The sequence below is a fragment of the Mobula birostris genome, chromosome 23 (genome assembly GCF_030028105.1).
Source record: "Mobula birostris isolate sMobBir1 chromosome 23, sMobBir1.hap1, whole genome shotgun sequence".
Classification (NCBI taxonomy): domain Eukaryota; kingdom Metazoa; phylum Chordata; class Chondrichthyes; order Myliobatiformes; family Myliobatidae; genus Mobula; species Mobula birostris.
Genome location: NC_092392.1, coordinates 4,645,750 through 4,717,838, shown reverse-complemented (window position 1 = coordinate 4,717,838; position 72,089 = coordinate 4,645,750). Strand labels below are relative to the sequence as shown.

The window sequence follows — 72,089 nt, the reverse complement described above, 5'->3', positions numbered from 1 at the left end:
TCAGCATGGATAACTTCATTCACCACTATTTGAAACTGAGTCTATGACCTACAGACTCACTTACAAGAGCTCTTTACAACTCATGTTCTCAGTATTGATTTTATTTGCATATTTATCTCATGTTCTCATTATTTGTTGCTATTTATTTATATTTGCATTTGTACAGTTTGTTGTCTTCTGCAATCTGGTTGATCTTTCACTGATCTTGTTACAGTTACTAGTCTATAGGTTTGCTGACTGTGCCCAGAAGAAAACAAATCTCACGGTTGTATGTGGTGACATATATGTACTTTGTTAATAAAATTTATTTCTAACTTTGAACTTCAGTTGCTTGTCAGTCTTTGTTTATGCATAGTTTTTCATAAAATTCTATTGTATTTCCTTTTCCCGTAAATGCCTGCAAGAAAATGAACCTGAAGGTAGTATATGTTAACATACTGCATACGTACTTTGATAATAAAATTACTTAGAGCTTTGAATACAGTAAGTGTGAGGTACTGCATTTTGTAAAGTCCAACAAGATAGGAGTTTCACTATGAATGGTCATGCACTAGAGAGTATAATGGAACAGTAGGATTTAGGAGTACAAGTGCATCATTTGTTAGAAGTGGCGTCACAGGTAGACAATGTGAAGAGAATGAAAAAGGTGTTTAGCACACTGACTTTCATCGGTCAAGGCATTAAGTTTAGGAGTTAGGATTATGAGATTGGACAGAGGAGGTGTGCCGCTTTGAGTGGCGGAGAAGTACCTGAAGACCTTCTGGGTCCACATTCATATGCAAAATATTGATGATTTTATACGGGATTAAGAGTTACATATTGGAAAGTTGTTGTTGTTCGTCCATCGTTGACGTCGAAGAGGACCTCGACACCATAATGATGGTGTCAAGACTAGCGCGTGATTTGGATTTAAGTGAGGGAGAGTTGCGCAGCGTCAGCCTCACTCTCTCTTCCCAATTCCCATCTGGATCCAGTGGCAAGACAGAGTCTAGACGGCTAGAGATGGGACTAGGCACAGTGGATGACCAGGACGTCTTCTGTGTCTTGTCCTGCTCTACACGTTCCACGACGCTTGCAGAGACCGCCTTCTTGACCGTTGGACCTTCTGCTGGTCTCATCCGCTCAATCCGCCGGAGTCTGTCTTCACATGCTGGGATAGACAACTCCCTATCTCATCGAGGGTTTGAGACCCGTCAGCTACCCTCACCTGGTTTAGCCGGCTTGTCGAAGCCGTTGCCCGAGGTGTGGCCGCTGTCGCATGCAAACAGCTACGGGGAGCCACAGGTGAGAGCTGAGTGCCAGGTGGGGACCAAAGGTGGACTAACCGCCCTGAAAAGGACGCAACATGTTCCCCCACCAGAGGTGCTACCCCTCCCTGGCACCCCATATACCCCATATCGGAAAGTACAGATTCAGCTATGGGAGGGTAGTGGCTGTTTGATTTTACATCAGAGAAATAGAACAAAAATGTCAGCAAGGTCTAGGAATAGTAGATTCAAAGTATTCAACATGCATTTATTATCAAAGAATGTATAAATTATACAACTTTGAGATTTGTTTGCTTACAGGCAGTTGCGAAGGATGGAACCTGAAACACCTAATTAAAAAAATAAAGACCAACCCCCAATATATATAGAGAAAGAGAGAGAAAAAAACAAATCATGCAAACAATAGAAGCCAGCAACGGCAACAGCGATTACTCACAATATCCTGCTGTGAAGATAATGGACAGCCATCTCAGTTTCAATTCGTTTCTCCTGGACTCTGCTCTGGAATGCCGCCCGTGCACTCTCTTTCAACCTTTCTTTCGTCTGCTCTTGCAAGTCTGTAGGTGATTCAAATGTCGACCCATATGTGAACTCACTCCTTAGAAGCACATTGTTCAGGATTTCAACAGTTGTGGATTGCCTAATCACACTATTGAATCGATTATCCTGGGTTAAGGGATTGCCCTGAGGAAGAATTTAAAAACATTAACATTTGCTATTTCTGAAACATGATTTCAGAAGAAAATATGACTTCCACAGCATTTTCACTGATAAAGGTCACAGAAAAGGAGGCAAGCCAGCTAGGTAATGTTGCATGGGTATTATTTATTTGTTTTTGTTAAATAACTCACTCCTGAGGTAGGAACTATCAAGCCACCTCCCTCACATTCATTTATTTCACCAGTTTGAAGCAGCATACTTCAACACCTCATCTGAGTCAATTTTTAGGTTTCACATGACTTTCTTTCAAACCCTCAGTATCCAATCAGTGAGACAACTTTTTTTTGGTTTCTTTCTTGTGTGCTTAACTACCTTTTTCTTAACTTCATCAAATGTTATTCACCTCAAATGTTTCATAATCTAAGCTCTCACAGAGTAAAAGGAATCTTCTGAAATTCCTTATCGAATTTACTAGTAACAATCCTAAACATGACCTCTAGTTTTTGGGATTTGCACCCAGTACAAGATTATCTCTGTTTTTTAAACTCTTCCATTGTTTTTTAGATCTCTGCTCATCACTCTTCAACAATTTTCATCCCAGCTAGCTTCTTGCTCTGGGACACGTTGAGTTATTGCAAGTATGTTCTTGCTGTAATTATATTGAATTCATATTTCTCAGTACTTATGTAGACTTGCAAAGTATAAATAACACGCTTGGTCTGACATCTGTTGCATGATTTGTCGACATCAATGGTGATGGACAGCCTCAATGTAATACAACCCCTGTGTCAGCACGTAACATAGTACACAGATAATAGTTTCCAAACAAATCACTGTATGTAGCCTAGACATAGGAATTTGCAAGACAATTATAAGTAATTTGGATTGCGATCATTGGAGGTGGTCACTCTAGCTGTCTGTCCATCTCTCACAGTCTTGTCTGGGCATGGATGACCCTGAAGTATGAACATCAGATCTTCTGGAGTTGGTGTCACCTATCAGTAGGATGCGTACTGACATGGAGACAGATAATAAGGTCAATAGCCTGAAATATTAACTGTGTTTATTTGCTCCACAGATGCTGCCTGATCTGCAGAGTATTTTCAGCACTTTTATGACTTGATTTCAAATTTTCATAACGTATAAATATTTTGCTTATGACTATTATTTTTGTTACCTTTGTTTTATGGTGGAGTCATTAATTATGCAAAATCACATTTGAATTTCTAGCATCTGCAGATTTTCTCGTGTTTGTGCATTTATTCAATATATTTTTGCTCATTAATATGGAGATAGTTTCCCTAAAGGTGCATTCACAGTCGGCAAACCTTAATGAATTTAAGATTGTGCAAGCAGTCGGCAAATCTTAATGAATTTAAGATTGTACAATGCAATTAACACTTTCAAAGTCTTTTTTTCTCTTCTTAAACAAATTTATATTTATTTCCTTACTCTTCTAGGCAATTTCTATCCATCCCAAATTTCCTACTTGGGAGAATAAATCTTTTCCTCTGCCTGTCATACTGCTGAGGGCAATGAATGGGGATGAAGAGAGAGAAATGATAACCTTTAACATCAAAAGACAGGATCTATCTACTGCTGTTGAGATTAGGGATTGTCACAAAAGTTTCACCCTGCTTACTACTTCCACAGCACAATGGGTGCCAAGGTAGAGAAGTAGTTAGCACAACGCTATTACACGTTGGGGCGTTGGAGTTTAGAGTTCAATTCCGATGTCAGCTGTAAGGAGTTTGTATGGCCTCCCTGTGGAACATGTGGGTCTCCTCTGGGTGTTCCAGTTTCCTCCCACAGTCCAAAGACGTGCTGGTTAGCAGGTTAATTGGTCATTGTAAATTGTCCCATGATCCAGCTAGGGTTAAATCGGGGGTTGCTGGGCAGCGTGGCTCGAAGGACTGAAATAGTCAATTCCATGCTGTACCTTTAAATAAAGAATATGAAGAAGCATCAACACACTCTCCCATTTCTTTTGTTAGCTATTTATACAAGCAACAGCTGTTATGGAAAGATGCCCAACCATAATATGTTCATTTGCAAGATGATAGCTAATTCTCATTTGAAATAATTTGATTTATGATAGTATAAACTAAATATTGTGATTATAAGTAGACTTTTCAACCACTGTAGCCTGTTTTCACTTTAGTTAGTTGACATCTTTCTTTGTCCTTTATTTTCAACTATTTCTACAAACTCCCAACATTTGAACCTAATGAAAGAAGGTAATGAAATGAAATTCTCTTAAAAGAATCCTCACTTTGAGCCTCAGCTGCTTCAGTCTCCTCAGGTTTTCAAGAACATGCAGTGTTTCAGAGAGGGAGAGAATCATGTTGTCCGATGCGTCGAGAACGCAGAGGTTCAGTGAGCTGGAGAGAGGCAGGAGGCTGCAAATACCATTGCCCTGAATGTACAGCTCACAGAGGTGGGGGGCATGCTGAACACCTTCCAGAGACTTCAACTGGAAAAAAATCCACAAGATTAACAGAGGATGGTTTCAGGACCAGTGCAATGCTACAGAATTGCATATTGGAATAAATCTCCAACACAAAATCAAAAAGTTCTATTTCAACTTCATCAGTCCACAGGACTTGTTTCCAAAATGCATCAGGCTTGATTAGATGTTCCTTTGAACCTATTGAATAGAACATTTTGGCCACACTGAGCAAAGGTATGTTTGGAGAAAAAAGGGTGCAGAATATCATGAAAAGATCCCCTCTCCAAATGTTAAGCACGGGGGGTGGATCGACCATGCTTTGGACTTCTGTTGCAGCCAGTGGCATGGGGAACATTTACTGGTAGAGGGAAGAATGAATTCAATTAAATACCAGCAAATTCTGGAAGCAAACATCACACCGTCTGTAAAAAAGCCAAAGATGAAAAGAGGATGGCTTCTGCAATAGGATAATGAACCTATACACACCTCAAAATCCACAATAAACTACCTCAAAAGGCACAAGCTGAAGGTTTTGCCATGGCCCTCACAGTCCCCTGACCTAACCATCATCGAGAATCTGTGGATAGACCTCAAAAGCGCAGTGCATTCAAGACAGCCCAAGAATCTCACAGAACTAGAAGCTTTTTGCAAGGAAGAATGGGCGAAAATCCCTCAAACAAGAATTGAAAGACTCTTAGCTGGCTACAAAAAGTGTTTACAAGCTGTGATACTTGCCAAAGGGGGTGTTACTAAGTACTGTCATGCAGGGTGCCCAAACTTTTGCTTTGGGCCCTTTTCCTTTTTTGTTATTTTGAAACAGTAAAAGATGGAAATCAAGAAGTTTTCTTGCTTAAAATATTAAAGAAATGTGTCATCTTTAACTTTATGCCTTTTGGAAATCAGTTCATCTTTTACTAGCTTAGCTATTCATAGTAACAGAAATAAAGAGGTAGTGAGGTAACGTTCATGGGTTCAATGTCCATTCAGAAATATGATGGCAGAGGGGAAGAAACTGTTCCTGAATCATTGAGTGTGTGCCTTCAAGCTTTTGTACCACCTTCCTGATGGTAGCAATGAGAAGAGGGCACGTCCTGGGTGATTGGGGTCCTTAATGATGGACGCCACCTTTTTGAGGCATTGCTCCCTGAAGACGTCCTGGATACTACGGAGGCTAGAGCCCATGGCGGAGCTGACTAACTTTACAACTTTGTAGCTTACTCCAGACATCCCACCCTGCAAAAACTCATTTCAGGGAGGTAGCACCCCCCCCCCCCAGTCGACCTCCACGGGTGTATGTAATACTATGTTTAGTGATTTTGTCTAATCTGTAAACCAAGTTGGGTATATACAGAAAATGTGACATTAAAATATGTACTTACATTATATTATATTATCATGTTTATTCTATTACAACTTTAAGCAAGTCTACAGGGAGTTTGGCCTCATCACGTAGGACATCAATAGAGTAGCTCCTTAGCAGCTAGCTAGCTAGTTTAAATAATGTTAGCTACGTTAATGAACGAATGACACCTGTTAAACTCACCTCAACATGTCTTTTACATTTTAACCCACCATGGGCAATAGAAAAGTCACTGTTGCAAACAGTGCAGTGAGCAACACTGTCATTATTTTTGAGGTCAACTGTAAAGCCCGCCCACAGAGAAAACTGATAGGTCTACTTAGCACGAAGAGAGACCAATCAGGATGCTCGCTCTCGCTCTCCCTCTCCCTCTCAAAAAAATCGATTTCCGGGATATTGTATATAATTTCCCGGCATCAGGGAGCCGCTATCAATATGTGGGAGACTCCCGGAACTTCTGGGAGAGGTGAGATGTCTGCTGCTCCAAACCTGTGTGGTGATATATTCCTTTAGTAGTGATTTATTAGTAGACTTATTAACAGGTGGATTCATCATGGGTTTATTAGTGATTATCTTCCAGTTAAAAGCCGATAGTGACATCCCTGGGTACAAGCCAGAAAAAGGCAGTTTAAGCACAATTGTACACAGGATGGGTGAACAAAAACCTTGCAATAACAGTGGTAAAGATATAACAGATTTCTACACATGCATGAGCTAAAATTGAATGAAATTCCTCCAGTTATGTGATGTGCACTGAAAGAATCATCTCTGGTATTCTCAGAAAAGAGAAAATTAGTAGCAAAACTTCCTTGCAATACTAACCAATAAATATAACTCGCAAGAGACATAAACAGTTTCATTTTCACATGGTGTTGATGGTACACCAGGAGACTGGCATCAGGAAAGAAATGTTTATGGAATGTAATATAGATCCATGGTGGGACAAAGACTGATGATCTCATGCAACTTTCTGTAATTAGCCGGTCTTTCTGCCTGCACCTACAGCGCAAGCCCAACAGTTAGTGCTACCTTAAGACCACCGGGTCACGGACTGGTACCGGGCCACAAAGATGTGCTACGGGGCCGCGAGGAAACGATATGATTTGGCGATATGAAATGATATGAGTCAGTTGCACCTTTCCTCATTCCCTGTCATGCACTGTTGAATTTGAACACCACCCCCCCAACCCCCATCGGCCAGTTTGCAAGAATATCATCAATATTAAACCAGTCCGCAGTGTGAGAAAGGTTGGGGACCCCTCCCTTAGAGAGTCTCACAGTCAAGCCCAATCCTTTTCCTAGCTAGTTTGTCTTATGTTTTGTAACTCCAAAACATAAAACTAATAGAAAGGAAAACAAGGGAGCAATCAAGATTCATTTTTGCTGTAAGCGAGGCACACACATATGACGCAGTGGCATGATGACGTATGCCATTCACATACTTCGTACATATAACCATAATGAATATGTTGTTAAGCAAAGAGTGCTTAACAACATATAGCGTTACTCAAATATTACTGAAATATTAAATACACAACAGATTGTACTCAGTTTGCATCAAAACCCAGCAGATAACAGAAAGAAGTTCAACAAAATTGGCTAACACGAGAAGACACAGTTTTAAGGTGCTTGGAAGTAAGTACAGAGGAGATGTCAAGGGTAAGTTTTCATTTTACACAGAGAGTGGTGAGTGCATGGAATGGGCTGCCAACAACGGTGGTGGAGGCAGATACAATAGGGTCTTTTAGAGAGTCCTGGATAGGTACATGGAGCTTAGAGAAAGAGAGGGCTATGGGTAACGCCAGGTAATTTCTAAAATAAGTACATGTTTGGCACAGCATTGTGGGCCGAAGGGCCTGTATTGTGCTGTGGGTTTTCTAAGTTTCTAAAATTTCTTAGTTAATCTCCTTTAAATTCCCCACCCCCCAACCTTAAAGCTATGCTCTCTAGTATTTGAAATTTCCACCCTGGGAAAAAGACCATGACCACCTAATGTACCTACACCTCTCATAATTTTTATATACTTGTATCAGGTCACCCCCTCAAACTCTGATGTTCCAGTGAAAACAATTCAATCCAGGTTTGGTCGATCGAGACATCCCCTGAGCACGTGAATAAGCAATAATTCCCAGTTTTAAATATACATCGCAAAGCCAGATTGATGGACAAGTGGTACCTTGTTGCAGTTGAGGTGCAAATTAGTCAAATTGTTGAGAATAGGTAGGTTTATGATACTCCTGATCCAGTGGTGCGAAAGGTCCAGAACTGTCAACATCGTGCAGCATTCTAACCCTTGGAGCGTTTCAATAACGTTGTGTGACAGGTTCAAAACCATCAGCAAAGGCAAGGCACTGAGCCATGAGATGCTGCAGCAATAACAAGAACAGCAACACACATAAAGAGAGTGAAAATTAGGCACTGCAGTAGTGTAGCAATTAGCGCAGCGCTATTACAGCTTGGAGCACCAAAGTTCAGAGCTCAACCCCAGCATCCTCTGTAAGGGCTCAGTACATCCCCTCTGTGGCATGCATGGGTTTTCCCAGGTGCTCTGGTTTCCTCCCACAGTCCAAAGGCGTACCGGTTGGGTTAATTGGTCATTGTGAATTGTATCGTTTTTAGTTATGGATTAAATCGGGAGTTGCAGGGGACTTGTCATGAAGGGCCGGTAGGGACAACTCTGTGCTGTACCTCTAAATAAGAGATCCAGTGTGGACTGCTGCTCAGGTTATTCAAAATGTTCAACCACTTAAGATTAGCTGTGGAGGCCAAGTCATTCAGTATATTTAAAGCAGAGTTTGATAGGTTTTTGATTAGTAAGGACATCAAAGGTTACTTAGAAGGCAGGAAATTGGGGTTGAGATGGATAATAAATCAGCCATGATAGAATGTTGGAGCAGGTTCGATGGGCTGAATGACCCAATTTTGCTCCTATGTCTGTGGTCTCGTGGTTAGAATTTCTCCTGGGGCAGTATTGTTAAATGAGTGGTGTTGTATTGGGTAGCCATAATACATCGAAATATTCCATTGCATTAACCTCATAAACGAAATTCAAAAGATTTGGACTGCATCAAGAAATACCACACAAGTCAGATATCAAGGAAAAGTTTCAGGTAGAGGGCCAAAGGTGAAACTTCACTTTGGTGGTGAAATGGAGCAGGTCGTGCTGCTGCTGCACAGCTCGAGTGACACTGGTTCAATCCTGTCCTCAGGCGCTGTCAGTGTGGATGTTACATGTTCTCCTCAGATGCTGCAGTCCTTTCCCACTTCCAAACACATGCTAGTGAACTGGAAATGGTAAATCCTCCTTCTGTGGCAGCAGAACACAGGGGAGTTGATGAGAATGTGCAAGTGAATACATTGTAGGAAAAAAGTTGGATTAGTGTAATCACTAGGAATGCTCTGAGAAATATGGGCTTTTCTCTTTCCAGCCTTGATAGAGGTGTACATGATGATATGAGGCATAGATCGAGCGGATAGCCAAACACTTTTACTCAAGGCACACATGGCTAAGGCAAGGTCCATAACTTTAAAGCTATTGGAAGGAACTATGTTGGGAAGAGGGGATTTCAGAGGTATGTTTTTAACAGAGACGTGGTGGGCGCATGGATCACCCTGTCAGGGGTGGTGGTAGAGACAGATACAGTAGGGACTTTTAAGAAACTCTTAAATAGGCATATGATGAGAGAAAGATGAAGGGCTATGTGGGAGGGAAGGGTTAGATTGATCGTGGTTAAAAGGTCAGCACAACATTGTAGGCTGAAGGGCCTGTATTGTGCCGTAATTTTCTGTTTCTGTGCAATATTGAGAGAGAGTGCAGAGCACACAGGGACGCCAGCAGGATGCAGACTGTTCACTTGAACTTTATTGATATCACTGCTTGTACAGTTTGCGAGCTCTCCTCTGTGGGGGTGACACAGGATTAACTCATTCACTACCACAATATTGCCCCTTCTTGATAAAAAGAAAACAAGGTCTATAGAAATGCATTGAAATCATAGTCTCTGGAATTGCACAATTCAGTTCACTTTACCCATAGTATGTAACTTCTGCATCTTACATAAACATAAAAAAGAATCGCCAAAATTATAACTGTTCTCCTCTTTGTCTTTAATAGTCCCTCACACTTTGTGTAAAAAAAAATTGCTAACATGGATAGCTAACTGAGTGACAGAGGATTAACCCATTAACTACCACAACAGTTCAATATTCTATAAATATCAGAGATGGAGTGAACCAAAAGGGTCCCTTCAATGACATTAGAAAACATGAAATAGACAGGGCTTCACAATGATTAAAAATACAGTGAAGGGAAAGAAAGATTAAGAGGCATGTATATTGTCCCCATAAGCTAGCTGAGCAGAATAGATTTAGATAAAAGTGTGTTTAATAATGATTTAATTGAAAGCAGGTATAACTTTGGTTTGAAACAATTAGCTAGTCTGTTAATATATTCCCTCATGTTCACTACTTCTCATACCAATGAATGGAATCATACCGAAAGTGAATTATTTGGCCCATCATGCCAGTGCTGATACTTTGAAAGGGTTATCCAATTATTTCACAGCCTTGATCCTTGCCTACAGCACTATACACTTCTTTTTAAATATATTTATCCAACTCTATCCTGTAAATAATTAGTGAGTCTGCTGCCACCACCCTTTCAGTCAGTGGATTCCAGATCATAAAAATTGCTGCATAAAAATAATTCTTATTACCACTCTGGATCATTTTCAGTTCTCTTAAAATTTTTACCTTCTGATCCTACTGACAGTGCAAACAGTTTGTCTTACTTTGTCAAATTCCTTCATTCGCATTTCCTTGTGAAGAATTTGATAATAAAATCTACCCAACATTTATGATACATTTCTTGCTTCATAATTAAAGTCCCCAAGGACAGTTATCTGAAAAAAGGGATTATTATGGGGAAATTTTCCTCTCAGCCCACCAGTCTCATTCTTCCTGTGAGCCATGACCAATTTATCTGATATCTTTGCTAAACTGAAAGTTAATCACCGTGAAATTATTCCTTAAGCAAGAAGGTGAAACCGACTCTGAGGTTAATGTTGTGTAAACATAATACAGCCTTGTCTTTTTTCCACAGGTGACTTTGCCTAGGACATGTCATCACAGACTTTAAAAAATCCATTTTTGTTATAATCCAGTGAATTTTCAATTTAATCCATTCTCCAAGGTGTGCCCCAGCAACACAGATTTTAAAAAAACTATTTTTGTATAATCCAGTGAATTTTCAACTTAATTCCATTATCCAAGATGAGTCTACATTTTTTCTTTTCTCTGGGAAGTGATAAATGTCATCAAATCAGCTATTTTTACTTGGAGTCTCTGCCAAATATTTATTCTTCTGGACCGGGGGAACTGATGGAATTTAAAAGTGCTGGATCTTTTAAGCATAAGAGCTTAAAAGGAAGAGCATCTGGACCATTTTAAATACTCACTTCCGATGGGACCAATTGAGAGGACAGAGTGATTCCTTATTTTGACTGAAGCTTGCACAGTTTCTCTGCTCAGGATCTAAGCAAAATAACTTAACCTCATTTACATTTTCCATTCTTTTCATCATTTAAATCTTGTATTCCAACCATTCAGCGGCTAAAAAAACTCCTCTAGATTTGCAATATAATTATGTTTACTGAGTTTCTCTGCACTCTCCCCAATTACTTAACACTACAACAATGTTCTATAAATGCTCTCCTACCCACAGGATTACAAGGCATTATATGAATATACACTCAAAGGCCACACTATTTGGTACAGCAATGAAACCTGGTGTGGGTGGTCTTCTGCTGCTGTGACCCATCCACTTCAACGCTCAACGTGTTGTGTGCTCAGGGATGCTCTTCAGCACACCTCTGTTGTATGCATGGTTATTCGAGTTACTGTCAGCATGAAGCAGTTTGGTCATTCCCTGACCTCTCTTACTCAGAAGACATTTTTGTCCACAGAATTGCCAATCACTGGATTTTTTTTTTTGTTTTTACACTATTCTCTATTAACTTTACAGACTGTCATGTGTGTAAATCCCAGGAGATCAGCAGTTTCAGAGATACTCAAACCACCCAGTCTGGCACCAGTCAAAGTCACTTAAACCACATTTCTTTCCCATTCTGATGTTTAGCCTGAACAATAACCGAACCTCTTGATCATGTCTGCATGGTTTTATGCAATGAGTTACTGCCACGATTGGCTAACTAGATACTAGTATTAACAAGCAGGTATAATAAAGTTTTCATTGAGTGTATATTATTTGAGGATAGATTGGAAGATGCAGAGATACACATTCCACTATCCCAATGTGAGAACCTGGGTAAATTGCAGGTTTGAAATTGCTGGAAGGACAGGTTTTTTAAAAAATTTCAAAATATACTTTATTCAAAAATAAAATTATATACAATAAACCATTCAATAACTTTCCATCCTTTACATACGTTTCCATTATGATCTGTACATATCCATACTTTTGGCCACGCACGTGGTACTCCAGTTGCTCACTTTACCACACCATTGTTGAGGGGTACACTCCCCGCCACCCAACCCCTCCCACTCCCGCCGGTGGAGAAACCTATACTGTGGTCCTTCCCCACCGGGCCCTTGCGGTGGCTGCACCGAGTTTCAGTGAGTCCCCCAGCACGTACTCCTGCAGCCGGGAATGTGCCGGTCGGCAGTATTCTGCCATGGACATCTCCATATGCCGGAAGATCATCAAGTTTCGGGCCGATCAGAGAGCGCCTTCCACCGAGTTGATGATCTGCCAGCAGCACCGGATGTTGGTCTCCGTGTGCGTCCCTGGGAACAGCCCGTAGATCAGAGAGTCCTCTGTTACGCAGCTGCTGGGGATGAAACGTGACACTAGCCCATCCATCCTCCTCCACACCCTCTCTGTGAACTGACAGTGTGCAAAGAGGTGGGTCACAGACTCCTCCTCACTGCAGTCCTCTCGTTGGCAGTGGGGTGCGGAGATGATGTTCCGGGCGTACAAGAGGGATCTGACTGGGAGGGCCCCTCTGGCGATGAGGCGTTTTGCCAGATGAACTGGACGGTCTGCTCGGGGAACCACCCACTGTGTCATTCACACTCTTCTCCTGCAGTGCCTGCAGGACGTTACGTGCCGACCACTGCCTGATGGCCCTGTGGTCAAAGGCGTTCTCCTGGAAGAATTTTTCTATGAAGGACAGGTATGCCGGCAATGACCACCTGACAGGGGTGTTGCGCGGGAAAGGGGCCAGACCCATCCTTCGTAGCCAGGGCGACAGGTAGAACCTGGGCACATAGTGCTACTTGGTGCCCACATACCTGGGCTCTACACACAACCTGATGCAGCCACACACAAAGTTGGCCATCAGGGTGAGGGCGACATTGGGGATGTTCTTGCCTCCACTGTCCAGGGACTTGTGCATGATGGTCCATCTGACCCACTCCATCTTGGATCTCCAGATGAATCTGAAGACAGCTCGGGCGATTTCCGAGCTGTAGGAGTGGGGGGCGGGCCACACCTGCGCCAAGTACAGCAGCCCTGAGAGCACCTCACACCTGATGACCAGGTTCTTGCCCGTTATCAACAGGGAGCGCCCTCCCCACAGACCCAGTTTCTGTTTCACCAGCAGTCCGCTCCTGCCAGTTCTTGTTGCACGCCTCGGCCCCTCCGAACCAGATCCCCAACACCTTCACGTAGTCAGACCAGATGGTGAAGGGGACACTGGATCGGTCGGGCCAGTTGTCGAAGAGCATGGCTTCGCTCTTTGTGCAGTTGACCCTGGCCACCGACGTTAACTCAAACTGTTCGCAGATGCTGATCAGCCTGCGAACTGACCTCGGATCAAAGCAGAAGATGGTGACGCCGTCCATGTACAGGGAGGTTTTCACTTGGGTCCCTCCACTGCCTGGCAGCGTCACCCCTCTTATACCCTCATCCCTCCTGATGGCTTCAGCAAAAGGTTCTATGCAGCACATGAACAAGACAGGGGAGACAGGGGCTCTGACTGACTCCAGACCTGATGGGGAAGCTGTCTGTTTCCCCACCCGTTGACCTGGACTGCACTACGGATGTCTGTGTAGAGCAGTCTGATCCAATTCCGGATTTCGTCCCCAAATCCCATTTTGGAGATCACGCTGGAAGGACAGGTAGTTGAATAAAACTAATCTAATCTAATGACAGTCACTAGTATTCTGGGATTGTTCCACGCAGACATTATGGGCTAATCCCTTGTACATTGTTGTGAGCAACCAAAGAGAAAAAAAAATGGGGAAACTTTTCGACTTCTCCTCCACCATCAGACTTCTGAACGGTCCATGAACCCGTGAACCCTGCCTCACTTGGTCTTTTGCATGATTTATTTACTTTTTATATATTTTTATTATAATTTATAGTAAATTTTAGGTATTGACTGTACTGCAGCATGCTGTCCAAGTTGCATGCCATCTTGGACAATGCCTCCCATCCACTACATAATGTACTGGGTGGGCACAGGAGTACATTCAGCCAGAGACTCATTCCACCGAGATGCAACACAGAGCGTCATAGGAAGTCATTCCTGCCTGTGGCCATCAAACTTTACAACTCCTCCCTTGGAGGGTCAGACACCCTGAGCCAATAGGCTGGTCCTGGACTTATTTCCTGGCATAATTTACATATTTCTATTTAATTATTTATGGTGCAACTGTAATGAAAACCGGTTTCCCTCGGGATCAATGAAGTATGACTATGACTAAAACAACAAATTTATTGAGATATGTCAGTGATGATAAACTTGATTCTGACTATTTGTTTTGCGAATGGACATGGGAAAGTGGATGGAAAAAGGATAGATGAGTTGGGTTGAGAGAAAAGACCAATTTATGGCAGGAAGCCAAACTGACAAGTAGAGAGGCTACAGACAGACTTAGATTAGGAGAATAGGCAAAGAAGCAACAGATAGAATACAGTGTTGGGAAGTGTATGGTCATGCACTTTGGTAGAAGAAATGAAAAGGTTGCCCATTTTCTGAATGGAGAGAAAATACAAAAAAAACTGAGGTGCAAAGGGACTTGGGAGTCCTTGTGCAGGATTCACTAAAGGTTAGTTTGCAGGTTGAGGCTGTGGCGAGGAAGGCAAATAAAATGTTAGCATTCATTTCAAGAGGACTAGAATATAAAAGCAAGGATGTAATGTTGAGACTTTATAAAGGACTGGTGAGGCCTTACCTGGAGTATTGTGAGCAGTTCTGGGCCCCTTATGTGCTGAAAATGAGAGGGTTCAAAGGACGTTCACAAAAATGATTCCAGGAATGAATGGCTTGTCATATGACAAGCATTTGTGGGCTCTGAGCCTGTATTCACCAGAATTCAGAAGAATGAGGGGTGATCTCATTGAAACCTATCAAATGGTGAAAGGCCTTGATAGAGTGGATGTGGAGAGGATGTTTCTAAGACCAAAGGACAGAGTCTCAGAATAGAGGGGCGTCCTTTTAGAACAGAGATGAGGAGGAATTTCTTTAAATCTGTGGAATTTGTTGCCACAAGCAGCTGTGGAGACCTAGTCATTATGTATATTTAAGGCAGAGGTTGATAGATTTTTGATTAGTCAGGGCATGAATAGATACAGGGAGAAGGCAGGAGATCGGGGCTGAGAGGAAAATTAGATCAGCCATGTTGAAATGGTGGAGCAGACTTGATGGGCCAAATGCCCTAATTCTACTCCTATATCTCAAGGGATTATGAACTAACATGTCCAGGAATATATTCAACCAGAATTAGTAACCCTCAGCTGATCAGCTAGGCAAGTGATAAAGTGATTCATTCTTCTCCAGAAAGTGGCCGAGCTTTCAGGTAAAAGAGGGACTGAAAGAAAAGCAGCTGGACCTTGGATGGAGAAATTTAATGACTGAAGTAACCAATGGCATCCACAACTTGTAGGTCACAGCACAAGTGCAGAACAGAACATGTCACTTAAAGTGCAATTGTAGACACTTCCAGGCGCATTACCTTAAATTCAAGCTCCTTCCCTGAAGGGATTTTGTCAGCTGTGACAGGAGCTTTGTTGATTTTGCTGTTGATGATGATAAGGTGTATGGAAATAACGATAATGAGTATGTAACCAAGTCAGAGCAAAGTCAACGAATTGAAGCAAATGCATGCTAACATAAATACAAGTTGTTATTCTGCCACTTCCTCAGTACAGTACGGGAATAGCCAAGATAGGAATAATGAGGGCAACTCAATGGAAAGGAAAGAGATGAGGATGCATGATTTATTCTGATAATTTATTGAAGAATGCTGATTAAACCAGTACTTACCTGTGCAGGGAATTGAGTGACACATTCAACTCAAGCAGATTCATAAAAGGAGACAGGCTGTCACATTGCAGCTCTTCTAACTCATTTAATGAGATGTCGAATTTTAGTATTCTGCGTTGTGGAAGAGGAAAAGACTTGAGATTCATTTTCATACAAGTAATTGGTGTTGCACATTTTAAATCTGGTCACTCTGAATTCTCAATTTAAGGACTTTGCAAAGAAAAGGCCAGCTGAAAAACAGGCCAATTAACAACTTACATCCAGAGAGACTGAATCGCCCAAACCTTCCTACCCCTTGCCCAGAGCAATTAAATCATCTTCATGCAACCAGAGGTAGTTAAGCCAGTACTCAATCACCAAGTCATCATCACCACATAAACATGAAAATGGCATGGATTAATCTTACAATGAATGCTTATTCTGTTTATTGTGTCATTATACAGTACATAGTTATGTATAATTTATGCTAAAGTCAGTTTGTGTTAACTTAAGTTTGTAACATATGAAGTTGCTGTTGGAGAAAGCTCAATTTCATGGTATTTATACCCAGTGTATGCATACCTAGATTCAAGATTCTGACTTATTTATCACATGTACATCAAAGCAGAGTGAAATGTGTCACTCGCGTCAACAAAGATGTGCTGGGGCAGCCTTCAAGTGTTGCCGCACATTCCAGCACCAACATACCATGCCCACAACCCAGAACACAACAAAAAACAGAACCCAACAAATAACAAAACAACAACAGCAAAACAATTTCTCCCTCCCAGCTACCCCCCCCCCCCACATAAATACACAGTCCTCCAAACCCACGGCAGGCCACCTTCGGCCTCCATTGGACTCGGACTCATAGATGTTGGACCTTTGACTTCCTCAGCAGACTGCCAAGGAATACTACAGATTTGGAGCTTCTTTCACTGCTGCCATCAGGGAGGTGGTATAGGAGTCTCAAGTCTCACACCACCAGGATCAGAAACAGTTATTACTCCTCAACCATCAGGCAACTAAACCAGAGTGGATAACTTCACTCACGCCAACACTAAACTAATTCCACAACCTATGTACACACTTTTAAAGACTCTACAACCCATGTTCTCAATATTTATTGCTTATTTATTTTTATTATTACTGTTTTCCCTCTTATTTTATATTTGCACAGTTTGCACGTTGGAAGTCTGCCCATAGTTGTTGTGTCTGATTTCATTGATTCTATTGTGTTTCTTTGAATTTACTGTGAATGCCCGCAAGATAAATCTCAGGGTTGTATATGGTGACATATATGACTTCGAAAATAAATTTACTTTGAAACTTTGAGTAGGCATGAGGCTAAAGTGAATTAAAAAGTTACAATTTGGAAACCATTGCTTGTTAATTTGATGATTAAAGCAGGATTATAATAATTTTGGAACCTGGAATAGGCAACGTTATCAGTGATATTAGTTATTAGATAAAGCCAGTGTGATATTTATCCAACGCACACAGGGTCCTGACGAAGGGTCTCGGCCTGAAACGTCGACTGTGCTTCTTCCTATGTATGCTGTCTGGCCTGCTGCGTTCCACGTACATTTTGTGTGTGTTGCTTGAATTTCCAGCATCTGCAGATTTCCTCGTGTTTGTGATATTTATCCAATTATTTGAGAATATTCCTACACAAATCTATCTTTTTATATAGAATTCTAATGATTCATACAGTACCTTTTCGCTTTATTTTCAAACTCAAAATTAAATATTAGCTGTTTCAGATGAGACATTTTCATGTCAAGACAAAAATGTGGTTCTTCTGTTTGGACACTCCAGATGAAAGGAATTACTGTCAATTCAGTGCAATGGTCTTCACGGCCTCCTCTACTGTAAAGATGAAGCCACACTCAGGTTGGAGGAACAACACCTCATATTCCGTCTGGGTAGCCTCCAACCTGATGGCATGAACATTGATTTCTCAAACTTCCGCTAATGCCCCACCTCCCCCTCATATGCCATCCGTTATTTATTTATATACACACATTCTTTTTCTCTCTCTCTCCTTTATCTCCCTCTGTCCCTCTCACTATGCTCCTTGCCCATCCTCTTGGTTTTTTTCCCCCCTCCCCCTTTTCCTTCTCCCTGGACCTCCTGTCCCATGATCCTCTCATATCCCTTTTGCCAATCTCTTGGCTCCATCCCTCCCCCTCCTGTCTTCTCCTATCGTTTTGGATCTCCCCATCCCCCTCCCACTTTCAAATCTCTTACTAACTCTTCCTTCAGTTAGTCCTGACGAAGGGTCTTGGCCCGAAACGTCAACTGTACCTCTTCCTACAGATGCTGCCTGGCCTGCTGCGTTCACCAGCAACTGTGATGTGTGTTGTTCATAGACAGGGAAGTAGTTTATATATATGTATAAAACCATTTCTACAAACAGCAATGTAGTAATCTCCAGAGGATTTGACGATTGAAATCTTCCTTATCACTGATACAAATTCAGAACAGTAATTATAATTTTCCCCCCAAGAGATCACAGCCCTGTTGTAGGGTTTGGAGGCTTGCGTGGCTCAATGATCTGGAGAGCTATGTTGGCTGGAATCAGGGCTTTATGCTTTGGCTGTCACCCAGGCCAGACAGGTCAAAGGGTAGAGGCCAGAGTAAGAATGGTCTACTGGTCCTCCAGGTTTGGGGAGGCAGGGTGGGGGTTCAGCTCAGGGCTAACAATCCTGGCTGGTCAAACAAAATTGTTATGGAAACAGCAATGAAGAATCCTTCTACATCTGAGTGCGATGGTATTCCTGACTCTCCACCCAGGACTTGCATGACTGACTGTAGTGAAAACTGAGAGGAAGCTACTGGCATGATGAATGAAGCCCAACAGAGATAGAGGACCCTCATTTCTGTCTTAAGCACCCACAGCATAATGTCAGTAAGTAAGTAATAATAATTTTACATTTAGATTGCTGTCCCAGACAACTGCATCAGGAGTAGCAATACGCATCACTTCTTATTTGTGGAAAGGACATTGAATTTATTTATTTAGAGAATCGGTGCAGAATAGACCCTTCCGGCCCTTCGAGCCACATCACCCAGCAACCCACTGATTTAACCCTAGCCTAATCATAGGACAATTTACAATAACCAATTAACCGACTAATTGGTATGTCTTTAGACTGTTACATGTCCCCTGGTTTGCTTCCTGAGACTACAGTATCATATTCAATTTGTGTGTTATATATTCTAATTTCCCATAATTTATTGGACTTAAATGTCCATGATATAACCATGTAATTGACGGGCCAGCAACAGAACATTTCAGCTTATTGACATCCAAATGAATATTACATAGAACATAGAACATAACAGCACAGGCCCTTTGGCCCATGATGTAGTGCCAACCTTTCAATCTACTCTGAGATCAATCAGATCTTTCCCTCTCACAAAGTCCTCCATTTTTCTATCATCCAGGTGCCCATCTACATTTCTTAAATGTCCCTAATGTATCTGCATTTACCACCACTCCTGGCAGCATGTTCTATGCATCTACGACTCTCTGTGTAAAGAACTTACATCTGACATAACCCGCTATACTTTCCTCCAATCATCTGAAAATGATACCCCCCCATACCTCTAGCTGTCCCCTTGATTTATGCCTCTTTTCATCTTATACACGCTTATCGAGTCACTTTTCATCCTTTGCTCCAAAAAGAAAACCTCTAGCTCATCTACCTATACTTGTAAGACTTACTCTCCAATGCAGTCAGTATCTGGTAAATTTCCTTGGCATCCTCTCTAAAACTTCTACATCCTTCCTATATTGAGACAACTAGAACAGGCCACAATATTCCAAGTGGGTCTAACCAGGCTGCAACACTACCCCATGGCTCTTGAATTCGATCCCCTGAATAATGAAGGCCAATATACCTAACAATCTGTGAGGGATCTATGGACATAGACCTCTAAGATCCCTCTTTCTTCCACACCACTAAGAATCCTGCCATTAACCATGTATTCTGCCTTCAAATTCAGCTCTCCAAAGCAAATCACTTGACACTTTTTTTTTAGGGTTGAACTCCATCTGCCACTTTTTAGCCCAGTTCTGTATCCTATCAGTCCTTTTGTAATCCTTGACAACCTTCCAGACTATCCACAAGTTCTGTAGGTGAAAACACCTTGTTAATGGGCAAGGTGGACAGAGAATGGCCAGACTGGTTTAATCTGCCAGGAAGGTGACAGTAACACAAGTAACCATATATTACAACAGTGATGTGCAGAAGGGCACAACACATTGAACTTTGAAGTGGATGGGCTACAGCAGCAGAAAACCATGAACGTACACTCAGTGGCTAGTTCATTATGTACAGAGGTACCTGATAAAGTGACCACTGAGTGTATGTCTTGATTGGTATTTGAAAGTTGCAAGTCACTGCTTTGACTTTTCATGATGCTTCTGGTCAACTCCAATGTGTATTGAAATAAGCTTTGTGATTGTAGATACTTGCACGAATTTTTGAGACGTGTTAATGGAACATGGAACAGTACAGCACAGTACAGGCGCTTCGACCCACGATCACGCTAACCCTTCCCTCCCACTAAGCCCTTCATCTTTCTTTCCTCTATCTGTCTAATGTCCCTAATATATTTACCTCTATCACTACCCCTGGTAGCACATTCCAAGCACCCACCACTCTCCGGAGAAGCAAATATTGTCATCTGCAAGAAATAAGTCTGTAGCTCTGAGTGACATGGAATCTTCTCAAGTTCAAATTTATTGTCATTCAACCTTATAATCTATACCGCCAAAACTAAACAACGTTCCTCGGGACCAAGGTGCATAACACAGTACAATATAATTCACACACAACACATAAATATTACCACATATAAACTAATAAATAAATCACAAAATATATTCCAGAACACTGATGTGTGTGTGTGTGTATATGTTAAACTGGACTTTACGCTTAACAGTTCTGAGTGAGACTTGAGCAAATCCCTTGCAATTCAACTCTCTCTCGATTTGAGACGAAACTTAAAAGGAACGTGGAGCTTTACCGTTCAGGGAAAATATATTTTACAATTAAAGACACCCCCTGCCAAAAAAGTGCTTTTACCTTTGGGTTTCTTAGTTAATTTTCTTACTGTTGTCACAACTGTTCCCAAGGCGCTCATATAGCATTCTGGGAATTGTAGTTTTATGCGAAACAATAAACCGGGCATTTGACCGAGGAGTGGGAAAATTGAACTACAAGTCCCGGTACGCACGAGGAGAACAGGGCTGAAGGTAACTATTCAATACTGAACTACATCTCCCGGCGCGCATTGCAGGTGTGGCATGCGCAGTAGGACGGGCTAGGGTCGGCGAGGGAAGACGGGAAGGATTGTTGATCGGTGGACGTGTCGCTTCTGTGCGGCCGAAGGGAAGAACGGGAGCAACAAACGGGTCGTGGGTTGGAGTCAGTGGCGACTGATCACTCATCAGCCCTCACAAGACGGTACAAGGGGCACCATGCACCCGGGCTTCGCCATTGGCCTGGTCTTTCTGGGGTGCAGTAGCAACGTTGTGTTCCTGGAGCTGTTGGTCAGGTAGGGTAAAGGAATGAATGGTGCCCTTATATCTGTGGTAGATTAGCTCCGAGCTAATGGAGTGTCTGGCTGAACGCGAATTCGACTGTTTTCATTCAAGGCCAGGTGATCCTTGTTCCCTTTGACAGTTGGTTAAGGAGCAAATTAATTATCAAAGTACAATTATGCCACCATATACAATCCTGTGAGTATTCTCAATAAATCTATAAAATAATAGCCATAACAGAATCAGTGAAAGACCACTCACTAGGGCATTCAATCAGAGTGCAGAAGACAACGAACTGTGCGAATGCAAAGAGAAGAAATAATAATAAATAAATAAGCAAGCAATAAATATCTTGAACGTAAGATGATGAGCCCTTGAAAGGGAGCCCATTGGTAGTGGGAACATTTCAATGATGGGGCAAGTGAAGTTATCTCCTTTGGTTCAAGAGCCTGATGATTGAGGGGTAGTAACTGTTCTTGAAACTCATGAGGCTCATGTTCCAGATGGCAGCAGCAAGAAGCGAGCATGCCCTGGGTCCTTTGGGGGGCGGGGGGGAGATTCCCTGATGATGGATGCTGCTTTCCTGCAACAGCATTTCATATAGATGAGCTCAATAGTTGGGTAAGCTTTACCCTGAATGGACTGGGCCCTATCCACTATTTTTTTGTAGGATTTTTCGTTCAGGGGCATTGGTGTTTCCACATCAGTCAATATACTCTTCAATACACATCTATAGAAGTTTGTCAGAGTTTTAGATGTCGTGCCGAATCTCTGTAAATTCCAAGGAGGTAGAGGTGTTGCCGTGCTTTCTTCATAATAGCACCTGCGTGCTGGGCCCAGGACAGGTCCTCTGAAATAATATTACCTGGGAACTTAAAGTTGCTGATCCTTTCCACCTCTGATTCTCTGATGAGGACTGGTTGCCTTCTCCTGAAGTCTATAACCAGCTGACATTGAGTAAGAGGTTGTTGTTACAACACTGCTCAGCCAGGTTTCCAGTCTCCCTCCTGTATGCTAATTCATCACAACCTTTGACAGTGGTGTCATCAGCAAACTTGAATATGGTATTGGAGCTGTGCTTAGCCACACAGTCATAAGTATGAAGCGAGTAGAGCAGGGCGCTAAGCACACAGCCTTGTGGTGCACCTGTGCTGATGGGGATCATGGAGGAGATGTTTGAATCTAGACTGACTGGGGTCTGCAAATGAGGAAATCCAGGATCCAACTGCACAAGGAGGTATTGAGGCCCAGATCTTGGTGCTTATTGATTAGTTTTGCAAGGTTGTTGGTATTGAATGTTGAGCTGTAGTCATTAAAGAGCTGATGTATGCGTTTTTGCTGTTCAGATGTTCCAGGGTTGAGTGAAGAGTCAGTGAGATGGCATCTGTTGTGGACCTGTTGCTCTGGTAGCCAAGTTGGAGCGGATCTAAGTCGCTAGACAGGAGTTGACATGTTTCATCTTCAACTACGCAAAGCACTTAGTCACTGTAGATGTAAGTGCTATCCGGCGATAGTCATTGAGGCAGGTCACCACACTCTTCTTGGGCTCAGGTATAATTGAAGCCAGTGGATACCACACACTGCCAAAGCGAGGGGTTCAGGGTCTCGGTGAGCACACCAGCCAGTTCTTCAGCAGGCCTTTAGTACTTGGTCAGTTACTCCATCTGGGCTGGGTGCTTTTTGTGGGTTCATCCTCCTGGAGCCTGCTTGCACATCAGCTTCAGATACTTAAATCATAGGATCACTGGGGGATGTTGGAGTTTGTGGTGGTTCCAGCATGCTGTGACACTCAAAGCCAGCATAGAAGGCTTTGAGCTCATTCGGACGCCCTACTGTTTCCTATGTCACAATTTAATTTTAAAAGGGGTTGTAGTATTCAAGCCCTGCCACAACTGTTGAACATCTTTTATTGATGCAAGTTTGTTCTGGAGTTGCCACTTCACCCGTGAGATAGCTTTCCAGAGATCGTACCTGGACTTCTTGTAACTTTCTTGGTTGCCAGACTTGAATGCCTCTGATCTGGCTCTCAGCAGACTTCAGATCTCATGGTTCATCCAGGGCTTCTGATTGGGGAAGACTCTGAATAATTTTGTGGGGACACACTCGTCTAAGGCTGTTTTAATAAAGTCTGTTACCACTGTGGTGTATTCATTTAAATCCACAGAAGAGTCCTTGGACACGGCCCAGTCCACTGACAAAGCAATCCCATAGCCATACCTCTGCTTCCGGTGGTCACCTCTATGTTGTCGTAATCTCTGGAACTTTGCTCTTTAGCCTCTGCCTGTATTCAGGTAGGAGAAGGTCAGCCAAGTGATCTGATTTATGGGCCCGAAACGTCGACTGTACCTCTTCCTAGAGATGCTGCCTGGCCTGCTGTGTTCCACCAGCAACTTTGATGTGGGTGATTTATTGAAATGTTGGTCTGGCCATGGAACAGTAGGTATTCCTTAGTATAACAGTGGTCCCAATAGGTTGGGACCTCTGGTGCTACAGGTTATATGCTGATGGTAATTGGACAGGGATTTCTTCAGACGGAGAAACAGCAGCATTCGAGCTCCTAGCTGGTGTGCTGCAAGGAGACACTCTGGCACCCTACATCTTTATAATCGTCCTTGATTACGCTCTGCATCAAGCTACCAAAGATCATGACAAGCTTGGTTTTACCATAAAACCAGGACAAACCAAAAGTGTCAGACCAGTTACGCTCACAGATCTAGATTTTGTAGATGACATAGTCCTGCTCTCTGACCAGATGGAGGAAGCACAGCAGCTATAATTACAAAAGTGGAAATTAAGTGGAATGAAGTTGGACTTCACCTAAACGCTAAAAAGACAGAATACATGGCGTTTAACTGCGACAAAGATACTCAAGACTATAAAAGAATGATACCATTAAGAATGTCTTTGACTACAAGTACCTCGGGTCAAGAATGATGAGTTCGGAGAAGGACATAAAGATACGGAAGGCGCTGGCGTGGAGGGCTATGAACGACATGAAGGAAATCTGGAAGTTGAACCTGACCAGAGGGCTTGAAAAGAGGATTTTCATAGCAGTCATAGAGCCCATTCTCACATACGGATGCGAGACGTGGACACTCACCAAGACTACGCGAAAGTCTCTAGGTGGTTGCTATACACGAATGCTCTAGGTGGCTCTTGACATGTGTTGGCAACAGCACATGAGGAACGTTGAGCTCTATGACGACCTACTGATGCTCACCACTAAAATTGAGGCGAGAAGACTGCAACTAGCGGGGCACAGTCTACGCCACCCCGAGCTACTTGCCAGCCTAGTCGTCATATGGGAGCCCAAGCACGGGAGGATGAACCCTGGGTGCCCTCCCAAGACTATGGTCAACACGCTCCTAGAAGACAGCGGCACGGCTAATGTAGATGAACTGAACACACTGATGAGGGAGAGGGAGAAGTGGAGGGTCCAGATGCCGGCCCCCTAGGCCTGAGTCGACGTAGTAGTAGTAGTTCTTCAAGCAAGCCTGTTTGAAGTCTCTGACTATGATTTGAAATGCACCAGGGTGGATTGTTTCTTGTTGGGAGAAAACAGACCCCAGAATCTGTAGCCCTGATTCTCTCCCAAGACTGAGAGTATGCCATCCAACATTTTGACAAATGAAAGGACTTGAAACAAAGTTAGTCATTTGTGATACAGGAGAAGAGCCAGTCTGTGAGTGGCAAGTCACTTGTAACATGAACCATATTTTACTTCCTCACAAACATGAGAAAATCTACAGATTGTGGAAATCCGAAACAACTGGAGGAAATCATTAGGCCAGGCAATCTCAGTGGAAAAGAGTAAATTGTCGACGTTTCGGGCCAAGACCCTTCTTCAGGACTGGACTCTCAATCACGAGAAAATTTGCAGATGGTGGAAATCCGACACAACACACACAAAATGCTGGAGGAACTCAGCAGGCCAGGCAGCATCTAGGGAAAAGAGTAAACAGTCGACATTTCGAGCTAAGACCCTTCATCAGGACTGGTCCAGTTAGCTGGAAATATTGACTTTTACTTCATTGTAAGATTTGGCCTGGAGTCTGTTGGTCTCCACAGTGATACCACTAACTCTGATTGAACAGTTCATGGCAATGGTCTAACATCTATCAGTGACAACAATGAATAGCTTGAATCTGTGCAACATCTTGTTGCTTTGACCTTCTGTATGTTCCTTTATGATTCTTGAATTGGCCTGTAATAGTCATAGTCATACGTTATTGATCCCGGGGGAAATTGGTTGTCGTTACAGTTGCACCATAAATAACTAAATAGTAATAAACCATAAATAATTAAATAGTAATATGTAAATTATGCCAGGAAATAAGTCCAGGACCAGCCTATTGGCTCAAGGTGTCTGACCCTCCAAGGGAGGAGTTGTAAAGTTTGATGGCCACAGGCAGGAGTGACTTCCTGTGACGCTCTGTGTTGCATTATAGTGCACTTCTATCATAGTAAAAAGTTATTTCTCCACTTTGGACCAGAAAACCTGGAAATCCGAATTATTAACCAAACAATTTTAGCTTACTTCCTGCTTTATGGCTTGTAAGAATGATTACATAGTCTAACTTTTATCTGTCAAGAAATTCTATAATTTTTGTAATTTATATGTGTGATTTTCACTCCTTATTTCTAAGTTCAAAGTACATTTATTATCAGAGTATGTATACATTATATAATCTTGAGATTCATCTCCTTACAGGCAGCCACGAAACAATAAATCCAAAAAAAAAACCATTTTTAAAAAAAGACGAACACCAGGAGTGCAGAGGAAAAAAAAATTCTTAAGGTAGTATTCCCACCTCATCAGAAAAAAAATAAGGATGAAACTCCAGTGTTGTACATAGAGTGGTGCATTGTGAGAAGTGCCATTGCTTGACAGAGATGAAAATAGAGCCCTGCTTATTACTCAGATGGATAGAAGTACCAGCGGCATTATTTTGAAGAACAGCACATGAACTATTCCCAGTACAATGATCAACATTGCTTCTGGATTACATGAAACACATCCTGTGACATCCCATTTTGTGTATTTTCTGTTACTCTGTGATCAGAATCAGGTTTGTGATCATCGACATATGTCGTGAAACTTGTTGTTTTGTGGCTGCAGTAGATAAAAACATTATGATAAGTTACAATAAGAAATGTTTTAAAAAATAAGTGAATAAAATGGTGAGGTACTGTTCACGGACCGTTCAGAAATCTGATGGTGGCACGGAAGAAGCTGTTCCTAAAACTTGGTATGTGTGTCCCTTCAGGCTCCTGTACCTCCTCCCTGATGGTGGTAATGAGAAAGCATGTCCTGGATGGTAAGGTTCCTTTATGATGGTTGCTGCCTACTGGAAGCATCATCTTTTGAAGATGTCAGATATTGTGATTCGCTGACATACAGAATCTCCTCAAACTCCTCATGAAGTATATTCGCTGGTGTGTTTTGTTTGTAATTGCATCAATGTGTTGGGCTCAGGATATACCTTCAGGGATGTTGATACCCAGGAACTTGAGGCTGCTCACCCTTTCCACTTCTGATCTCTCCAGGACTGTGTGTTTTCTCCCAACTTCCTCTTCCTGAGACCAGTCAATTCGTTGGTCTCACTGATATTGAGTACGAAGTTGTTGTTGTTACACCCCTCAACCAGCCAAATCTATCTCACTTCTGTGCGCCTCGTCACCATTTGAGATTCTGCCAATGAGAGTTGTGCACTTTGTTTTTTTTTCCGGAGGAATACAGAGCGTGTCTGTAGGGTCAGTACTTTGCTCTGGGTGTCAGATGTGGGAATCCTGGGATTCTTCCAGTCTCCCAGATGGCCACATGTGCACCAAATGCACTGAGATGCCGCCTCTGAGAGACTGTGTTAGGGATCTGGAGCTGCGGCTTGATGACCTACAGCTTTGGGAAAGTGAGCAGGAGATAGATAGGAGCTACAGGAGTTAGGCACGCTGAGGGTGCAGGAGTTAGATAAGTGGGTGACTGTCAGGGAAGGGATGGGAAGAGCTCAGATAGTAGCGAGCACCCCTGTGGCCATCCCTCTCAGTAATCGTTATCTTGTTTTGGATGCTGGTGAAGGGGGCTGGTGACCTGACAGAGGACGACCACGGTGGTCGTGTCTTTGGCACTGAGCCTGGTTCCGTGGTGCAGGAGGGAGAGAAGAAGATGAGGAATGCGTTAGTCATAGGGGATTCCATAGTGGGAGAAAAGACGGGAGGTTCTGTCAGCCTGATAGTGTACTGCTTCCCAGGTGCCAGGGTTCAGGATGTTTCAGATAAGGTGCAGAGTATTCTGAAGGGAGAGGGTGAACAGCCAGAAGTCTTGGTACACATTAGTACCAATGACATGGGTAGAAAAAGGGAGGAGGTCCTAAAGAGGGAATTCGGGGAGTTGGGTAGGAAGCTGAAAAGCAGGACCTCCAGGGTAGTAATCTCAGGATTGCTGCCAGTGCCACGCACTAACAAGCGTAAGAATAGCATGGCAGGCATATTAATATTTGGCTGAGAGACTGGTGTAGGGGGCAGGGCTTCTGGTTCATGGATCATTGGGGCCTCTTCTGGGGGAGGTACAACCTGTACAAAAAGGACAGATTACACCTGAACCCAAAGGGGTCCAATATCCTAGCAGGCAAGTGTAATAGTGCGATTAGGGAGGATTTAAACTAATTTGGCAGGAGGATGGGAACTGGAGTGATAGGGCTGAGGAAGGGGAAAACAGAAATAAATCAAAGATAATGTAAAACAGAGATGATAGAAAGGACAGGCAGGAGATGAGGCAAAATCACAGCCAGTGGGATGAGTTACAGGGCAATAGAGGTGTGGTGCAGTTAAAACAGAAAGCAACAAATGCTGGACTGAAAGTGTTATGTTTGAATGCAGGCAATATAAAAAATAAAATGGATAATCTTGAAATTCAGCTACAGATTGGCGAGTATGACGTTGTGGCCATCTCTGAAACTTCGCTAAAGAATGGCTGCCATTGGGAGCTGAACGTCCAAGGATATACGGTGTATTGGAAAGATAGGTTAGTAGGCAGAGGGATTGATGTGGCCCTGTGTAGTAGAAATAATATTAAATCAGTAGAAAGGGATGACGTAGGATCGGAAGTCTCTATGGGTTGAGTTAAGCAATAGCAAGGGTAAAAGGACCCTAATGGCAGTTGTATACAGGCCTCCAAACAGCAGCCAGGATGTAGATTACAGCAGGAGATAGAAAAGGCGTGTCAGAAGGGCAGTGTTACGATAATCATTGGGGATTTTAACATGAAAGTGGATTGGGGAAACCAGACCAGTACTGGACCTCAAGAAAGATAATTTGTAGAATGTCTAAGGAATGGCTTTTTAGAACAGCTTGTTGTTGAGCCCACTAGGGGATTGGCTGTGCTGGATTGGGTGTTGTGCAATGATCCGGAGGTGATAAAGAGAGCTTATGGTTAAGGAACTCTTAGGGAACAGTGATCACAATATGATTGAGTTCACTTTGAAATCTGAGAAGGAGAAACAAAATTCCAATGTGTCGGTATTTCAGTGGAATAAAGGAAATTACGGAGACTGCGCCTGTCTGTAAGTGGAGTAGCAGCAGTTTTTGTGCTGCTCCCAGTTTTGTTCCTTTCCCCAAGTTTAAACCGAATTTAAGATTTTTATTTGCTGATTCTTGAGGGGGAACAATATGTCCTTGTCTATGAGGAGGGGGACGAACTTGTCTGAACCTAGTGATAAAGGTAATGGGAAAGGAAAGATGCAAAAGGAAAGATCTGATGAAATGCCATCGTGGGCTGAAGATATCGTTCGGACACTGAATTCAATTAAAGATCAGAATGGGTCAATTAAAGACCAACTGGAAAAGAATAGTAATGAAATGAAGTCATTTCTGGGAAAACTTAAAGATCTGGAAACTCAAGTTATTACACACGCAGAGGAATTGACGATAACTAAGCAAAAATTGTTTGAAACTACAACTCGTTTGGAAAGATATCAAAATAAGGTTATAGACCTGGAAACTAGGTCTTGCCGAAGGAATATATGAGTTGTTGGGCTGCAAGAAGGAGCCGAAGATGGAGATTTAACTGCTTACTTTGATAAGCTTTTTCTTACCTTGTTTCCTACCATATTATCACAGCTGCCTACTATAGAAAGAACGCACGGAGTTTTTACTTCGAAATCTAAAGATCTAAATAAACCAAGGTCTGTTTTGGTTTGTTTTCATCACGTTAAAATTAAAGATCAGATAATGCGACAAGCAAGAAAACCAGAAAGTTTTTAGATTTAAGGAATCTGAGCTCCGTTTTTATGAGGATTATCTGAAGGAGGTAATGGAAAAAAGATCAAAATTTGCTTTGGTAATGAAACAGGCATATGTTAAGAAACTGCTTTACCCAACGAGAATTAAAGTTTTTCTTCCTAATTCTCCTCCTCATATATTTTTTTGATCCTAAACTTTCACTGGCGTTCATTCAAACTATATCTGCTGCAGCTGCTGAATGAACTGTCTTGAAAGGCTGCTTGGTTACCTGTATATTATTGGCATTTCAGAAAGAAGATTTATGATGATTACTTGGACATTTCATTGAGAGACTATTAAAAGAAGATAAGGGGAATTGTTCATTATTGCATATCATTGGTTTTTTTTGGAAAGAAGATCTATGGTTCAAGTATGACTTTAAATGGTTATTCTGACATTCGACTGAGAAAAAGAAGATAAAGGGACTTGTTCCTTTAACCTAGTGGTCACCAACCTTTCTAAGCCCAAGATCCCCTACCTCGACCTTAGTGAAAGGCAAGATCTACCTACTAAATCGTTAGAGAAAATATAGCTCAGATTGTACTTCCAATTTGAGGCCTTTTATTTGAATATACACAAAATACTCTTGTCAAACTTTCAAATAATTCAAACAAGAAAACACTGTAACTAGCATATAAAACAGGCCATAGCTGTATTTCTTTAAGAATATTACAATACTTCACACCTTTAATTCTAAGTTTCATTATTTAATTTTATTTCAACAGGAAAAATAAATGAATAAAAATTGACTGTTGCACTCAGTGTGATGACTGGGGCTGAATACTTTCTGCTAGTTCCCTGAAATTTGGCTCAGAACTACAGACAGCCAGTCTGAGACAGTCTGTGAGGTGTCTGTCAGTAAGACAGCTCCTGTACATAGATTTAATAATTTTCATCTGTGAAAATGCGATTTCACATAGATAAGTTGACCCGAAGTGGGCACTGACTTTTAGTGCTATAAAACCAACGCGCACACCGCACATTGCTGGGGCCCCATCAGTAGTTATTGCCACCAGTTTATGAATGGGGATGTCATTTTCATGGATATATTTTTAAAACTCATTGTAAATATCCTCACCTCTCGTTCTCTCCTTTAATTGCAAAAGAGCGAGGAAGTCCACCTTTGTTGTAAAATCCTGGAAAGCCATTCTGACAAATACAACAAGCTGAGCTGTTTGCATTACATCCAGGGATTCATCGAACTGTAGTGAAAAATATTCACAGAGTGACAAGTCCTTTAACACTTGTCGATCCATGTTCTCTGACAGTGACTTTACCCTCCTTGTCACTGTTGCAGGGCCAAGCGGTATATTATATATTGCGGTTGTGATGTTTTTGTTTTTAAAGTCAATAAAAACAGTCTCTGTGGTAATGGCCATTGCTTCCTTGAATAAATCGCCATCTGTAAAAGGCTTCTTCTGTTTAGCCAAAAGGTGACTTACACGAAATGATGCTTCAATAGCAGCCTTATTTTGAGCAGCACGTTTTGTGAAAAACGATTGCTGGACCTTCAACCCTGATTTCAGCTCATCAGCTTTCTTGGCACGAATTGCGCCCTTTGCGGGGTAGGTGTCTTTAAATTTCTGGTGGTTGGTGTTCTGGTGCCACTCCAGTATTCTTTACAAACTTGGCTCCAGTTACATAATTTTTTAATCTTAAAAAATTTAAACTTTGTAGTTTAATCTATCGAAATTACTTTTTTAAGCCTTCTTTGAGTGATCCAGTTTTTTTACTTTGGAAAAATAAAGGTATTAATTCTTTTCTGGATTTATTTAAAGAAGATAGACTGATGTCTTTTGAACAATTGGTTGATAAATATTCTCTTTCATACTCACACTTTTTACAATACCTTCAAGTTAGACATTTCTTACAAAAATATTTAAGTAATTTTCCTTACATATTGGATGCTGACCTGTTAGATACTATTACGAGTATGAACCCTTTGACGAAGGGTTCCATTGGAAGAATTTATGATTTACTATTACAATGAGATAAGTGTCCTTTATTTAAGATTAAACAAGATTGGGAAAAGGAACCTAATTTGACTTTTATGACGGAAGACTTGACGAGGATTCTGAAGTTGGTTAACTCTTCTTCGATCTGTGCTAGTCATTCACTGATTCAATTTAAAATTGTACATCGTTACTATTTGACAAAGGAGAGATTGTCTAAAATGTTTCCTAATGTTGATAGTTATTGCAATAGATGTAAAACTAAGACAGCTATACTGACACACATGTTTTGGTCCTGTTCGATACTGGAACAGTTCTGGAAGTCAGTTTTTTCTACAATTTCTAAAGCACTTAAAATTAATTTACAACCTAACAAATTAACTGTGCTTTTTGGAATAATTCATCAAAATATCTGCAGTATCTCTTTGTCTGACCAACATGTTATTGCATTTGTTACATTGATAGCTAGGAGGGCCATTTTGTTGAAGTGGAAGGATACATCGGCTCCCATTTTATCACAATGGTCTCTCAAGTGATGCTATGTCTTAGTTTGGGGAAAATGAGAAGTTGAACCTTGGAGCCTATGTTTGATTTTGAGAAAAGATGGGGTTCATTTACTCGTTACTATTATTTGAGTTAATTGATAGGTTTCCTCCACGATGTAATTGTAAATTTTTGGCATTTTTTTTCTTGCTGGCGGTTTGATGTTTATCTTTAGAAGCTTTTTGTATGACGCATGGCTCCAGGGTTGAACATCTAATGGGGTTTTTTTTTTGTCACCAAAATTTTTTCAATCTTTAAACAATGTTTTTTTTTCTTGAGACATTGTAAGCGTTGCCTACTTCGATGTACTTTTGTTAATTTTGGATAATAATAAGATTTGAAAAGAATACAATAAAGGAAATCACCATGGCATGAGAAGGGAACTGGCCAAAGTTGACTGGAAAGGGACACTAGCAGGAAGGACAGCAGAGCAACAATGGCTGGAGTTTCTGCAAAAAATGAGGAAAGTGCAAGTCGGATATATTCCACATAAGAAATTTTCAAAGGGAAGAAGGACACTACCGTGGCTGACAAGTGAAGTCAGAGCCAAAGTAAAAGCAAAAGAGAGGGCATACAAGGAAGCCAAAGCTAGTGGGAAGGTAGAGGATTGGGAAGCTTTTAAAAACTTGCAGAAGGAAACTAAGAAGGACATTAGGAAAGAAAAGATGAATTATGAAAGGAAGCTGGCAACTAATATCAAAGAAGACACTAAAAGCTTTTTTAAGTATATAAAGGGTAAAGGAGAGTTGAGGGTAGATATAGGACCAATAGAAAATGATGCTGGAGATATTGTAATGAGAGCTGCAGAGATGGCAGAGGAATTGAATGTGTACTTTGCATCAATCTTCACAGTGGAAGACGTCTGCAGTATACCGAACATTCAAGAGTGTCAGGGAAGTGAAGTTTGTGCAGTGAAAATTATGACTGAGAAGGTGCTCAGGAAGCTTAATGGTCTGAGGGTGGATAAGTCTCCTGGACCTGATGGAATGCACCCTTGGGTTCTGAAGGAAGTAGCTGGAGAGATTGCGGAGGCATTAACAATGATCTTTCAAGAATCGATAGATTCTGGCATTGTACCGGATGACTGGAAAATTGCAAAAGTTACTCCACTATTTAAGAAGGGTGTAATGCAGCAGAAAGGAAACTGTAGACCTGTTAGCCTGACATCTGTGGTTGGAAAGGTGTTGGAATTGATAGTTAGGGATGAGATTATGGAGTACCTGAAGGCACATGACAAGATAGGCCAAAGCCAGCATGGTTTCCTGAAAGGAAAACCCTGCCTGACTAACCTACTGCTTATTTTTTGAGGAAATTACAAGCAGGGTGGACAAAGGAGATACAGTAGATGTGGTGTTCTTGGATTTTCAGAAAGCCTTTGACAAGGTGCCGCAAGATAAGAGGCCATGGAAGTACAGGGAAGTTACTAGCATGGGTGCAGCATTGGTTGATTGGCAGAAAGCAGAAAGTGGGAATAAAGGGATTACCAGTGGAGTTCCACAGGGGTCAGTGTTGGGACTGTTGCTTTTCACAATGTATGTCAATAATTTGGACCATGGGATTAATGGATTTGTGGCTAAATTTGCCGATGATACAAAGATAGTTGGAGGAATGGGCAGTCTTGAGGAAACGGAGAGCCTGCAGAGAGACTTAGATGGTTTAGGGGAATGGGCAAAGAAGTGCAAATGAAATACCATGTTGGAAAATGTATGATCATGCACTTTGGTGGAAGAAATAAATGGGCAGACTATTATTTAGATGGAGAGAGAATTCAAAATGCAGAGATGCAAAGGGACTTGGGAGTCCTTGTGCAGGATACCCTGAAGGTTAACCTCCAGGTTGAGTCATTTGTGAAGAAGGCAAATGCAATGTTGGCATTCGTTTCTAGAGGTATAGAATATAAGGGATGTGATGTTGAGGCTCTATAAGGCACTCGTGACTACACTTAGAGTATTGCGTGCAGTTGTGGGTTACTTATTTTAGAAAGGATATTGTGACATCAGAGAAGGTTCAGAGAAGATTCATGAGAATGATTCCAGGAATGAAAGGGTTACCGTATGAGGAACGTCTAGCAACTCCTGGGCTGTATTCCCTGGAGTTCAGGAGAATGAGGGGTGATCTTATAGAAACATTCTGAATGTTGAAAGGTCTGAACAGATTAGATATGGGGAAGATATTTCCCATGGTACGGGAGTCTAGGACAAGAGGGCACAAATTCAGGATTGAAGGACGTCCATTTAGAACAGAGATGCAGAGAAATTACTTTAGTCAGAGCTTGGTAAATCTGTGGAATTTATTGCCAGGAGCGGCTGTGGAGGCCAAGACACTGGGTGCATTTAAGGCAAAGATAGATAAGTTCTTGATTAGCCAGGCATCAAAGGGTATGGGGAACAAGGCGGGGGTTTGGAAGCATTGGATCAGACATGATTGAATGGCAGAGCAGACTCGATGGGCCAAATGACCTGCTTCTGCTCCTATGTCGTATGGTCTTATGCGCTACTTTATATCTAAAGTGCTTTGTGAGATCCTGTGGTAACGAAAGACATTTGAATGTCTTTATTCTGAAACAAAAATAAATTTAAAATTCTGTTTAGGATTTGAATTTTCTCTTCCAAATTTAAAAACAACCAATTATATTTCTGCTGTCAAACTCATTGCCACCTTTTCAAGGGCAACTAGAGATGCGCAGTAAAGATGTCAGGAAAAACAGGCAGGTGATGGGGCAAATTTGTAGCCATTGGGATAAGTTGCAGTGCAATCAAAGGGAAAAGTACCAAATACTGGTCTTAAGGTGTTATACTTAAATGCACGCAGCATCAGGAATAAGGTGGATGATCTTGTCGTACAGCTACAGATTGGCAGGTATGATATTGTGGCCATCACTGAGACGTGGCTAAAGGATGCATGTCTCTGGGAGCTGAACGTCCAAGGATACACGGTGTATCGGAAGGATAGGCAGGTAGGCAGAGGGGGTGGCATGGCTTTATTGGTAAGAAATGATATCAAGTCATTAGAAAGAGGTGACATAGGATCGGAAGGTGCAGAATCTTTATGGGTTGAGCTAAGAATTCGCAGGGGTAAAAGGACCCTGATGGCAGTTATATACAGGCCTCCAAACAGCTGCAGTGATGTGAACTACAAATTACAACAGGAAATAGAAAAGGCTTGTCAGAAGGGCCGTGTTAGGATAATTGTGGGGGATTTTAACATGCAAGTGGATTGGGAAAATCAGGTGGGCACCGGATCTCAAGAGAGAGAATTTGTAGAATGGCTGTGAGATGGCTTTTTAGAACAGTTGGTTGTTGAGCCCACTAGGGGATCGGCTGTACTGGATTGGATATTGTGTAATGAACTGGAGGTGATTAGAGAGATTGAGGTGAAGGAACCCTTAGGAGGCAGTGATCATAACATGATTGAATTCACTGTGAAATTTGAAAAAGAGAAGCCGAAATCCGATGTGTCAGTATTTCAGTGGAGTAAAGGAAATTATAGTGGCATGAGAGAGGAACTGGCCAAAGTTGACTGGAAAGGGACACTGGTGGGAAGGATGGCAGAGCAGTAGTGGCTGGAGTTTATGCGAGAAGTGAGGAAGGTGCAAGACAGGTATATTCCAAAGAAGAAATTTTCGAATGGAAAAAGGATGCAACCGTGGCTGATGAGAGAAGTCAAAGCCAAAGTTAAAGCAAAGGAGAGGGCATACAAGGAAGCAAAAATTAGTGGGAAGACAGAGGATTGGGAGGTTTTTAAAAGCTTACTAAAGGAAACGAAGAAGGTTATTAAGAGGGAAAAGATTAACTATGAAAGGAAGCTAGCAAATAATATCAAAGAGGATACTAAAAGCTTTTTCAAGTATATAAAGAGTAAAGGACAGGTGAGAGTAGATATAGGACTAATAGAAAATAATGCTGGAGAAATTGTAATGGGAGATAAGGAGATGGCGGAGGAACTGAAAGAGTATTTAGCGTCAGTCTTCACTGAGGAAGACATCAGCGGTATACCGGACACTCAAGGGTGGCAGGGAAGAGAAGTGTGCGCAGTCGCAATTACAACAGAGAAAGTACTCAGGAAGCTGAATAGTCTAAAGGTAGATAAATCTCCCGGACCAGATGGAATGCACCCTCGTGTTCAGAAGGAAGTAGCTGTGGAGATTGTGGAGGCACTAGCGATGATCTTTCAAAAGTCGATAGATTCTGGCATGGTTCCGGAGGACTGGAAGATTGCAAATGTCTCTCCGCTATTTAAGAAGGGGGCAAGGAAGCAAGAAGGAAATTACAGACCTTTAGCTAAATATCGGTGGTTGGCAAGTTGATGGAGTCGATTGTCAAGGATGAGGTTATGGAGTACCTGGAGGCATATGACAAGATAGGCAGAACTCAGCATGGTTTCCTTAAAGGAACATCCTGCCTGACAAACCTATTACAATTTTTTGAGGAAATTACAAGTAGGCTAGACAAGGGAGATGCAGTGGATGTTGTATATTTGGATTTTCAGAAGGCCTTTGACAAGGTACCACATATGAGGCTACTTAACAAGATAAGAGCCCATGTAATTACGGGAAAGTTACATACGTGGATAGGGCGTTGGCTGATTGGCAGGAAACAGAGAGTGGGAATAAAGGGATCCTATTCTGGTTGGCTGCCGGTTACCAGTGGTGTTCCACAGGGGTCCATCTTGGGGCTGCTTCTTTTTACATTGTACATCAACGATTTGGATTATGGAATAGATGGCTTTGTGGCTATGTTTGCTGATGATACGAAGATAGATGGAGGGGTTGGTAGTGCTGAGGAAACAGAGAGTCCGCAGAGAGACTTAGATAGATTGGAAGAATGGGCAAAGAAGTGGCAAATGAAATACAATGTTGGAAAGTGTATGGTTATGCACTTTGGCAGAAGAAATAAATGGGAAGACTATTATTTAAATGGGGAAAGAATTCAAAGTTCTGAGATGTAACAGGACTTGGGAGTCCTCATGCAGGATACCCTTAAGGTTAATTTCCAGGTTGAATTGGTGGTGAAGAAGGCGAATGCAATGTTGGCATTCATTTCTAGAGGAAATTCTAGAGTATAAGAGCAGGGATGTGTTGTTGAGGCTCTATAAGGCGCTGGTGAGAAGACCTCATTTGGAGTACTGTGGGCAGTTTTGATCTCCTTATTTAAGAAAGGATGTGCGGACATTGGAGAGGGTACAGAGAAGATTCACTAGAATGATTCTGGGAATGAGAGGGTTAACATATGAGGAACGTTTGTCCGCTCTTGGACTGTATTCCTTGGAGTTTAGAAGAATGAGAGGGGACCTCATAGAAACATTTCGAATGTTGAAAGGCATGGACAGAGTGGATGTGGCAAAGTTGTTTCACATGATGGGGGAGTCTAGTATGAGAGGGCATGACTTCAGGATTGAAGGCTGCCCATTCAGAACAGAGATGCAAAGAGATTTTTTTAGCCAGAGGGTGGTGAATCTATGAAATTTGTTGCCACGGATGGCAGTGGAGGCCAAGTCATTGGGTGTATTTAAGGCAGAGCTTGATAGGTATCTGAGTAGCCAGGGCGTCAAAGGTTATGGTGAGAAGGTGGGGGAGTGGGACTAACTGGGAGAATGGATCAGCTCATGATAAAATGGCGGAGCAGACTCGATGGGCCGAATGGCCAACTTCTGCTCATTTGTCTTATGGGCAATAAATGCTGGCTTAGCTGGCAATGCCCACATTCCACAAATGAATAAATTTCCAAAAAACCTAGCAGTTGCATTTTGATATAGATTGGGTGGCTGAAGAAAACTAAAGAGGATGCCTGGAGTGTTGTATTGCAGGAAGAAAGTTCAGTAAGTGATATATCTAGAGCAGAATACCTGCAGGTGTTGCTGGATGCTGAATGCTGGAGGAACTCAGCAGGCCACGCAGGATCTATGGAAAAGAGTGAACAGGCAACGTTATGGGCCAACACCGTTCATCAGGACTGGAAAAAAAGATGAGAAGTTAGAGCAAGAAGGTGTTGGAAGGGGAGGAAGTAGGGGCAGTTGTGAAGTAAGGAGTTGGGAAGCTGATTGGTGAAAGAGATAAAGGGGTAGAGAACAGGGAATAAAAGAGGAGAGGGTAGAAGACCATGGAGGAAAGGGAAGGACATGAGGTAAGTGAGGGAAATGGGAATAGTGAAGGGGGGGGTGCAGTTACTGGAAGTTCAAGAAATTGATGTTCATGTCATCGGGGTAGAAGCTACCTAGAGAGAATATAAAGTGTTGCCTCCTCGCAGCAGTAGAGGATTCCATGGACTGACATGTCATAATTGAAGTGGGTAGAGAGGAGACATAGGGCCTAGTATGGCACTTGTTCCATTTGCAAGAATAAGTACCAGGAGGGAGATTAGTGGGGAGGGATGACTGACACAGGAGTCGCTTCGGGAGCCCATTACCTGTCCACCACCTCTCTCTGGTGCTCCTACCCCTTTGCTTTCTTCTGTGGTCTTTTCACCCTCCTGTCAGATTCTCCCTTCTCCAGCCCTTCATCTCTTTCCCCTATCAGCTTCCCAGCTCTTTACCACACCCTTCCCCCTCTCCCACTTTCAGCTATCAACTACTACCTTGTACTACCTCCTTGCCTCCTCCAACCTTCTTGCTCTGACTTCTCATCTTTTTTTCCAGTCCTGATAAAGGGTGTTGGCCTGAAAAGTCAACTGTTTACTCTTTGCCATAGATGCTGCCTGGCCTGCTGAGTTCCTCCAGCAATTTGTGTGTGTTGATATGTTTAGACTGTTCTGATAGAAGATAATACCTGTGCACGCTTCAGTCAAAATATGAAACAGCATTATTAACATCAAGTGAGATTGTTCTTTCCTTTTGATAGACTTTCATTTAAATTCATAACCTCAGAGCGTCCCAGAAAACTTTACAACTTTTTTTTAAAGTGTATACATGTATGATATAGGAAAAATAGGTATCAAGTTGCACACATCCCACTGAATTCAGCAGGAGATATCCATAGGTTCAGAATACCATGCAGTGGGGCTGGGATAACTAACTCCGTTGAAATGTCATGATCAACATTAAATAAGATGGAGAATAGTTTCATCCTGTGCTGCCATTTCTATGAGCCTAATATCACAGTTCAGAAAATGTGAATGATCAGTCCTGATGTCTTGAGATGGGAAAAGTTAGAGAGGTGGAATCTCTTTCTTAATATCCTGTTAAACTTGAAACTATTATTTTGAGAGTGATTCCTATTTTGTTTTCTTATGTTGGATATATACAGTGTGTGTGTATACATATGTGTGTGTGTATATATTTATATATGTGTATATATAGTGTGCATGGGAGGGTTAGCACCTCTAGATGGGGGGCTCGTCGCACTCCTTGGAGTGGCTCGTCATCTGTTGGTCCCCACCAATGCCCAGCTGTCGCCTGTGGCTCCTCGTAGCTGTTTGCATGCGACAGCGGCTACACCCCGGGCAAAGGCTTCGACAGGCCGGCTAAACCAGGTGAGGGTAGCCAACGGGTCTGAAACCCTTGGTCAGATAGGAATTTGCTCAACCCAGCATGCGAAGACTGCTTTGGTGGATCAGACGGAGGAAACCCCGGGGGTTCAGTGGCTGAGAAGGCATTGCAGCAGCGCATTGTGGAGTGCGTAGGGCGCGGCAGAGCACTTAAAAAGACGCGGCTATCCAATGCAGCCAAGGAAGTTGCCAGACGTATAATTCTTTGTGCCAGTGGATCTTAACTTCTGAGGCTGAGAGAGTGGGATCGTCTCTGTGCAAGGCTTTTCCGCTTTAATATCTTTCACGCACTGGTTACATTGTGCAAAGGTTGGCTGGTGGCGCAGTGAGATCAGTGCTGGGCTCGAGAATGGAAGTTCCCGAGTTCGATCCAGTGACCGACAGACTGCCCCCGAGTGCGCTCTCCATCCGTGCCAGGTTGATGTCGAGCTCGCAGCTCGGCCTCGTAAAAAATCACTGCCACCCTGCACAATGTAGTCTTCCTCAGACCCGGAGAGACAACCAACCAATATATATATCAAATTAAGAGTAGGAGTAGATCACTCAGCCCCCTGAACCCCCTGTCATACCTTGAGATCGTGGCTAATCTGATTGTAACCTCAATTCCAAATTCCCACCCTTTGCTTATCAATAATTTCTTTATCAAAGGGTGATGGAAAGAGTTCCAGATTCCCTGGAAATGTCATTGCCACATGTACCAAGTAACAGTGAAGAGCTTGTCTTGCATTCTGTTCATACAGATCAGATCATCATGCAATGTATTGAGGTTGAGCAAGTTGTGCAGAATAAAGTGTAGCAGCTACAGAGAAAGGGCAGTACAGGTAATCAGTAAGGTACAAAATTGTAAAGAGGTAGATTGTAGGGTCAAGAATCCATCCTATTGTACTAGGGAACCGTTTAATAAGTTTGAAATGGCGGGCGTAAGCTGTCCTCAGGCCTGCTGGTATGTGCTTTTGTATCTTCAGCCTGATAGAAGAGAGAATACCTGAGGTGGGTGTGGTGTGGTATTTGATTATGCTGGCTGCAGGATGTGTTGACAGAGTCTACAGCGGGTTAGACTGCTTTCTGAGATGTGCTGAGGTGTGTGCACAACTCTCTGCAGTTCCTCAGTTGCATGTTCAGCAATTGCCTTACCGTTATGCATCCGCAGAGAATGGTGTATTGATAAAAATTGGTAAAGTTTGATTGTGACATGCCAGATTTCTTTAGCCTTCTGAGGAAGTAGAAGTGATGGTGAGCTTTCTTGGCCATGGTGTCCATGTGGTTGGAGCAGGACAGGCTGTTGGTGATGATCCCTCCTTGGATATTGAAGCTCTCCACCTCAGCACTGTTGATGTAGTGCACAGAGCATGTGCATCATCCCCCCTCCCCGCCCGAAGTCAATAACCAGCTGTTGTGTTTGAGGGAAAGGTTGTTAGTTTTGTGACATGGCGTCAAGACATCAGCTTCCTGTACTCTGACTCATTGTTGTTTGAGATATGGCCTCCTACGATGGTGTCATCTGCAATCTTGTGAACAGAGTTAGATCAGAATCTGGCGACAAGGTCATGAGAGTTGGAGACTGAGGACATATCCTTGTGGAGCACCGGTGTTTAGAATAATCATGGTTGAGGTGTTGCCGCCTCCGCTTACTAGCCCTCAGAAAAGGTAATTGTCTCGTCTTGGATAAGGAAACCTTTTATTTGATGGCGCGGTGCTGAGCAGACATGTGTCACAGCTCCTCCAAAAAGTGTTGAAATTATGCAACCAAACAACCTCGAATTACCTAAACAGCTCCAGTTTGTCTGATTGGAAACTGAGTGATAGCCTAAATGCCACCGAAACCAACAAAGCAGGTGCAGCAGTCTTCGAAATTAGACTCCACCTGTAACCATGCGGTGCAAGCTAACGACAATGCTGGTGAAGAAAAGGCAACAGATGCTAGCACGGCCCAAACCAAATCCTAAACGCTATTCAAACAATGAAAGATGACTTTGTGTCGAGATTTGACGGGCTACTAAACGCTGTACAAGGAGTACAAGCTGATCTGAAAGCTGTCACAGTGCGCATTACAGAAGCCGAAGATAGAATTAGCACTAATCGAGATGATACCGCCTCTGCGTAATCAAAATACAACCATGAAAGCAGCTATGGAGGCGTTAGTGTTTAAAGTGGACAACTTGGAAAACCGTATCCGCCGTTCTAACCTTCACCTGGTAGGGCTGATATGGTCTATTTTTTGGAAAAATGGACCCCCGAGGTGCTCGGTGCTGAAAACTTCCTGGGCCCCTGCTGATTGAGAGAGCGCACAGAATTGGCTGGGCTAACAATGTTGAAGAACAGTCAGCTAAACGACCCAGGGTAGTGATAATGGAGTTCTTAAACTACGCGGATGAGACCCGGGTTATGAAGGCTGCCAGGCTGAAAGAACCTGTACTTTTCGACAATCAGAGAATCATGTTTTTCCCCAACGTCTCTGCCGAGCTCCTCAGGCGAAGGAAAATTTTTGATCCAGTGAAGAAAGAGTTAGCCTCTCTCTCCATCCTGGACCTACGGTACAGGATAATTCACCCTGCTAAACTGCTGGTGATCTACAAAAGAAAACGCCGCACCTTTGACAGTGCACCGGCAGCGGTGAAATTTGTGCAGGAGCTGAAGGACTACAACTTGGAGGCTGCGGGCAAGTGAGACAGTACAGCAGTTTTTTGACTTTTGCTTCAATAGTGCCTGAGGGACATAAATGAACACTAACGAACGTTAGCGGTGTGTTACCCACTGCATTGTTTATGCTAATAAACTTGCATCGGTTCTCATTATCTTCAGTGGCACTGTAACTACAACCAGGTTAAATTTGATAAAGACTCTTGGTATAAATTTGGTTGTAATATTCTCTACTACTGATAACATTTGGGCTCTGTTCTGGCTGTTGGCCATGCTGTTCCTCACCATGATGACGGCGAGGGAAGACCAGTTAAGCTCCATAATTATGCCCTCTTTCAGGGCCGTCAGGAGGTGTTCATCGTGGGCTGGGTGTATTTCAGTTTGAGAAGTACACTGAGTTATGTTTACCATGTTTTAGGTACTATTTACTGGTTTTTACTCATCTTCTTTTGTTATGTTGGCAATCATTCTAAATCAATTCAGCTCAACGTGATTGAAATTATAACTAATAGCCTATGCCCTGCGAGCTTCAGTTTACCTCTTGGAATGTAAGAGGATTAACTAAACTTGTCAAGTTAAAGCAAGTCATGAGTAGGATAAGACAATTAAAAGCCAATACAGTTTTTCTGCAAGAGACCCATTTAACTGCTGAGGATATAGTTAGAGTAAGGAGGAGATGGCCGGGACAGGTTTTTTCGGCGTCTTCCAGCTCACACTCATGTGGGGGGGGGGGGGGGGGGTAATAACCATTATACATAAGTCGGTGCCTTTCCACCTTGTCAGTGTTACTGAAGACCAATCTGGCAGATACCTCATTACTCAATGCGAAATTTTCTCAAACAGGTTTAATTTGGTCAATATGCATGGGACAAATGATGACAATCCAGCTTTTTTCAGACGTCTGTTTTTATCATTAGCTGCTCTGCCGGGCCATCTTATTGGAGGTGGTGATTTTAATTGTGCACTTCAACCTAAACTAGAAAGATCTAATGGGATAGATACCTCTCACCATCAGACAAGAAAATACTTATTGCAATGCGCTGAAGACTTCAATTTAGTTGCTGTGTGGAGAAGGAAGTACCCAGATAAACTAACTTTTTCCTGCTATTCTAGCACTTGCCAGGCCTTTTCCAGAATTGATTATTTCTTAGTTTCAGCTGCTTTAATATCCACAATTATAAGCTGCTGGGTACAATAGCATAACAATTTCAGATCACGCCCCAGTTTCATTTATTTTGAACCTGCCTAATGCTTTACATTACTCCTCCAGATGGCGGCTTCAAACGATTTGGCTTAGGGATCCAGAATTTATAGCGTTTATTGGAGAACAGGTAGACTACTATTTTGGAAATAATACGGACCAGATATCTGCTGCTATAAGGTGGGAAGCCTTTAAAGCCTTTCTAAGAGGTCAGATGATTAGCTTTACCAGCTTTAGACATAAATCTTTTAAATTGGAAATAGAACAGCTTCAAAAAAGAATAAAAGAGACTGAATCTGAAATATTTCAAAATCCCTCTCGGCAGCTATTTGCAGAACTTAACAAACTGAGAGCTAAATATAATGTATGGCCATTAATAAGGCAACAAAAAGTTTGATGAGACGGAAGCAATCCTATTTTGAGCAGGGTGAAAAGGCTAGTAAACTCTTGGCCTGGCACATCAAACAGATACAAACAGAAAGGGCAGTAAACGCCATACAATCAATGAGGGGGTGACAACTGCTGACCCAAAAGAAATAAACAATATCTTTTTGAGATACCAACATCTGAATATTCTGAGTTATACAGATTTAGCTCCACAAGTACAAAAGGAATTTCTCGACTTGTTAGAATTTACACCCCTGGATGAAACGTCCTTGACCTCGCTGGAGTTTAATTTATTGTCTGAATCTGTAACTAACATGGAGGGAGGGAAAACTCCTGGGCCCGATGGAATTCCGATTGAAATACATAAAATCTTTATGACTAAATTAATTCCACCTCTGCTTGTTATGTATCAGGAGTCATTTGACACTGGATCCCTTCCCCCCTCCCTTAATGTGGCAGTAATTACACTACTTTTAAACCTGGAAAACCACCGTCCCTATGTGGATTTTATGGGCCAATCTCACTTCTGAACAATGATCTCAAAATTCTCTGTAAGGTATTAGCTAAGAGGCTGGAGCCACTCTTGCCAAAAATGGTCCACCCTGACCAAAACAGATTTGTTAAGGGAAGGCAGGGCTTCCACAACATTCGAAGAGTGCTTAATATACTTTATGAAAAATCTGGAAGTTCTGATAGCGCTATTCTGTCATTGGATGCCGAGAAAGCCTTTGACAGAGTGAAATGGCAATATCTATTTAAAGTTTTAGAAAGATTTGGTATAGGGGGAAAATTTCTAAGGTGGATACAGCTTCTTTATTCTAACCCACAGGCTGAAATTTTAACTAAGGGCTTTTTTCGGCACCTTTTAAACTCCCAACAGGGAGCAAGACAGGGCTGTCCCCCATCTCCCCTCCTGTTTTTCCTGGCTATTGAGCCACTTTCTATGGTAATTCAAAAACAGGCTAACATAGCAGGAGTAACTAGAGGAGATACAGAACATCGCATAGCCCTGCACGTGGATGACGTCACTTTGTTTTGCTCCAACTTAAAACAAACATTACCTGCGTTAGTTGATCTGATAAGTACTTTTGGTACTTTTGCAGGCTATAAAATAAACAACAACAAATTTGCAATATTATTCATGGATAAAGATGAGAGACTCAATCCCCCACTTCAAACGCCATTTATGGTGTCAGACCAGGGTTTTACTTATTTGGGTGTTTAAATTACTCCTACTATTGATAAAATTATCCCAACTAATTATAACCCTCTCACAGACTCAGTTATTCAACTTATAATCAGATGGACGAAATTGCCCATATCTTTGATTGGACGTATAAACATCTAAAAATATCAATTTTACCAAAGTTCCTGTACCTTTTCCAATCTATCCCACTTTCTCCTCCATCATCTTTCTTTTATTTATTAAAGAAAATTTGTTCTAATTTTATCTGGGATAATAGACGTCCATGACTCAGGCTTTCCCTATAATATCTGCCGTACGATAGAAGCGACTTACAGCTACCAAATCTTATATGGTATTTCTGGGCAGCCCAAATTAGAGCAGGAGTGTTTTACTTTGTTAAGGATCACTTCCCTACTTGGGTCTCAATGGAATCCCAGTCGATCAATATCCCTCTAGAACTATATGTGTATTCAGCAGATGATAAAAAACTGGTCAAACAAACTAAAAATCCTTTCTTAAAAAAATACAATAATGGTTTGGCACGATGCTCTTGCGTATTTGGGAGAGACATCACAGTTTTCCCAGTTTACTCCTGTCTTTGGTAATGGTAGCTTCTGGCCCAGCAAAGCAGTACCTGGTTTTAAAACTTGGTCGAACCGAGGCATAGCTAAGGTGTCTGATCTTTATAATGGCAATACATTTATGTCATTTGAAGAATTCGAGGCCACATATGGAATTCCAACAAAACACTTTTTTAAATACCTTCGGTTGCGAAGTTTTATTATGTCCAGACAAGGTTACAGTTTGAAGCTCCCTCCTTTATCTACCCTAGAAGACATCACTCTGAAATTATCTGAAGCTAGGGACATGTGTCTGTATTATACAATTTGTTTGCAAGTAAATGCAAAGAGTCATCAAACAACATACTACAAGCATGGAGAACTGACTTGCATGAGAATCTGTCAGAGAAAGAGTGGTCAGAAGCTTGTTCCTTAGTTCACACTCAATCAGTGAACACTCATTCTAAATTATTACAAGTGGATAACCAGACAGTACACTACTCCAGTCAGGTTGCATCACTTTAACCCCAACGTTCCAGGCACATGCATTAAATGTAACCACCAAAAGGGGTCTCTGTTCCGTTGTATGTGGGAGTGCCCCCAGATACTGTAATCTGCTTCTGGAAGAAGATGCTGGATTTAATTAGTCAGATTATTGGAAAAAAGGTGCCCCTTGATCCTAAATTATGTACTCTGAATATTTATCCAAAGGACTTTGTAACCTTCAAAAATGTAACATCTCGGCTTAATATTTGTTTTTTGGAAGCCAAACGCTGCATAGTCTATTCATGGAAGAAACCAACAACCAGTGGACTCTCACGATGGCTGAAAGGAATGACTTCTTACCTTGCTCTAGAAAAGATAAGCTACATCACAAAAAACAAACTTGGCAAATTTCAGGAAACTTGGAACATATTCTACAAGTTTCTGGAGAACAATATTCAGGATGATGAAAGTAACGAACTGAATTGACTGCTTTTTTTAATGGTGCGGTGTTTGCTTTTTTTGTGTGTTTTTTTTTCTTTTGATTTCTTCTGTATTGTATTTTTTCCTTTAAATTTGTTGTACTTTCAAATCTATAGATGATCTAATGTGTTTTCTTTTTATTCTGTAAAAGCAATAAAGAGATGTTTTATAAAAAAGAAACTTTTGTTTGAAGTGGCGAACTTCTAGCACTAGCTTCATCGGCAAGAAACATCCTCTTCACACCCACCTTGTCGATACCTCTCAGCATCTTGTGTGTTTCGAACTCGCAGACTCTGTTGGGATCATCTAGCTTGTCCAACCTTTCCTATAAGACAGAAGACACAAGGATGCTGGAATCTGGACATGGAGACAGTCTGCTGGAGATCAGTGGGTCGAGCCACATCTGTGGTTGAAAAGGAATTGTTCATGTTTTGGCCCAAAACATTGTTATTTTTCCATCTTTTTGCTGGACCAGTAATGTAGCGGTTAGTGTAACGCTTTACAGCATGAGTGATCACTGATTTGGTTTCATTTCTCACTGCTGTCTGTAAAGAGCTTGTCCATTTTCCCTGTGACCACGTGGATTTCCCTCCAGCTTCTTCCCATATTCCAAAAATGTACAGTTAGGGTTGGTAAGTTCTGCGGATGCTGCGTTGGCACCAGAAGCATGGCAACACTTGTAGTCTGCTGCCCACAACATCCTCACACGGTGTTGGTCGGTGACACAACCAACACATTCCACTGTGTGTCGATGTACATGTGACAAATAAAGCTGATCTTTATCTTTAATTTCTAAGCTATCCTTTTGCCCATCATCCACTAGGCAACCCACCAAGATATTCTGCATTCCAGAACTCAGTATTCCCACATCATTTGGATTTTTTTTTTAGCTTTCTTCTCAATATGGGCGGTTTCACATTTTCCCTCATTATATTCCATTTGTCAGGTCGTTGCCCACTCACTAATTTCTCCACACTAATTTGTAGCTTTCTTTTCTTCACAATTTACTTTCCTACTTTATTATTATCTCAGCAACAAATGTAGCAGTCACATCTTCCAAGGCATTTGTATCAATGATAAGAGGTTGCGGGTTCTTGTACAGATCCTTGCGGCATATCAATCGTTATACTTTGCCAACCAGAAGAAGGTCAATTCTCTTTCCTGTTTGCCTGTCAGTCTTCTGTCCTTGTAAATATTTACCTTCCACACCATGAGATTTTCCACAAATATCTTTGATGTAGCATCTAATCAAATTCCTTTTGCATATTTGATTATAGTATATTCACATTTCCTCTTCGTTCACATAGAAATTCAGTGAGTTCGCCAAATGTGACCTCTCTCTTACAAAAGTCACATTGACTTTGCTTGATAACTGGAATTTTTCTGAGTACTGGCATCTTCAATGATAACTTGCACAGTTTTTCCTGTGGTGGTTGTAAAGCTTCCCGATTTGTAACGTTCCATTCTCTGCATCTTATTTTGAATAAAGGAGTAATATTTCCTATTTCCAGTTTCCTGGATCCTTCCTTGAATCTAGGGAATTCTGTAAAATGAAAACCAACGCATCACATATCTCACCTACATTTTCTTTAGAGATGTGGAGTGAAGTTTTACAGGTCCCGATGATTTGTCAGTCCATAGCTTTACTACATAATTATTCTTGATTTAGTGCATTCATGTGTCCACTGAGAATTGTTCATTAATTTTTAACTCTGATTTATTGATTTGATTCTGTCCTATTTTTTTCATAGGAAGAGCAATTTATACAAAGAAAAGTTCAGGTTATTGGAATTTGCTGCTAAGCTATCAGTTTTATTGCACTTGTAGTTTAAAAATATTCTTTTTTTCAGGGATTTTCCAGGATGTGGGAACATTGTGACATTTGGACAGTTCCTGTTTATAGCACTGGAAGGCTTAATCTTTCAAGCTCACTTTCTCACAAAGCCCAGAGCAATTCCTTTGAGGTACCGGAAAAGTTCTCTTTTTGGAGGGGTTGGATACTAGTTTGTGTAACAGTAACTAGAATTCATGTTTCGAAATGCTCTTCCTTGTTTGTGATCTTCTGTAGCCGAAACACCTAAGTAATGTTTACAGCTTTCAGATCCGTGTTCTTTTCCATCTGGTCTCTTGCATGGGACCAATTATTAATCACTTTGCTCCTTGGGGGAGTATCTTCATCTGCCTAGACTTTAAGCTCTTGAGATGCCCCTCTCAATCCTTTGCTTCAGGAAAGAGTATGATCTAAAATTCCTCTCGTATTTGTGCAGGAAGCTTCCAGATGTCTTGCAGTTCTTTCTCATTCCTGTGAAGTACATTGCCTTGCTATTCTACTTGAACATCTGTTAAAGAAATTCCCCTACTGGTATCAGCTTGTACTCTTTCCCCTTCCTGCACCTTCTTACCCTGGCTTCTTTCCCCTTCCTCTCTAGTCCTAATGAAGGGTCTTGCCCTGAAATGTTGACTGTTTATTCCTCTCCATAGATGCTGCCTGACCTGCTGAGTTCTAGCATTTTGCATTTGTTAATCTGGTAGTCTCATGTGGGATGGTAGATGAAGGAATCGCTCTTCAATTTACTTTTTTTTATCTTTTCTCTGTTTTCTTTCTTTTTCACATAGGAACTACTTCATTATGGTGTCCATGTTTTTCGTTGTGAGTGTGGTTAATAATTATGCCCTCAACTTCAATATTCCAATGCCTTTGCACATGATCTTCAGATCAGTAAGTAGTTTCTTACCTATCAATATAAAAACAAATAATGAAACTGGAGACTATGACAGTATGTATGGCTTGTGTTTGAGTAGTGCATATATACTATTTGTATATACACCTAGTGTCCTCATTATTAGATACACCTCATCCCTACAAGTGTCTAATCAGTCAATCACGTGGCAACAACTCAATGCAGAAAAGCATGCAGACATGGTCAAGAGGTTCATTTGTTGTTCAGACCAAATATCAGAATGGAGAAGAAATGTGTTCTAAATTACTTTAATCGTGGAATGATTGTTGGTGCCTGGCTTGATTATCTCAAAAACTGTTGACCTCCTGGGACTTTCAGGCATAACAATCTCTATAGAGTTTAAGGAGAATAGTGTGAAAACAAAAAAAAAATCTAGTGAGCGGCAGTTCTGTGGACGAAAATGCCTTGCTAATGAGAGAGTTCAGAGGAAGATGCCCAGATTGGTTCAAGCTGACAGGAAGGCGGCAATAACTCAGATAACCACGCATGAGAATAGCAGTGTGCAGAAGAGCATCCAAGTAGGACCTTGAAGTGGGTGGGCTATAACAGCAGAAGACCACACTGAGTTCCACGCCTGATCTTAATAAAGTGGCTACTGAGTATAATACAGGTAACAGATGAATAAGGTCACTTCTATTTTCTAATATATTTTGGCTTCAAAATGGATGAATTTAGAGCATGGTTTAGATTGGATAATCGAAAGCAGCGAATAACCTTTTCCATGGAAGTTTGTGTGACTTAAGTGTGACATCCAATTGAATCACAAATCTCGAGTTCGGTCTCCTTTAAGAATATAGTAATATAGTTGCAAGGGATCTCCAGCCATCTCATTTTCATTAAGTTGGCAAAAGAAGCATGAATTACTGCCTTCATCCCAAGGTTTTATTATTTTGATAAAAACAGAAGGAAGTCATTGAATTTTAGAATGGATATCCCAATAACAGTAAATAATTTCCTCAAGGGCCGATTGCTGGGCAGACTGGTCATAATTGATTTTATTAATTAAATGCATTTTCTCAGAAAAGAGAGAGCAATTGTATAACTAGAATTTGTGTGACGTTTTTCTGTTATTTTCCAGGGCTCTTTGATTGCCAACATGGTACTGGGAATTGTCATATTAAAGAAAAGGTCAGTTTTTATTATTCTGCCTGTTGTGTCTCCGTGTACTGATCAAGTCAGCGCTATGCTATAGGCAAACAGTTGAGGGAATTTGATGGTAAATTAGGAACGAGTGAAAATAATAGACTGCTGACACGGCTTTTGGATAAAGATAATTAGGAAATAGAATAAAAAGCCCTCAAAAATACTGTTTTTAATTATCATGGTATTTTACATCCATTGAAATGCCTTAATGTGTAGTCTTTGAGGTAATGAATGACTGCATGGCAGGTAATTTTTACATTGTAAAGTGGCAAACATTGCAGTTCATTTTAATTATGCTGGTTGAAGGATTAATATTGGCCAGGATTCCAGTCACGTTTGGGAGAAGTACTGGCCTGCCTGTCTTTTCTCTATGTAACTGTAGTTTCACACTAATCTAGTCAACTTTTAAATGACGACTGAAGTGAGCTGGCAGGACACTCATTTGTATCCAGTGATTGAAAAGCTGACCAGCATCATCAAATTGAAGCGCCCACTGAATGGATAATAAATGTCTGCTCTGCCATTAGTTCAAGTGCCCTGAGAACTAATTATAAGAATTAATAGGGTGGTTTCTTTGTTAAGGCAGGACTTCGATTGAAGAGGTGCATCTAATCAGAATTGGGTTTATTATCACCGGCATGTGTTGTGAAATTTGTTAACTTAGAAGCAGCAGCTCAATACAATACATAATATAGAAGAAAAGAAATAATAGTTTAAGGCTCCTTGTAATCCAAATCAGATTTAACATCACTAAGTTAAATTTGTTTTTTGTGGCAGCAGCAAAGTGCAAAGACAAACATTTATTTATTTTTGTAGTATATGTCATGATTCAAGAACCATTCAGAAATCTGAAGGCAGAGGAGAAGAACCTGCTTTTGAACCATGAGGTGTGTGGAGAGTTAAACTACATTCCACTCTGCACCCATTCTCGACAGAAGCAGTTTTAAACTAATAGATTGTTGTGTCACCAAACAAGATTTTTAGCTTATTTTCTTCTCTTTCACAGATACACATTTGCGAAGTATATTTCAATTGCTTTGGTTTCTCTGGGGATATTTATCTGTACATTAATGTCAGCAAAACAAGTGGTAAGACATTGAAATTTATGCATAGCAGTCTGGAAAGTAGTGTAAACTGATTCAATAGTAACTTTCACAATGAAGGTGAAAATACACAATCATATAACTTGCATTTATAACCATATAACAATTACAGCATGGAAACAGGTCATCTCGGCCCTTCTAGTCCGTGCCGAACTCTTACTCTCGCCTAGTCCCACCGACCTACACTCAGCCCATAACCCTCCATTCCTTTCCTGTCCATATAGCTGTCCAGTTTAACTTTAAATGACAACATTGAACCTGCCTCAACCACTTCTGCTGGAAGCTCATTCCACACAGCTACCACTCTCTGAGTAAAGAAGTTCCCCCTCATGTTACCCCTAAACTTTTGCTCTTTAACTCTCAACTCATGTCCTCTTGTTTGAATCTCCCCCACTCTCAATGGAAAATGCCTATCCACGTTAACTCTATCTATCCCCCTCATAATTTTACATACCTCTGTCAAGTCCCCCCTGAACCTTCTACGTTCCAAAGAATAAAGACCCAACTTATTCAACCTTTCTCTGTAACTTAGGTGATGAAACCCAGGTAACATTCTAGTAAATCTTCTCTGTACTCTCTTTATTTTGTTGACATCTTTCCTATAATTCGGTGACCAAAACTGTACACAATACTCCAAATTTGGCCTCACCAATGCCTTGTACAATTTCAACATTACGTCCCAACTCCTATACTCAATGCTCTGATTTATAAAGGCCAACATACCAAAAGCTTTCTTCACCACCCTATCCACATGAGATTTCACCTTCAGGGAACTATGTACCATTGTTCCTAGATCTCTCTGTTCTACTGCATTCTTCAGTGCCCTACCATTTACCATGTATGTCCTATGTTGATTAGTCCTACCAAAATGTAGCACCTCACATTTATCAGCATTAAACTCCATCTGCCATCTTTCAGCCCACTCTTCTAAGTGGTCTAAATCTCTCTGCAAGCTTTGAAAACCTACTTCATTATCCACAACTCCACCTATCTTAGTATCATCTGCATACTTACTCATCCAATTTACCACCCCATCATCCAGATCATTAATGTACAGGACAAATAACAGTGGACCCAGTACAGATCCCTGAGGCACACCACTAGTCACCAGCCTCCAATCTGACAAACAGTTATCCACCACCACTCTCTGGCGTCTCCCATCCAGCCACTGCTGAATCCATTTTACTACTTCAATATTAATATCTAACGATTGAACCTTCCTAACCAACCTTCCATATGGGACCTTGTCAAAGGCCTTACTGAAGTCCGTATAGACAACATCCACCACTTTACCCTCGTCAACTTTCCTAGTAACCTCTTCAAAAAATTCAATAAGATTTGTCAAACATGACCTTCCACGTACAAATCCATGTTGACTGTTCCTAATCAGACCCTGTCTATCCAGATAATTATATATACCATCTCTAAGAATACTTTCCATCAATTTACCCACCACTGATGTCAAACTCACAGGCCGATAATTGCTAGGCTTACTCTTAGAACCCTTTTTAAACAATGGAACAACATGAGCAATACGCCAATCCTCCAGCACCATCCCTGTTTCTAGTGACATTTGAAATATTTCTGTCAGAATGTATTTATGTACCAATGTTATATTAAGAAAATGTTCAAAATGCTTCACAGCATTATCAGATCCTTGAAATGAAAATCTTAACGGTTATGAGCAAAAGGTGGAAGAGGATGGAACTGATTGGGTAGATTTTTCAAATGTGTAGTGAATATTGTCTCCTGCATTTTATGCATCCCTGTATATTGGCACAGAATTGCAAAAATTATGAAAGGTGCTGTTTTGCCTGTTTAATCAAGTGAAATCTTTACACCGTTTCTGTAAGAATTGAAAATAAGATGGCAACAAACACAAAATGCTGGAGGAACTCAGCAGGCCAGGCAGCATCCATGGAAATGAATAAACGTTTGATGTTTCGGGCCGAGACCCTTCATCAGGACCAGAAACAAAGATGAGATGTTAGAGTAAGAAGGTGGGGGGAGGGGAGGAAGAAGTACAAGGTGATAGGTGAAGCCGGGAGAGGGGGAGGGATGAAGTAAAGAGCTGGGAAGTTGATTGGAGGAAGGGGAATCTGATAGAAGAGAGTAGAAGGCCATGGAAGAAAGGGAGGAGCATCAGAGGGGGTGCTGGGCAGGAAGGGAAAAAGGTGAGAGAGGGAAATGGGAATGGTGAAGGGGGAATAACATTTGCTAATAGTAGCTATGAGGAGGGAGGTGTGATGCACACAAAGATACATAGAAGCAGAGGAGTGGTTTTCAGTCTTTCGAGCTGCCTGCCAGTCACCATGTTGGACGTTGGTCCTGAATCTTAATACTATAATCTTTACTTTTCTGTGTGGTAGCCAGAGAGTGGTAAATCCTTAGAATTCATTGCCATAGACTGCTGTGGAGGCCCAGTTATTGGGAATATTTAAAGTGGAGGTTGATAGGTTCTTGATTAGTAAGGGTGTCAAATGTTATGTGGAGAAGGCAGGAAAGTGGGGTTGAGAGGGGAAACTAAATCAGCTATGACAAAATAGTGTAGAACGTTTTGCTCCTATGTCTTATGCTCTTATGCATGTTCTTTGATGCTTTTAGTGTTTGGAAATCTATCTTTCAGCTGCTTAAATTATCCTTGTAATATATTTCAGCTCCACATATTTGCTGTGCTGCACTTTAAAAATTTTGGGTGTTGCCCAGTGCTACACATTCTGAACCTCAGTCCTCTTAACAGAGTTATGCTGTTAATTCTGCAAGTGTGGAGTGTGTTTTATTTCACACTTGCAGAGGAAGGTATCAGTCATTTTCATTAACAGTGGGGATTGAGTGTGTGTATGTGCATATACCTCAGTGCTTGAAATGTGTGGGCTTATCTTGAACTAACAGATCTGCCCTGAGGATTGGTATTTAGAAAAGTTATGAGCTCTGAACAGTTACATGACCCATTCGATTGTACCTGGTTTGAAAGTTCTGATATACCCATCAATCATTTCACTGCTGAATGTTAATGAACAGTCTTGAGACCAGTGACACACTTTGCCTTTTGACAGAGCAACTCCATCTGTTTGCTGTCAACTGCTTAATCAACCTTTTTCCCCATTTCTGATCTGCTCTTTTCCTTCACCCTTATTCTCTGATCCATTATCAATGTGCACTGTAAGCTCAATCTAAAACCGTAAGACATAGGAGAAGAATTAGCTCATTCACCCATTGAGTCTGCTTCATCATTCAACCATGGCTGATTTAGTATCCCTCTCTGCCTTCTCCTTTGACATCCTTACTAATCAAGAACCTATCATCCTCCTCTGCTTTAAATATACCCAATGATTTGACTTCCATAGCCATCCACGGCAATGAATTCCAAAAATTCACCACCCTCTGGCTGAAGAAATTCTGCATCCTCTCAGCTCTAAAGGGCGTCTTTCTATTCTGATGCTGTGTCCTCTGGTCCTAGAAACATCCTCTTCATGTCCACTCTAACTAGGCCTTCTAATATTTGCTATGTTTCAATGAGGTTTCCCCTCATGCTTCTAAACTTCAGTGAGTACAGGCTCAGAGCCATCAAACATTAAGTGCACAAATTTTATTCTTTCTACTTTCGCACCTGGGTTGTCTTATTCCTCTATCCAGAATGTGGCTCAGCCAGCAGTTACTCACTTGAGGAAAGAAAAATCAGCCAGCTTCTATCGAACTCTGAAATGATGCTTTGAATACTGCTTGCGGTTGGCCAGGACAGTGATAATGTATCTGAGCTATCTGTAGATGCAAAGGGTTAACGATTGGTGTGTGCACGAATGGGTTAAGCAAGTACGAAGCTCAGATTGACTATTTCCTGTCCAATTGATACAGAACTAAAGACTCTGCCTGTTCATACGCTTGACATTTCTACCGCTATTATTTTTGAATCCCCTTGAGTGATTTCAAGGTTGTAATCTTAGGCAAAGATTCAGATGACAGTTACAATGCAGTCAGATTCTGCTTTTGAGCCCATCATTCGTGTGTGCAGCAATTTTTTGGTTGCCTTGGTCACATCTCTTGCCTCGTAAGTGCTCTGATAGCACAGGATTCAGCTAGGTTGCGAGGCTTATTTTTTTAAAATAAGATAAAAATGTATGTATCAGTGCATGGGGAAATGCCTCAAACCCAAGTGCCTCACAGCACAAGTTCCCTTTTAAATGGCTGAAAGCAAAAAGAAATACGGATACTGGAAATAAAATCGTACAATGCTAAACGTACTCAGCAGGTCAGAGAACATCATGTTTCAGACCAACAGATAGTTTTCCCTAAAGTGACCCCACAAGTAAACAGGATGTCATGCATGGCTTCATTGCTTGGGGCATTGAGTCTAAGAGTAAGGAAATCACGTTGCAGCTATATAAATCCTTGTGTGATGCTGCACTGGCGGGTTTTGTACAATTCTGGTTGCAGGGTTTGTGGAGCTTTTGGAAAGGGTAAGGAAGAGATGTTGCTTGAATTAGAGGGTTGGAGCTGTAAGGTGAATGAGAGGCTGAGAGGAGATTTGATAGCACTTTATAAAATTATTAGAAGTATGGGTAGGATGGATAGTCTGAATCTCTTTCCCAGGTTGAAAATGTTAAATAGTCGAGAACCTGCATTTATAGCAAGAAGGAGATGTGCAGGACCAGTTTTCTGTTTACATAGAGTGTAAGGTGCATGGAATGCCCTGACATCAACAGTGGTGGAAGCAGATACAATATAGGAAAAGGATCTAGTGCTTGATATTCATATCTAGATTGGTTGCTTAATGTCTACTGTAGATATGATATTAGTGTTTTAAGGCTTTTAGATGTGCAGGAGAATTTGCAGGGGGTGGAGGGATATGGATCATGTGCAGACAGAAGAGAATTGGTTTAATTTGGCATCATGTTTTGCACAGACATCGTGGGCCAGAAGACCTTTTTTCTGTGCTGTATAGTCTACGCTCTGTGCTTTGTGTTGCTGATCGTGAAAAGGTGCAACTATGACACCGTGCAATAGTCTTAGTCTTAGCTATGGTGCTTATGACTTTTGCACAGTACTCTCTGTGTTAATGTGGAGCAAAGAGCAAGTTTGTAAATCTGGCTGGAGGAAAGGAATTGTGAGGGTGGAGCACCGCGGGAGGGTGATGGGACAAGACAGGTGGCAAAGAAGGGGTGCCGGGGCAGTGCTGCCGGTTGCGTGGGGAGATGGCAGACACACCCAGCTCTGAGGCACCAGGCAAGGTTACTTGATTCTAAATAATTGTTTTATTGATCATTACAGAATGTCTCTCTGGGTGCTTCCTGCTCTCTTCCCCCTTTCCCAACCATGATTCCCCTCTCCCTGTCCCTTTCCTACTCTCAGTACACAATAGTGACCCATATCAGAATCCGGTTTATCATCACTTACATATGCCATGAAATTTGTGTTTTTTGTTTGCTGCAGCAGCAGTACAGTGCAATACATAAAACTGCTACAGTACTGTGCAAAAGTCTTGGGCACTCTAGCTCTAATATAAGATTTTTGCACAGTACTGTAGTTTACTGAACAACTATTGAATTCGTAGAATTGTACAGCACAGAAATGGGCGCCTATAGCCTTTTGATCCACAGCATAGTGAATATTCAGGCAGTTATTTTTTTGTGTGAAACTATGGAACTAAAATTATGACTTGTTTTTCCTTATTTCAGTCTTCGCATACAAGTGTGTCTGAGGATGGCGGTTTTTATGCGTTAATGCAGTGGTTGATAGGTAAGGAAATACATTTCTGAGAAATTCATTTGATGATATAATATTAAGTGGCTAGTAAATGATGGCCTCCAAGAGGACCACAGCCTTGCATTGGGTTTGGAGGCCTCAATGGCCCAGAGAAGTATGTTGGCTAGAGTCAGGGCCTCGGACTTTGACTCTTGGTAGGGTCACCCATGCCAAACAGGTCAAAACAAGAGGCCAGACTAAGAGTGGTTCATTGGTCCTCCAGATTTGGAGGTTCATCTCAGGGCTAATAACCCTGACTGGTTAAAAAAAATTGTTATGAAAAGATCAATGAAGAATCCTTCTATATCTGTGTGCAATAGTATGGACGGACAGAGACGGAGGACTTCATTGCTGCCTTAAACACCGGAGGTGCAACAGGCAGTAAGTGATGGGGAAAGGAATGTCAGAAAATGCAGATGGGGGAGAAGAATGAGAGGAGTTCAAATGCAGTGTGTAAACATTGGCCAAAACTGTTTGGAATAAATGGGCAATTTCTGTGTGATAATTACCTGCAGAAGTCCTGTACCTGTACTTGGGGTTTGGCCTCCCCCAGGATGCTTGAATATTTTGTGACACTATAAGTTGGATTTATTTTCACTTCCACGGATTCCAGGATTCTTTCAGATGTTGCACCAGGAACTTTATGATTAGTAAAACATTAAAGTAGGTTAACATTCCAATGTTCTGTCTCTGATCATAGTCAAGATTGTTTACCCCATTCTCCCACATCCACCCCTCCATTCCCCACCCAGTTTGGAAAGCTGACGTGTCGATGTTGTCAGTGATGTTTCCAAGCCAGTGAATTTCTTGCTGTCACCAGAAGACACCAGAAATCCAAATAGTCATTTGCCTGAGATCCAAGAGTACTTTTTCATGCCATTTATTTCTAAAATAATTTGAATTGTTCTTTAAAATAAAACATCTTGAAGTGTTCTATGAGACCATACCTTGATGATGAGCCAATGGGCTTTTGTGCAAAAGCTTGGTCAAGGAGGTAGCTTTAAAGTAGTGTCTTAAACACAAAAAGATGAAATGATTTCTAAAGATTGTTAAGGATTGGAGCCCAATCGCACTGAAGAACTTTATGTCTGGAATTGTTTTGTTTTGTTTCTCTGCCAATAAATGCACAAAGTGAGAGAAACCTTGTATCTACATGTGAGAATCAAAGCGATGGTGTAATGCATGGCCAGAAATTGGATGAGAATTATTATTGCTGATTTATAGGTGTGAAATTTCTTTAGCAGCAGCAGTACAGTGCAAAGACATAAAATTATTATATATTACAAAGCAGTGCAAAATAAAAGGAATAATAAAAAGGTGTTCATAGACCATTCAGAATTCTGACGGCAGGGCGGAAGAAGCTGTTCCTGAATTGTTGACCATAGTCTTCAGGCTCTTATACCACGTCCTTGATGTTGCAATGAGAAGAAGGGATGTTTCAGATGGTGAGGGTCCATAGCGATGAATGCCCCATTCCTGAGGCACCACGTCTTGGCGATGCCCTCGATGGTAATTGAGAGGAGTCTTAATCCAAGCACATAGAATCTGAAAGTATGACATATGACAGGATGGTCCTGGATTTTGCAGCGTTAGCACTGCGCTGCAGAAGAGTAAGGAAGGGCAGGTCTCAGAAGATGGCAGGCAGCCCATGTGGGACATAAGGTGGGTTGCACCATACGCTCCACAGACTCTCAGAAAAAGAACAAGATTTCATTTGAGAGAGCAGACTGCAGATTGGGGAGGAGTTGGGCACATAGAAAGAACCACACGAGAGAATGAGGGCTTCTCAGAGTTGGCTGCCAGTGTAGAAAAGTAAGTAATCAGACCATTAAAAGGTCCTGACAAAGGGTCTCGGCCTGAAACGTCGACTGCACCTCTTCCTAGAGATGCTGCCTGGCCTGCTGCGTTCACCAGCAACTTTTATGTGTGTTGCCAGACCATTAAAATGTTTGCTTGAGTGGCCAATTACAGATGTTCATTATGATCACTGATGATGTTGGAGTGGATGCAATTGAACAGATGGCAAAGATTGTATTATTTGTTGGTGTCGTAGCAGATTGGGAACAGTGAAGAACACCACCACTAGAAGAGTTGGAATAAAAACAGAATATCAAAAAATACTCAAGATCAGGTAACGTCTGTGGAGAAAAAAAAAAGAGTTCCAATTTAGTCAATTTTTAGCTACGGAACTTGAACTTACAAACTTCTGACCCAGGCAAAAAGTGTAAGCAATTGAGTCGCAGGTTGCAATATTCCCAGAAAACACCCTGGGGAAGTAAACAATTGATTTACAGAGGGGTCTTTGGATCTAGGTCCATAGCTTGCTTGAAAGTGGCTGCACTAATTGATAGGGTGGTAATGATGGCATCTGGTATGCCTGCCTTTATTATTCGAGACTGAGTTAGACAGTTATGTTGTAGATTTATAGAACTCTAGTTAGGATGTATCTGGAGTATTGAATTCAGTTGTGATTGCCCCACTATATGAAGGAGTGGAGGCTTTGAAGAGAGTGCAGAAGAGATGTACCAGGAAACTGCCTGGATTAGAGGGCACATCCTATAAGGACAGACTAGACGAAATTGTTGTTTCCTCTGGAGCAGCTGAGGCCTGATAGAGGTCAGAATCAGGTTTAATATCACTGGCATATGTTGTGAAATTTGTTATGCGGCAGCAGCACATTGCAATACATAATAAAAACTAAATTACAGGAAGAATATAATATGTTTTAAAAAGTTCAAATAAAAGTCGTGCAAAAACAGAATAAAAAATGAGATTATGTCCATGGGTTCAGTATCCGTTCAGAAATCGGATGCCAGAGGGAAAGAAGCTGTTCTTGAATCATTAAGTGTTTGCTTTTAGCCTCCTGTACCTCCTCAATGGTAGCAATGAGAAGAGGGCATGTCCTAGCTGATGGGGTCCTTTCTGAGGCACCGCTCCTTGAAGATGACCAGGATACTGGGAAGGCTAGTGCCCATGATGGAGCTGATTGAATTTACAATTTTAATTGAGAGAATAGGACCAATCAAGTGTGACAGTGGAAAAGTGCGTATGGAACTGGACAGGATAGCAGAGATACTTAATGAGTACTTTGCTTCAGTATGCACTATGGAAAAGGATCTTGGCAATTGTAGGGGTGACTTACAGCAGACTGAAAAGCTTGAGCATGTTGATATTAAGAAGGAGAATGGGCTGGAGCTTTTGGAAAGCATCAAGTTGGATAAGTTGCCGGGACTGGAAGAGATGCACCCCAGGCTACTGTGGGAGGCAAGGGAGGAGATGGCTGAGCCTCTGGCGATGATCTTTGCATCATCGACAGGGACGGGAAAGCTTCCAGAGGATTGGAAGGTTGCGGATGTTGTTCCCTTAGTCAAGAAAGGGAGTAGAGATAGCCCAGGAAATTATAGACCAGTGAGTCTTACTTCAGTGGTTTGTAAGTTGATGGAGAAGATCCTGAGAGACAGGATTTATGAACATCTGGCGAGGCATAATCTGATTAGGAATAGTCCACATGGCTTTGTTAAAGGCAGGTCGTGTATTACAAGCCTGATTGAAATTTTTGAGGATGTGACTAAACATATTGATGAAGGTAGAGCAGTAGATGTAGTGCATATGGATTTCAGCAAGACATTTGACAAAGTACCCCATGCAAGGCTTATTGAGAAAGTAAGGAGGCATGGGATCCAAGGGGACATTGCTTTGCGGATCCAGAACTGGCTTGCCCATAGAAGGCAAAGAGTGGTTGTGGACGGGTCATATCCTGCATGGAGGTTAGGGCTCTGTTCTGGGACCCCTACTCTTCTTGATTATTATAAATGACTTGGATGTGGAAGTGAAGGGTTGAGTTAGTAAATTTGCTGATGACACAAAGGTTGGGGGTGTTGTGGATAATATGGAGGGCTATCAGAGGTTACAGCAGGACATTGATAGGATGCAAAACTGGGCTGAGAAGTGGCAGATGGAATTCAACCCAGATAAGTGTGAAGTGGTTCATTTTGGTAGGTCAAATATGATGGCAGAATGTAGTATAAATGGTAAGACCCTTGACAGTGTGGAGGATCAGAGGGATCTTGGGGTCCGAGTCCATAGGACGCTCAAAGCTGCTGCGCAGGTTGACTCTGTGGTTAAGATAGCATACGGTGCATTGGCCTTCATCAATCATGGGATTGAGTTAAAGAGCCGAGAGGTAATGTTGCAGCTATAGAGGACCCTGGTCAGACCCCACTTGGAGTACTGTGCTCAGTTCTGGTCGCCTCACTACAGGAAGGATGTGGAAACCATAGAAAGGGTGCAGAGGAGATTTACAAGGATGTTGCCTGGATTGGGGAATATGCCTTATGAGAATAGGTTGAGTGAACTCGGCCATTTTTTCTTGGAGCGACGGAGGATGAGAGGTGACCTGATAGAGGTGTATAAGATGATGAGAGGCATTGATCGTGTGGATAGTCAGAGGCTTTTTCCCCAGAGCTGAAATGGCTAGCATGAGAGGGCACAGTTTTAATGTGCTTGTAAGTAGGTACAGAGATGTCAGGAGTAAGTTTTTTTACGCAGAGATTGGTGAGTGCGTGGAATGGGCTGCCGGCGACAGTGGTGGAGGCGGATACGATAGGGTCTTTTAAGAGACTCCTGGACAGGTACATGGAGCTCAGAAAAATAGAGGGCTACGGGTAACCCTGGGTAACTTCTCAGGTAAGGACATGTTCGGCACAGCTTTGTGGACTGAAGGGCTTGTATTGTGCTGTTGGTTTTCTCTGTTTCTGTGTTTCTGTTTTCTGCAGCTTATTTCGATCCTGTGCAGTGCAACCCCCCACCCCATACCAGTGATGCAGCCACTTAAAATGCTCTCCATATCTGTAGAAATTTGAGAGTGTTTTAGTTGGCAAACCAAATCTCCACAAAATCCTGATAAGATATAGTTGCTGTCTTGCCTTCTTTATAGCTACATCGATATGTTGGGCCCAGGATAGAGTCTCAGCGATGTTGACACGTAGGAACTTGAAACTGCTCACCCTTTCCACTTCTGATCTCCCAATGAGGACTGATGTGCTGTCCCTCAGCTTCCCCTTCCTGAAGTCCACAATCAGTTCCTTAGTCTTGCGTTGAGTGCAAGGTTGTCACTGCAAGACAACTCTACCATCTAATCTATCTCACTCCTGTATGCCACCTCATCACCATCCAGAATTCTGCCAACAATTGTTGTGCTATCCACAAATTTACAGATGGAGCTTGAGCTGTGCCCAGCCACATAATTGGGGGTGTGGAAAGAATAAAGCGGTGGGCTTTGCAGACATCTTTGAGATGCATTAGTACTGATTGTCAGCAAGGAGGCGAGATCATTTCCAATCCACACGGACTGTGGTCTCCCAGTGAGGAAATCGAGGATCCAGACATTGAGTAGATATCCAGCATCTTTTTTTCCCGCTGTGTTGAGATGTATAATATATAATATTAAGCATGCATTTAAGATGGGGAAGGGGGTCGTTGAGTTCAATGGAGATGTGTGGAGCAAGTTTTTTTTTACACATACAGTGCTGGGTGCCTAGAATGTCCTTCGAGGCATGGTGGTGGAGGCAGATACAATAGAGGTGTCTGAGGCTCTTAGGTAGGTACATGAATATGCAAAGATTCGAGGAATATGGACCATGTGCGGGAAGAAGGGATTAGTTTTAATTGAATTATTACCGTAATTATTTCAGCACAATGTTGTGAGCCAAAGGATCTGTTCCTAAGATCTACTTTCCATGTTCTAACCCGTATGCAGGAGATCCATTTAAAATAAAATACTATAAGTTTCAGGAATGGAGATGGTGTATATCATTTTTCTGGTCCAGAACATTGAGCAAGAATTGAAAGAAGATCACAAATGCTAAATAGCAGTGTTGAAACTGATTTGTCCCAGAAAGGAATGCAAGTGACCAGGCTAGTTCTGAACCCTCAGCAGTGGTATAGATACATACTGCACATAGTCACTGCTCAATCAGCAGATGGAAGTTTGCTTGGTACATACATGAATCAATCACATTGGGTTTATTTATCACTCCAAAAGCATCCAGAGTGATTGGATTCATTAGATTCATCAGAGGATTCAATTGTGTTCAGAGCAGAGCACAATGCTTTGATACTTTTATATCCAATGTGCTACTAAACAAAATTCTCCCATTACGTCTGTCCAGTTTTGCCAATTATATCCATTTATTGAAGATTTTCAACATTTTAGTAGATTTTTGTGAATTCCAGAGAATTTTTGCACATTGAAAACAAATTGTGGTTTAAATCAGATAAGAAATTCCTTCTGTGCTATTTTAATAAAGGACTGCAATCTCTACTCTCAGAAAATGTAGCCAGTCACATTTTTCATGCTTTCTTCTTCAAGGCATTTTAAAGTGAAGAGTTTCTCTGATTACCTTGCTTGTTGAACCATATGGCCCAAGGCTTCAGACTCTGGTTTATATCCTGCTAACTGGTCTTGATTACAAAAAAGGTTGAACATGTTGGTTGGCTGCCATATCCTACTCCTCTTTAGTTTTTCACTCTGATTTAGAGAGCTTCAAACACCAATGGATTCACTACCTGAGACAAGTAAAGTTTCATGGAAGTATGATCTCCAAGCGCTTGTGTAACTGTGTAAACAAAAGCAACACACAAAATTATGGAGGAACTCAGCAGACCAGGCAGCATCAACTTTGGGTACCCCTCTGTGCATAGCTCCACATTATTACTTGTCCATATGGTGCATTGGTTTAGATTTAAACATTTTTCCAAATAACTAATTCATCATTTATGAGTTGCATAGTTCAGTAGTCATTTTTTTCTCTTGTGTACTGTTGAATATCTTGATCTGTTCTAAAATATTAATGAAACCAATTATTTTCTGTTTTTTTTCCAGGAGTTGCTATGCTAACCTTTGCACTTTTCATGTCAGCTAGAATGGGCATCTTTCAAGAAACGTTATACAAGCAGTATGGGAAGCACTCCAAGGAGGCACTGTTTTATAACGTGAGTGCCATTCCCAAACTCACTAATGGCTTGCTTCTGATTTAGATGATGAGTAAAGAAAAAGATGTTTTGTGTTCTTAAAAGCCTGTTTCTGTAAGCCTGAAGAACCTCATAAAGTCAAGTTTAGAAAAGATAATCAAGGGCAATTTGCTTCTTAAATGGGAAAAACAGTGACTTTATTTGATATGCTACCACAAATGTGGCCACTAACTACTTTAACCATAAGAAATAGCAGCAAGGTCCGTTTTTATTAGTGTAATTTTGTCAGCAATAATTATTGTAAGAAATCTGCTCTAGGTTTCTGCAGTGATATCTGAAATGAAGGCTGAAAAATTTTCAATATCACTTCACCTTTATTAGTGAGTTAAGTTCAATATTAATGCAAGCTATGGGACCCTTGGCCGTATATTCATACATAAATGATAGCTACATTTCCCAAGAGACAGCTGTCCTTTTGTGTCATTCACTGTTATGTAAATAATATTGTAAAGTTGTTTGCACCGGTAGCTTTTGCATAAACTCTGTCTCATAATGAAAAGATCAGGCAGGAGATTCTGAACTCCCTGTCCAGAATGCAAATCCAGCTGGGGGATGCTGTGGAGAGCTGAGTGAATGCTTTAATATCAGAATAATTTGTTTTCAGGAGAAGCCATTAAGTGGATTCCTATCTGCCATGTTGTGTGGATGTAAGAGGTCCAATTACCCGATTATTAAATGTAGAGTGATTCTCCTCAACTTCTTGACATCAGTTAGCTGCGGATATTCCCTGTGGTATCTTCATGTGCAAAATGTGTACACTGATTGTCATACATTACATACAGTGGTGCTAGATTGTTTGTGAACCCTATAGAATTTTCTCTTTCTGCATGAATGTGACCTAAATGTGACAGATCTTCACCTAAGTCCTAAAACCAGATAAACAGAACCTAATTAAATAAATAACACAAAAACATTATACTTGCTCATAAATTTATTAAGAAAATGATCCAATATTACGTGTATTCATTGGAAGAAGTATGTGAACCTTTGCTTTCAGTAACTAGTGTAACCCCTTTGCACAGCAATAACTTCAACCAAATGTTTCCAGTAACTGTTGATAAAGTCCTCCATATCAGCCTGGAGGAATTTTAGGCCATTCCTCCTTACAAAACTGCTTCAACTCGGGGATGTTGGTGAGCTTCCTTGTATGAACTGCTTGCTTCAGGTCCTTCCACAACATTTCTATACGATTAAGGTTAGGACTTCGACTAGGCCATTCCAAAACAAAAAATTTCTTCTTTACTCTCGCCTCTTCGGATCATTGTCTTGTTGCATTATTCTACTTCTGTTAAGCTTCAGGTGATGGACTACTACCCTGGCATTCTCCTGTAAAATGTCTTGATACAATTTTGAATTCATTGTTCCCTCAACGATTACAAGCTGTCCAAGCCGTGAGGCAGTAAAACAGCCCCAAACCAATGATGCTCCTTCCACAATGCTTCACAGGTGCGATGAAGTTTTGGTGTTAGTGTGAAGTGCCCTTTTTCCTCCAAACATAGCAATGTACATTTCTGCCAGAGAAATTCAATTTTTGTCTCATCTATCCACAGAATATTGTCCTAGAAGTGTTATAAAACATCCAGATGGTCTTTTGCAAACTTGAGATGTGCAGCAATGTTTTTTGTTTTGGGAAGTAGTGGTCTCCTCCATGATATTCTTCCATTAACACTATTCTTATTCAGTGTTTTTCTTAAAGTGGACGCATGAGCAGAGACTTTAACAATTTCTAGAGATTTCTCCAGGTCATTTGCTGTTACCCTTGGGTCTTTTTCAGCTCCTTCAGCATTGCACGTTGTGCTCTTGGTGTGATCTGTGCAGGATGCCCACTCCTAGGGAGAGTAGCAACAGTACAGAGTTTCCTCCATTTGTAGACAATTTCTCTTGCTGTGTTCTGATGATCAATCGGGTCTGTAGAAATGCTTTTATAGACTTTTTCTGCTTTACACACCTCTACAATTCTTCTTCTACAGTCCTCTGAAAGTTGTTCTGATCAAGGCATGGTGCACATAAACAGATCTTTCTTGAGAAGAGCAATCTCTGACTTTGTGTGTCTTTTTTATAGGGCAGGGCACCTCTACAACCCACACTCCTGGTTTCATCTCATTGATTGGAACACCTGACTCCAAATAACTTTTGTAGAAGGCATTACCCCAGAGGTTCACATGCTTTTGCCAACAAAAATAATAATGGCTCTATATGTCTAAGTAGACAATGGATGCGCCCGGTTTATGACTCAGTTGGGTGTGGAACAGCGTCGGCTGTGGCTGAATAAGCCGATTCTTGAGCGGCAGTCCTTGGCACAGCTGCTGCACACGAAGGCTGATGGCTGCGGCTGGTTATTCCAGGGCGCAGACCTGGGCGATGAATATGGAGATTCTGGGCTGCCAGACATCAAGATCCCCTCTCGGCCTCGCGGATGTGGTCTAAAGGAATGCAAAGCAGTACATTTGGCATCAGCTTGGCTGCAGGAGCTGCCGGGAGGTGACGTGATACGTCGTCCAACCGCCTTAGGGGCTCCACTCCGGATTTGTGTAGGGTTTACTCCTTAGCCTTCTCTTCTCCCGAAGAAACCCACAAGGCAGTGTGATCCGTAACCCTGGATAGGGGCCCATACCGGGTACTGTCAGCTGGAGCCAGCTGAGCCCGGGACTCGAGTAAGGCAGGGTCGTCACGCCCTGTAGTGGTGACATATGGAGCCACTACTCACTACATTTTTTCCAACAGATGTCTGTAATATTGGATTTTTTTTTCCTCAATAAATAAATGGAAGATCTTTCTGTACAGTTTCAAACATTTTGTCACCATTCAGTTTTTGTCTTTTACAAACCAATGTTACGTATATTCTCAAAAGGACGTGAGATGTGCTCTCGATTTTTCACTCAGGCTACCCCCAGCACTCTGGTATTAATTCAGATTTGGATGCTGAATGTCCTTTAATCAACTGTTGTCTTTTTCTCCACTCAGCATTTCCTGCCATTACCTGCCTTCCTGTTGTTTACCTCAGACATCTACAATCATGGAATCCTCTTCAGCCAGTCTAGTGAGTGCCTTTTAAAAACTTCTATAGCATACTGCACTTTCATTTAGAAAACAAAATACAGACATCCCACCCTGCAAAAACTCATTTCAGGGAGGTAGCACCATCAATTTGCGGGAGACTTCCGGGAGAGGTGGGATGTCTGCAATAGAGTAGCTCCTTAGCAGCTGGCCAGCTAGTTTAAATAACGTTAGCTATGCTAATGAACGAATGACACCTGTTAAACTCACCTCAACATGCCTTTTACAGTCTTAACCCACCATGGGCAATAGAAAAGTCACTGTTGCAAACAGTGCAGCGAGCAACACTGTCATTATTTTTGACCCCTATTAGGCAGGGGATACACTTTACTGTAGTCTGGGGTGACATACGTTTTATATTTTCTTTTTTTGGAATACTCTGCCATGGCACGCTCTCTCTGTCGTGCTGGCTTTCTCTTACGCTCTCTCACTTGCTCGCTCTCAAAAAATATGATTTCTGGGATATTGTATATAATTTGCGGGCATCAGGGAGCCACTATCAATATGTGGGAGACTCCTGGAACTTCCGGGAGAGGTGGGATGTCTGAAAATAATACTTGCAAAATGAATCAGTATGACTTCATTAAAGGGACAATTTTGAATAGAGTTAATGTTAGAAGTTGCATTGGGCATCTTATTAACAGGTTTCGTAATCCCAATCTGAAGTGCTGGGAAGACAGTGGAGAGAAATTAGAGCATTGGTGAGAATGAAAATTGAAGAAGAAAACCATGCCTGAGTAGACCCAACTAAGATTGGGAGTGAGTTACAGGCCAGAATCAAATCTTACGTGACTGAGTTGATTCCCATATCAAATGATACTGGGAGTAACTTGCACGTTAACAATTTATTATTGGACCCCAGTGATATATACGAATATTAATATGGACACTCAAGAATTCAGATTAGATGGTCTCTATATAGTTTAATGCATACCATAAAATGGGTAGTAAGTGACTGTTTTTGTTGGTGTTAGATCATGTTTAAATATCCTGCAACCCTTCATTTTACCAATTTCCCCCGGGGTCAATAAAGTATGACTATGACTATTTTCACCTGAAAATAACATGAGTTCAGAAAGAGGGTTTGTGAAATTATAAAATGCTTTTGTTAGCAGAAGCTGGGCATGTTTTTCCATTTTCACTGATGTCCAAAATTCAGAGCATTAACTATAAGGTAATTGTTCCTAAATTCCATTAACAAATTCCAGAGAGGTTTATTTTTATCCAAAGAGTAGTTAGAATCTGCAGCTATATGTAGGTGAAGCAAATTTCAGAAATGCACTTAAGGAGTCACCAAATCACTTAATGAGGACAAAAGAAGTAAAAATGTAATGATGAGTTAAATGATGTGAGGTGTGAGGATGCTCATGTGGAATGTAAACTCTGGCAAAGACTGTTTGCAAATGCTTGTTCTGCTGTAAAATTCTGTGTAATCTTACGTGTTTTATGTCTCGCTCTGTATATCCATGTACTGCTTGAAACGTGGAGTATGGATTGTGCCGTCTGAAACGTGTATGGATTGTGCCGTCTGCAACGTGGTGTATGGGTTGTACAGTCTGAAATGTGTATAGATTGTGCCGTCTGAAACGTGGTGTATGGGTTGTACAGTCTGAAGCGTGTATGGTTTGTACAGTCTGCAACGTGTATGGGTTGTACAGTCTGAAACGTGGTGTATGGTTTGTACAGTCTGAAACGTGTATGGGTTGTACAGTCTGAAACGTGGTGTATGGGCTGTGCCGCCTGAAACATGTATGGGTTGTGCCGTCTGAAACGTGGTTTATGGGTTGTACAGTCTGAAACGTGGTGTATGGGTTGTGCAGTCTGAAACGTGGTGTATGGGTTGGGCCGTCTGAAATGTGGTGTATGGGTTGGGCTGTCTGAAACGTGTATGGGTTGGGCCGTCTGAAACGTGGTGTATGGGTTGTACAGTCTGAAACGTGGTGTATGGGTTGTACAGTCTCAAACGTGGTGTATGGATTGTGCCGTCTGAAACGTGGTGTATGGGTTGGGCCGTCTGAAATGTGGTGTATGGGTTGGGCCGTCTGAAACGTGGTGTATGGATTGGGCCGCCTGAAACGTGTATGGGTTGTACAGTCTGAAACGTGGTGTATGGGTTGTACAGTCTCAAACGTGGTGTATGGATTGTGCCGTCTGAAACGTGGTGTATGGGTTGTGCAGTCTGAAACGTGGTGTATGGGTTGTGCCGTCTGAAACGTGGTGTATGGGTTGGGCCGCCTGAAACGTGTATGGGTTGTGCCGTCTGAAACGTGGTGTATGGGTTGTACAGTCTGAAACGTGGTGTATGGATTGTGCCATCTGAAACGTGGTATATGGATTGTGCCATCTGAAACGTGGTGTATGGGTTGTGCCGTCTGAAATGTGGTGTATGGGTTGTGCCGTCTGAAACGTGGTGTATGGGTTGGGCCGTCTGAAACGTGGTGTATGGGTTGGGCCGTCTGAAACGTGGTGTATGGGTTGGGCCGTCTGAAACGTGGTGTATGGGTTGTACAGTCTGAAACGTGGTATATGGATTGTGCCATCTGAAACGTGGTGTATGGGTTGTGCCGTCTGAAATGTGGTGTATGGGTTGTGCCGTCTGAAATGTGGTGTATGGGTTGGGCCGTCTGAAACGTGGTGTATGGGTTGGGCCGTCTGAAACGTGGTGTATGGGTTGTGCCGTCTGAAACGTGTATGGGTTGTGCAGTTTGAAACGTGGTGTATGGGTTATACAGTCTGAAACGTGATGTATGGGTTGTGCTGTCTGAACCGTGTATGGGTTGTGCCAGGGTTATACAGTCTGAAACGTGGTGTATGGGTTGTGCCGTCTGAAACGTGGTGTATGGGTTGTGTCATCTGAAATGTGGTGTATGGGTTGTACAATCTGAAATGTGTATGGGTTGTACAGTCTGAAGTGTGGTGTATGGATTGTGCCATCTGAAACGTGGTGTATGGGTTGTACAGTCTGAAATGTGGTCTATGGGTTGTGACACTAGTGTTTTTTCCCTCCCCTCCCCCATTTCATAGAATCGATTGAACTTGTACCCCTGGGACTAACCATACCGGTTATGTGGTTTTACCTCATGATGAATGTTCTAACTCAGTATCCTTTTCAATATTTAATATTTATTGTGATACTGTGGCAACTGCCTTTGGTCAAAGGAGGATATCTCCACTCAGAAGGCATTGGGTTTGGAACTGTATAGCAAGACGACGGAAGTGACAATACAATGGTAGGCTCTGTCAGTGATTTGCAGTGAAAATGAAATGCTGCAACAATCCTCTCCCATCCCTTAAGGTGCTTTGGTGATGTTGTAAGTATGATGAATTGTGCCTTCGTATTTCCCAAACCCCTCAACAACATTCTTAGGTAGAAAGCAAATTTGGCATTAAGTGCCATACTTCACTTTTCTTTGAACAATTTCTGTTATGTCAATGATACTTTGTGCTGATGGTCCCTGCTTCCTATCTCAAGTTCTGACCAGAAACAGAAATTCGTTCCATTGTCCCCTACCCATATATTCTGGCCATTTAGATTGAACAAAACAAGGCGTATCCTTTCCCTTAATGTCTCTTGGGGGGGAAAAAAAAGAATGTTGTTTCATATCTTTAACTTTGTCCTTTCAGATATGTTTGTATTCGTGGTGTGTTTATTTTGACAACAGAGTGCACATCTTTAACAGTTACGCTCGTTGTGACACTTCGCAAGTTTATCAGTCTGATCTTCTCCATAATTTACTTCAAGAACCCCTTCACTTTCTGGCACTGGATTGGAACATCAGTGGTCTTTGTTGGAACACTCACTTATGCTGAAGTTTGGAAGAATTTCATGCCACTCCTGCATGGAAAGAGGAAGGAGGACTAGTTTATCCCTGGGGAATGAGTTGAGATCCAAAGTGGTTACATAGGATGCCCACTGATTTAGTGGAGACTGGGTGGTCTTCAGGTGTTCTTTCAGAAAACTTTCTTTTTTGGAAACTTGGCATTTATCCTGGAGAATAAAGTGAATTGTTTCTTTCCTGTGAAACTATTTTTTTGTCTGCTGCCTCCCATTTCTGAACTTTAAACCAGGTAAGTGTGTAAGTGGTGCTTAAAACAGAGCTGTTGTCAAAAGGACACAGAACCATATGAATTATTGCTGAACTTATGCTTCGAAGTTGAAATAATATGTGTATACATAAAACATTGATCCTCTTATTGCATTTTTAGTAAAAATTAATTGCTTTAATTGTTGGTCCTGTGCTGGGTTAAAACTTTGAGGGACCGGATGGCACTGTGAGTTTAATGCACTGGCTCAAGAACTTTGACTTAGTTCCGTATCTATGTAAGAGCAATTGGGATGTTTATGGCTTTGGAACGTATCAGGTTATAAAATGGGAGATTTTATATTTTTAAAAAATCCTGATCTATTGAGATGTGAAGAGGCTCTATTATCCAGAAGAGCAAACGAAATAGGAGGAGTTGGCCATTTGGCCTGTCAAGTCAGTACCCCCAAATTCCTTAATGACTTCAATATTCATTG

The 72,089-nt window shown here is 41.7% G+C and overlaps 1 protein-coding gene across 1 annotated transcript; it reads left to right on the top strand.

The window, feature by feature from the left end:
- The first annotated feature begins 21,338 nt into the window (after positions 1-21,338).
- Positions 21,339-71,594, top strand: slc35b4 (solute carrier family 35 member B4). The gene is made up of 10 exons (XM_072241141.1): positions 21,339-21,573; positions 48,603-48,716; positions 49,369-49,471; positions 50,572-50,621; positions 51,643-51,724; positions 57,415-57,475; positions 64,365-64,474; positions 67,478-67,553; positions 70,595-70,670; positions 71,195-71,594. Exons 1-10 carry the CDS (start codon positions 21,497-21,499, stop codon positions 71,430-71,432), a joined length of 987 nt encoding a protein of 328 aa, XP_072097242.1. The 5' UTR covers positions 21,339-21,496; the 3' UTR covers positions 71,433-71,594.
- The last annotated feature ends 495 nt before the right edge of the window (positions 71,595-72,089 follow it).

What these genes read in the sequence shown, in the direction of transcription:
- slc35b4 (XM_072241141.1), top strand. Translation starts at nt 21,497, where the DNA reads ATGCACCCGGGCTTCGCCATTGGCCTGGTCTTTCTGGGGTGCAGTAGC. An exon ending in ATTGTCATATTAAAGAAAAG is followed by an intron (nt 50,622 to 51,642) that starts GTCAGTTTTTAT and finishes TCTCTTTCACAG; the next exon opens with ATACACATTTGCGAAGTATA. An exon ending in AGGAGGCACTGTTTTATAAC is followed by an intron (nt 64,475 to 67,477) that starts GTGAGTGCCATT and finishes TTCTCCACTCAG; the next exon opens with CATTTCCTGCCATTACCTGC.